Source organism: Colius striatus, chromosome 4 (assembly GCF_028858725.1).
Source record: "Colius striatus isolate bColStr4 chromosome 4, bColStr4.1.hap1, whole genome shotgun sequence".
NCBI lineage: Eukaryota > Metazoa > Chordata > Aves > Coliiformes > Coliidae > Colius > Colius striatus.
The window spans coordinates 77226296-77298384 of record NC_084762.1 but is presented as its reverse complement, the minus strand read 5'-3'; the positions used below and the strand labels follow the sequence as shown (position 1 = coordinate 77298384).

Here is a 72089-nt window from a genome sequence, read left to right as displayed (position 1 = left end):
AGCTGGTAGTATCTAATCTATTACTGTTTCTAGAAGGACATTAAAAAATTTTAATTATAGAGTTTGGGTTCAAGATTTTAGATCAATCCTAGCTGAGGTGTCCTTTTGATAGCATTTTACTTCTGAGACAGTTGCCATCAGGTGTATTAATAATGAAGAGATTTTTTTTGTAATTGGAAAAGCTATCCAAAGAAAATCAGACTATTTCACAACTACTAGTAGTTAACAGACCGAGTTATAACTCTAATACTGTAGTTATTTATTATTTTAATGTAGTATCTAAGATTTCACTATAGCTGCCGGTATGAAAAATGCTGACTTTTAAAATACAATATATGTGTGAATGGAGTGGAGGAGACAACCTCATTAGTTCCTTTACACTGAAAACTTTAATGGCATGACTTTCCCTAGATTTCCCACTGCTAAGGACACTGTTGTTGTTCGCATGTTTTTTTCCATAGAGAGTGCATGCCACCCAAGCTGAACGTTTTCGTAACTGTCACAATAAAGTATGATGATGTTTAGTTTTCTTGCATTTTTACTGAGACTCTGTTAACTGCCTTGAATTCTTTCATAAAATGTTGCCTGCTACATTGGAAAAATCACCTGCTTTCTTTGTATTTAGATCAACGAAGAACAGCATCTGAGGAAATGCTATGTCAGAACTATTATCTGTAACCTTCCAATTTATAAAATATAAGGTGATCTGCAGAGCTAGCAGTATAATCTCTCAGTACACCATTTAAACTGAGTATTTACCAGAAAGACATAGTTTCAAAATTTTTCACTTGGGTACTTTTAGTCTACTGAAATTAGGAAATGGGCACTTTCTTTTTTTGTTTCCTTCATTTTCTATCACTTGAATGCTGAAATTCTACCTTCTGCATTCTACCAGTAAGCAGCTACAGCAGCATTTTGAGTTTGTTTCGTTGGGGCTTTTTTTTTAAAAGATTTATGACAGTAGATCAAATGGTAAATAGGTTATTTAAGAGATGTTTTACATTTTTCAATTTACCAGTCTTTGATGATGTCTTGTTTTGAACAGTATTTTTCTGATCAAGATACTGTGTGATCCCTTTGTTCTGAAACATTTAACTCGACTTTTTAAAATTTGTTCAGTAATTATTCTTAAAGGATTGTTTGCCGAGCAAGCTAAATAGTCATTCCACCTGTGGTGAAACTCAGAAGTCCTGTAGGATAATCAGTACAAGCTATTCTTCTGAATTAAAAATGTACAAAGGGGAAGATTCTTGCAGGTTAAACTACTCTGGAGAGGATGAAATATAGGTCAGATTACCTGGCAGATTAAAGACTGGCAGTGTAATGCTATAAAAGTGAAATGTGATTGTAAATTCCCTTCTCCTTGCAGCTGCTCATTGCTACCACTGATCAGACCTTAGTATAAGCACATGTACAGTCAAGCTGGTGAGGAGAGGTAAAGGTATGGGGTCAGCCCTTTTTCCTGGCAGGCCCTATATGTGGCGTCATTACAGACCTCTTTACAGTGGCTGAATATATTTTATATATTTTACTGTTTATCATTGCACTGACATACTGGTAGGGTATCTCAAACTCATGTTGCTACTGACTGTAGAATTTCTTCACTCTCCATGGCTCCTAAAGTCCTGTAAGATTTTATAGCTGCATCTAATAGCTATCTGATCAAATGCTGAACTAAAATACTAAGGTGTCATATGCCTTTGCATCTGTATCCTTTGACTTCTTATTAGTCCTCACTGGTGGAGACATACTGATGTTTTTGTTCATTACATTAATCAAGTTTGCTACAGTTCAAGATACGTTTAGCAAATTATAATTACTAGTATTTCTTTATATATAAGAAAAAAAATTAATCAGTCCATCTTTGCATTTCCAATTCCTTAGATATGATTCTGGCTCTCCCTTAGCTTACAAAATATAATTACAAGTCATTCAGTAATTTTATTAGTGAATACCCTTAAGACTACGGGATGCATATCTTCTAGACTGGCTCATCATTATATATGCCATTTCTTCATGTATTCCCTTACCTGCCTGATCACCAGATACAGTGACATAATCTTCATTACTTAATTATAATTATTAGTCAAGGGGTTTCTACCCCAGACATATAGCTTCCAAGCAGTCTGCAACGGATTAGCAACAGATTTAAAAAATAAACCATTTGGCTCTGGGAATATTATCTGCTAGTCACCTAAGATGAACAGTAGGAGAATAAGTGCTAATTTATTATTTGGAGAATGCTATGTAATGAACAAGCCCAAAGACAGAATTAAGGTTTTATATGCAACCATTGCTAAAATTTACTCACTTTTGAATGAACTGCCTTTTAAAGCACTTTCTCTTAACATATAAATTTTGCATGCATTTATACATAGATCAAAAATGTTTGTATGTTACTAATGTGAGCTGGGGGGTTTTCTTGGAGGGAGGAAAATAAAGGGAGAGGCTTGAAATTCAAGTGAAACCTAATTTGCAAGCAATTTGCACCAGTAGCTATAAATTTCACTTGAGATTTCCAAGCGTTCCGTGCGCATCTGTATATAGGAGTCATTTTTCTAGAAATGAAACTTAAAGCCTGTAGTTAAATGACTCAGAGGCCTTATCTTGATGCAGGATATTTGTGCCTCTACTCTCTGTAGATCTTAACTTCATGGATGTGGTTTTTTTGCTTTTGCACTGTCCCTGTTTTTTTGAAAAGAAAAAGACGAATAGGCTTTCTACTAATGAGTTACACAAGCAGCCTGCTGAATTTCCAGACATAGATTTCATGAATGTACTTGTCTTTTACATAAGATGTTCATAAATTCAGTTTAATATACACATTATAGCTGGCTTGAAATCAAAATCCTTGAGCTATGGGCAGTGTGCATTCATGAAATAAGACATCCACTACCAACGTTTCTGAGTTTAAATGGAAATAGTGGCAGAGGGGCATTACCTCATTCTTTACCTTGAAAAATGAGATTCAGAAAGGCTTTGATTTTGTGAAAGGCTTTTGGTTTTTCTCAAGGTCACTGCAGATAACTATAGCAGCATTAAAGAGTTATCTCTTGATTTAGTTGCAGTTTGTTCCAGTTCCTGTGAAAGTTCTGTCAGCAGCACTCCAATCTTGTAATATTCTTGACCTTCCTTTTTTTCTCTTCTGGCAAAGCCTAAATGTCACAAATTGTCACAGAGCTAAGTAGATTTTACAGCTAGGCTGAACTATCCTATGCAGAATTGTCTGTGCATAAAGCAAGACTTTAGTCTGGGTCTGTTTAACAGGTAGTTCAAGTAGGCTGCTAACTGAAATATATGTGATATATTCCACTTCTCCATGCTGATGGTTGGAAAAGTAAGAAATGAGTAACTAATGAACAGAGCTTAGAGTCCACAGAAAAGTTGCTGCAATACATGGAGCTTTCAGTGGCCTTTCCTTTGTCAAGAACATTTCAATCCTTAGTGCAACAAATGCCATGTCTGTACCAAGCCTGGCCAGAAGAAACCAGCATTTTTGCTGCAAAGAGCAGCCAAGTTGGAGGTTGTCTTCATAAATTTCTTGACTGTTGAAATGAAGTTTTATAGTTCTGCTCATATTTTCGGTAGGTTTTATCTCCTTCTACAGGAAGAAATTGCCAGACCAAGACAAGGATTTGTTCCTGCACTTTACATCCAAATGGATGTTGGAGCTGAAGGAAGTTGAAGTCTTCCAAGGAAGCAACCAAGTAAGTTTTATCTCCTCAGTGTCTACAGCACCTTCTCTAGAAAGCTTTATCTGTTTAGGGGATTTAGAGATTAACAGCATGTCCAGAGTGTATACGGTCTGTGGACACACAGATAAAGTGGGAGGAAATATTGGCTTCTCCTCAGTTCTTATCCTTCCAGCTCTAGATCTGTGATGAACGAAGAGGGAGAGGAGGGTGCACACAGGAGTGAAATGAGAGATGGGTGCTGCAGTGTCAGCTAGTTGGTTTTCTGTGACACAAACCAGTCATCAGTGACAGGGCTCCAGATAGCAATGGAAAGTTTATTACTGACCAGAACCTTTGTCTTTACCCTTTTGCCCTGGACAGTCATGAATAAACAAGTAAAATTTGAACATTGTGAAAAATTATAAAAATGCCTTTCTGAATTTTCAGAAGAAAGTTATCCCAGCTGCCAGCATTTACAGGAGTTCCAGATATTTCCTGCAATCCAATTATGCAGGCACTGTAGAAAACTATTCCGAACACTTGGAGCTAAAGGACAATATAATAAATGACTGCAGTGGACTACATTGCTACTGCATCAGATTGCATCTGAATCCACTACTAGTGGCTTTTCTGGTGCTAGAAATCTGCCCTTAAGGATCTCATTGTCCTCTTGATTGTTTGCTTACAACCTCCTTGATACTGCAACACCAGAGTGAGTTCAAGGTAGATTAGAAGCAGCTGTTTTGTAGCAAACAAACTGCCTTCCTCTATTGTCTGTTATCACTTTTTTCCAATTGGGGGAAAAAAAAAAAAGCCAGCTGTATGTTTGCAGGCAAGTGAAACTTCATCAAATGGTTGAACTTTTTACAAATGGAAAATTTGAAGTTTGATCCAAGACTGATTTCAGGAAAACCTGATATGAGTGGAGTTTTATTTACTTTGAGGAACAATGATAATTCATACAGTTTATAGAATCATATAATCATTATGGTTGGAAATGCCCTTTAAGATAACCACGCCCAACTACTGACCTCACACTGACAAGCCCATCACTAAACTAAACCAAACCAAACCATATCCTCATCTATTCATCTTCTAAATATCGCTAGGCATAGTGACTTCACTGTCTCCCTGGGCAGCCAGTTCCAATGCTTAATCACCCTCTTGGTGAAAAAAGTTCTTCCTAATGTCCAATCTAAACCTCATTTGCAACTTGTCCTACCATTCTATACTAGAGAGAAGAGATTGACACCCACCTCACTACACTTCCCTTTCAGGTAGTTGTAGAGAGAGATCATGTCTCCTCTCAGCCTCCTCTTCTCCAGGCTAGACATCCCCAGCTCCCTCAGCCACTCCAGACCCTTCACTAGCTTCGTTGCCCAGCACCCTCATATCCCTCTTGTAGTGGGTAGCCCAGAAAAGAACACAGTATTCAAGGTGACACAACCTGAAGCTCTAAATTCTCTGAATATGGCCATAAAAATATTTCAGAGGTTTTGTGCTACTGCTCACTTGAAGTGTGTCAAAGACACAAGCTTGATAGGAATATATTGAAAACATCATTTCAATAATAAGCAGCATAACATATTAGGACTAAACGATGAAAGGGAAAAATGAAGTGCAAAACAGTCTAGCACAGTGGTGAACTAAAACATAAAACAACTGAGCCTAGTCCTAAATGTATTGTTTAGTATACTGAAATGCTCCTCCAAATGGTCTTGCTAATTGTAATCCATTGACCTCTGCGGCTGCAGAGGAAGAGGGGACACAACATACTCTCTTCTGCTGTGGATCTCCCACTCTCCCTCACAGCAGACGCGCTGAAAGATGCAAATGGAATTTAGACATCCAGGACTTAATTTACTCCTGTAGCTCTAATGACTAGATGTAAAATGTACTGTTGATATGTTCTCTGAAGAATAGGTGACAGAATGTGAATGTCATAATCTTAATCTTCCTTTCACATTTTCTTGTATTTTAATTAAAGGATGGAGAAATGTTAAAAAAAAAAAAAAGAAAAAAAAAAAGTGGAACATCTTTCTTCACTGCAGGCTATCACCCTACCACAAGGTTCAATTAAAATACTGAATTATTAAATTCAAGACATTTCATTGCTGCACAATGTTCTTGAATATACTAATGTACATCTTCAGGAATATGCATAAGGTCTTGAAATGCACTTACTCTATCTTCTGTGAAGTTTAATATAGATTTGCTTTTACAAATAAAGCTAAGTTTCTACATTAAATTTCAAACAAAGGGAGTTTTGTCAGAAGAGACTAGAATGGTCTATAGAATAGCTTCATAAATGAAAACAAACTGAAAAATTAACTGCTTTGAGTTCTAATTTATATGTGTATTTTACATACACTTCAGAACTAAAAAGTTCATGTTCATTTTGGGGACTTTCAGAACTTTGCAAATCCTTGGCACTCTTAACATATTACCACATGGTTTTTGGCTAAGCTTGAATGAGTGTGCACATGACTATATTGCCAAGTTTTATAAGTCAAGTCATATGCAAAGCCTTAATGAGAGTCTTACAGTTTTTTAACAATCATGTGATTTAGGGAAAAGCAAGGCAAAATGTAGAATGACTGCTAGACTCCTTGGAATAGGTACTATTAAGATTAAAGTTCCTAAATAAGAGTGGAAAGTGTTAGTGTATATTAAGGAAATACATATCTATACACACAGATGTGTGTGTCTACTATAATTTTGGACCTTTGACATAATAACTGTTATGCACAGAATTGTAGGTGGAAAGTGTGGTACTCCTTGGAAGGCTTTTGCCAAAGCCATCAGCTGTCAGTTCCTGTGTCTGTATTTAGCAGCCGGAGAGAAGCTTTTAGAATCCTTCTCCTCAAACCCTGGCTAACCTCGGTTACGTTAAGGTTTTACTACAGTTACTTAGATAATTTGAATTCTCATGAACCTTCACTGAAGAGATATAATTGCTTTCGGATTTAAAACTGGAGTTCCTCTTGCCAATCCAGTTCAGTCACGCATTATGAGACAAATCATGATTTTGAACAATAGTTACCACTGGACAGAATGATAGAAAGGAAGAGAAACACTAAAGTACTGTAATCTTTCTAAAAACACATAGCTCTTGTAGGGGTTCCTCCCTCTGAAGCTATCAGCTATTCTACAGAGTACTCATGCCCACCTCTACAACTTTACATGCCATGATTTACTCCAAATTGCAACTTTGATCCCTATAATGGTTTTAGTGATGGTTAAGCTAAAAAAATCTTAATAATGCTTAAAAATTTTAAACCAACAACATCCCACCTGCTACTGTGTAAGACAAAGAAAGCATTCCAGTCTTGGTCCTGGAGAATTGCAGGCATTAGTTTTAGTACCTATTAAGGAAGGACACCAGCTTAAGTTCCTGAATGCAAAGCTTTTCTGATCCTGTCCTCTGAGTCAAAGTTCTCCACAGCTTGGAGGTTGTGGGTGCACAATATAAACAGGTGATCTGGAACCATGGCTAAACATTAGCTTCACTCAACAAGATAAATAAGATAAAAAATTGTATTTGGGCAAAATATTAAGACTTCACATTGGTTGCATTCTTGCAGGTCTGTATGGCAGTGTGCTCCACTCTGCTGCCCTAACTTGATCTGCATTTCCAGTAACCTGCTCAGGTGATAACTACCAAGTGGTTGGTGTCATGGTTTTGGCCCAGCTGGGAAAAAAAACCCACCAAATGGGGGAAGAAAACAAAACTTAATTTAATCTACCACCAACCAAAAACATAATAAATGGAAAACAACACAGAGTAGAATGATGATTTAGAGTATTACCAGCACTTTAAGATTACCTTCCCCTCATCCCTTCTCTCTTCCCAGGCTCAGAGCCCTGATCCTAGTGTCTTTACCTGCTTCCCCCCAAAATGGCACAGGGGAGCAGGAAATAGGGGATGCAGTTAGTCCTGTTGCTTCTGCGGCTCAGGCTGCTTGTCTCTCCTCAAGGCAGACAGGCTCCTCACCAGTCCTCCCTGTTCCAGGGTGAGGTTCCTCATACACCTGGCAGCCCTGCATGGGTCACTCCAATGTGTGTTCATCCCAAAGGCTGCAGCTCCCCTCCACCTCCTGTGTGCGTCTCTGCGGCCCGCAGGCTCTCCAGCACGACCTGTGCATGGCTGCCTCCTCACACAGTCTCCTGCTCATCCAGGTGCAATTACCTCCCCTGGCATGGAGTCTCCTTGGTGCTGCTGGTGACTATCAGCCCTGCCACTGCTGTCTGTAATTCACAGGGTCACAGCCGCTCTCTCACTACAGGCTGCAGGGGTGTCTCCAATCCAGTACATCTCCTCCCTTCCTCCTTCTCTGACATGGTGGCCTCCATCTTGTCCCATTCTTCCACCTCCTCCTATGTACTACAGCTCTCCCTTCTTAAACAGTGATAGCAGAGGCACCAGACTGGCCCAGCCAGGCCAGACGTGGGTCCAACTCAGAGACAGAAGTTCCAAAGACTGCTTATGGGGACCAGCACTGCTGCACCATCCCCCCATTACCAAGCAAAAAGCAGCTTCACACAAACTCATCACAGGTGGTTGTAATGCATCTGGTCATATGGATTCAGGGGAGTAAAACAACAGAAATTAGCCTATGGCTAATTTGAGCTGTGTGATCACCTAACCACAGTGATAGTCAGTGTTCAACCCAACCAAAATTCAGAAGAAATAAACATATGTTGTCAATATGTAAATATGACTGTATGTCAACTATCTTACTCCATAAATAGTGGACAGCCCAGGGGGAGTTAAGACCTGTATAGCAATGGGCTGCATGCTATTATCACCCCTTGAGATGGCATGACTCTCAAGGATGCTCCTGGAGGCTGAGATTCCTTATCACATCAGGCACTCAGTAAGTGAATTGGGAATAAATAAGCTGAAACTTTGATATCTTATGTAAATGCTAGATTCTGCAAGCATAATTCTTTAGTCTGGAACTAAATCTGGATCCAGCTACACCTAAACACCATTGAAAAGTTCAGAACACAAGTGATCCTTTCTCAGCAGACAGGTCTCTCTGACAGTTGGTCTGACCCTGTCTTTGGCACAGTAAATAATCAAGTGTACCTGATAAATCTTGTTACATCCCTGTCGAACTTAACAAATATATTGCTGCTTAAACATATTACTGCTTCTCTCTTATGAATGAAGTGCATCACTCCATCTGCAACACATTGTCAACAAGCAGAACATGATTACTCCTATAAAACTAGAGTTCCTTCTGCTTCTTTGAACCTTGGCTATACTTTAAAAGTAGTTCACTACTTCAGATTTCATGCTGTTTCTGTCTTAATGACCAGTGGTGACATGATGTGCATATGCAGGCCAGACGAAGGAGTTTCTAATTTAGCCTAATTAAAAATCAAGAATATTACCAGTGTCAGTATGGAGCTTGAAAAGATAATTGCTTGAAAAATTGAGTGTAAGAAAAAATAAATTGAATTTAGAAGAAGAAAAATGCCACTAAAATCCTGCAGGCTTTTTAATAGCTCCTTCCACACTAGCTAATTAGCCTCTTAGGTTTTGAAAACTGCTTATGAAAGATTCTGTTAGTATTGGGAAGATTTTTTTTGTTTTCTTTGCAGTCATGAACTCTTTTGTCTTGCCTTTTTCTTTCCTTTGGCATATTCAGTTTTTTTGCCTTTATTTTCCCTTTGGACTCTGTGTTTGCTCCAATATTAAAATAATACTGTTAGTTTAGTATTTCATTCTATCCATGAATTAGCTGAACAACTGTGCTCTTTCTATGATTGGATAATTATTAAAATTGTTTTAAAGTTTTATATAAATATCTTTGCCTAGAAAGTAATTATTTTTAGTACACTTTATATTCACATGGGTTTATTATGTTTTATATGTTAATGTGTATAAATGTGTAAAGATCATAGAGAGATTTCAGGGATGGAAGTTTCTTTAAGATATCAACGAGCAGATCCTGTTCCTTAATCTTGAAAAGCTAAATCCAAAGGCAAGAGAATGCCTGCTAAGAGCAGCCTCAGGTCTCTAATGACTGGAGTGAAAGACTAGACTTTCTTCTGAGATGTGATGTTGTGGTAGTTTGACCCTGTCTGGATGCCAGGTGCCCACCACACTGCTCTATCACTCACCTCCTCAGCAAGCCAAGGAAGGGGAGAAAATAAGATGAGAGTCTCGTGGGTTGAGATAAAAGCAGTTTAATAAAGAAGCAGCAAAGCTGCGTGCACAGGAAGCGAAGCAAAAGCAGATAAAGCTGTTACTCTCTACTTCCCATCAGCAGCGATGTCCGGCCACCTCCCGAGAAGCAGGGCTTCGGTACGTGTAATGGTTGCTTTTGGAAGGCCAAAAATGAATCTTCCCCCCTCTTCCTGCTCCTCTCCCCCAGTTTATATTACTGAGCTGACATCATATGGTATGGAATATCATCTTGGTCAGCTGTCCTGGCCATGGTCCCTCCCAAGATCATGCCCACCCACAGCTATTGGTGAAGGTGGGGGAAGGAATGCTGGAGGGACAGCCCTGATGCTGTTCGAGCAGTAGTCATAATATTGACACCAACAGTAAGCACAGCACTGCAAGAGCTGCTGTGGAAAATCACTACCATCCCAAACCCACTAGAGATGTGACTATGGACTCAGATTCTCTCCTATTCTCTGATGCTATTTAACCACTTTAGATAACCACTGATGCTTATCTAGTGTACTGGAAATTCTGTAGCAAAATTTATGCTAATATAGTGGTTCTTAAGCCACTTTGAAGGCTGTTATTGAGGATGTAGGAAGAGAAATGAAGGTATCACTGTGTCGATTTTGTCTTGCCATCTATGTCCATATTACCACAATAAGAGTTAGGCTGCTTCAGTTATCACTAAGGGAAGAACACAAACAATTTTAACACTGGTGTTCTCTGGAGAGCAGCTCTGCAGAGAGAGACCTGGGAGTGCTGGTTGATAATAAACTGAATATGAGCCAGCAATGTGCCCTTGTGGCCAAGAAAGCCGATGGTATCCTGGAATGCAACAAGAAGAGTGTGGCCAGCAGGTTGAGGGAAGTTGTGCTCCCCCTTTACTCTGCCCTGGTGAGGCCTCATCTGGAGTACTGTGTCCAGTTCTGGGCTTCCCAGATCAAGAGGGACAGATAACTTCTGGAGAGAGTCCAGTGCAGGGCCACCAAGAAGATTAGGGGACTGGAGCATCTTCCTTATGAGGAAAGGCAGCAGGAACAAGGGCTGTTTAGTCTGGAGGAGACTGAGGGAGGATCTCAAATTTTTAGATATTTACAAATATCTAAATGGTGGGTGTCAGGAGGTTGTGACAATTCTTTTTTTCTATTGTAGCTAGCAACAGGACTAGAGGTAATGGGATGAAGCTGGAACACAAAAAGTTCCACTTAAACATAAGAAAAAACTATTTCACTGTGAGGGTGACAGAGCAGTGGCGCAGGCTGCCCAGAGAGGTTGTGGAGTCTCCTTCTTTGGAGGTCTTCAAGACCTGCCTGTGCGACCTGATCTAGGTGAGCCTGCTTCTGCAGGGGGGGTTGGACTAGATGATCTCTAAAGGTCCCTTCCAAACCCTACCATTCTATGATTCCATGATTCTTACCATGTTGTAGGTATTCATCTAAGCATTGTGTTACACAGTGTAATTGCAGGCTGAATTAGATCACATTCTGTCACAGGCTTATTCCAAATTGAAGCTCCTTCTGTTTTTATTGTTGTTGCAGCAACAACAATGTACTTTAATAAATTAACAAGCTTGGGCAACATTTGCAACATTTCTAAAACTACAAAATTCATCAATAGCAATTCATGCAGCATATGATAGAAGTGCTATTATTGTCAGGGAAACTACAGAGAGTGTGACTACAATGCACAATTTAATCTAAACAGTCAGTTGAACATAAAACAGTTGTAATAATATTTCAAGTATAACATCTGATACATGTAAGACAGACAGTCCCGATTCGGACAACTAACAACATAAAATAACTACTATTACATTAGTGAAATAAATTACTTTTAACTGAAGTAACAAATTTTGTAGCCAGTTCTTAAAAGTTGCTTGTACACAAATCCCTTTCTCTTTCCAGGCATCTAGCTACTCTATTTAGATTCCACATAAAGAGCTTACAAAGTGGTCCTCAGGTGATAAAGCATGGAAAAAGAGCAAACACTTACTACAAGTGTTCTGCAGCAGTTTGAAGAACCTAATATGAACCCCAAGAGTGGTTAGTGGAGCACAATGCTTAACCTGATACGCCCTACAAAATTAGTTTGGGCACAAGCTACAAGGATGCAGCTACAGAGTCAGTGGCTCCAGACGTAGTTAATTTGCAGTTAACCAAGCTATATTTGGACTGTTTTCCACTGCACAATGTACAACATGTCCTATATTTGTAGTCCTTAGCATAACGGGACCCTACCCTTGATTGTTCTCAACCACACAATAATACTAACAATAAATACCGAGGAAACAAATGATCACTTAACACATTTGATGTATTTTATTCCAGCATGCAACAGCAATGCTAATATGTACACCAGCACAACGCAAGTAGATTCTGATGTATGCTCTACATTTTTAAAACAATGTCTTTGATCTAGACATTCCTGGCATCATCTTCTACTGTCTTTCATCATTTTGCAGTGAAGTTACACAGAGTACTCTAAATCTGAGGTAGCTGTGATGTAATTTTAAAATTGACATAGAATAAAATCCAGTTTATTAGCACCTTTTAGACAACTTCTGTGCAAACAACTGTTTGTTAAAAAAAACCCACTGAATACATGTAACAAACAATTTTTGTCCCAATCATCATATGCAGTGTCGCAAAAATCTGCGTTTGTGAGAGAAATCTATTTCCTCTGCTGCCTAATTTTTATGATTCAAGTTTAGAAAGAACTAATTTTTAAAAATTAGTATTACAAAACAATAATATTTAGAATTCCATTGATATAGAATCATAGAATGGTAGGGTTGGAAGGGATCTAGGCATCATCTAGTCCAACCCCCCTGCAGAAGCAGGTCCACCTAGATCAGGTTTCACAGGAACATGTCCAGGTGGGTCTTTAAGACCTCCAAGGAAGAAGACTCCACACCGTCCCTGGGCAGCCTGTGTCAGGGCTCCCTCATCTGAACAGTAAAATAGTTTTTTCTTACGTTTAAATGGAACTTTTCATGTCCCAGCTTCTTTCCATTACCCCTTGTCCTATTGCTAGGTACAATAGAAAAAAGGGATGTCCCAACCTCCTGATATCCACCATTTATATACTTACAAATATTAATTAGATCCCCCCTCAGTCTTCTCTTCTCTAGACTAAATAGCCCTAGCTCCTGCAGTCTTTCCTTATATGGAAGATGCTCCAGTCCCTTGATCACTTTGGTGGCTCTGTGCTGGACTCTCTCCAGAATTTCTCTGTCCCTCTTGAGCTGGGCAGCCCAAAACTGGACACAGTATTCCAGATTACTCTAGATATCTTTATTATGATAAAGTACTTGAGCTCTCCTCCAAAAAAACAGATGAAATAAATTCAGATATGGTACAGGTCTCATAAAAAATGAAACACTAGAACTGGATATAGCAACATTTCTAACGACCTCACCTGATGGGAGGTTATGCGATAGAAAATAATGATATTGGTAAAGGAAAACTAAAGGAAAACTACTATTACATTTAGCTGAGATCTAGTCAACATCTTAAATTGCCCCCACTCTTACTGCGTATTAATATGGCACTGAGGAGTCACAATCAGGACTTGGCATTAGACACTGTAAGATTGTTTCCTACAATTTTACAGTCAGAGCAGGAATAGAAAGAAATAAATTAACTGGGGAGAACTTTTACAATGGGTCGTAAAACTGCTGTTAAATATGTGGGTGGCAGTTGTTAACAGCAGAGTCTGAAGTGACAAAAAGAAAGGGAAAACTGATAAGAGAGTGGTATGAAGAGAAAAAGGAAGAGCAAAAATGGTGAGAAAGAAGGGTATGTATCAGGCAGTGAAGTGAAGCTGAAGTGACTGTAAACAACCAATTGTTAAAAAGAAAACACTGTTGAAAGTAAAACTACAGGAGGATAAAATCATATGCTGATGGTCAGCAGCTGGCTGGTAATTCTTCCTGAAGCTGTTTCAGTAGCTTTACATGCAAACCTTGAGCTTCAGGCAGCCTGACTGCCTGTTACAATAATCTCGGTTTGGTTCAAGGTGAACCATGTGTGCATTTTTAAGATGTTTTATTTTCACTTGCCTTCAAATACAAAAGAAAGACAGTGTCAGCTTCTGCGCTGGCTTAAAATTATTTCTATTGATAAACTTTTATTAGTTATCTTCAGATAAGAGTAAAAAAAAACCCATCAAACACAAAACTGCAGTCATGATTAGAATTTCATGTCTATAAAGTTATGCCTATGATTTGCTACATACTTTTCAGGGATAAGAGAAACAATATTCTTCCCAAAGATCAGAGAGATTAACAGAAGGAGCATCAAAAAAAAGAAGACTTTTTACCAGATAACTTTGCTAGGAAATAGGTCTTTTGAAATACTTTAAAGATTTAGTGAACTTTTTAGAATTCTAGAATTGTTTAGGTTGGAAAAGGCCTTTAAGATCATCAAGTGCAACTGTTAAACTAGCACTGACAAGTCTACCACTAAACCATGTCTAAGCATCACATCTATACATCTTTTAAACACCTCCAGAGACAGTGACTTAACCGCTTCCCTGGGCAGCCTGTTCCAATGCTTGATACACCTTTCAGTGAAGAATTTTTTCCTAATATTTTCTAACCTGAACCTTCCCTGGCACAACTTGAGCCCATTTCCTCTTGTCCTATCATTCACTACTGGAGAGAAGACTGACACTTAGCTCACTACAACCTCCTTTCAGGCAGTTGTAGAGAGCAATAAGGTCTATGCTCAGCCTGTTTTTCCAGGATAAACAAATCTAGTTCTGTCCGATTCTGCTCACAAGACATGTTCTCTAGACCCTTGACAAACTTCATTGCCCTTCTTTGGACATGCTCCAGAATCTTGATGTCTTTCTTGTAGTGAGGGGCCCAAAACTGAACACAGTATTAAAGGTGTGGCCTCACCAGTACTGAGCACAGGGGGACAACCACCTCCCTGGTCCTGCTGGTCACACTCTTTCTGATAGAAGGCAGGATGTCATTGGCTTTCTTGGCCACCTGGGCACACTGCTGGCTCATATTCAGCAGCTGTCGATCAACACTCTCAGGTCTTTTTCCTCCAGGCAGCTTTCCAGTCACTCATCCCCAAGCCTATAGTGTTGTTTGGGGTTGTTGTGGCCCAAGTGCAGGAACCTGCATTTGGTCGTGTTGAATCTCATACAATTGGCCTCAGTCCATCACTCCAGAGATGGGGTCTGTCCAAGTCCCTCTAAAGAGCCTCCCTGCCTCCTCCTCTGCAAACTTACTGAGGGTGCACTTGACCCCGTCATCCAGATCATTAATAAAGACATTAAACAGCACTGGCCGCAACACTGAGCCTTGGGGAACACACCTGGTGACTAGTTGCCAACTGGATTTAACTCCATCCATCAATACTTTCTGTCTGTGTCCATTCAGACAGTTTTTCACCCAATGAAGAGTACACCTGTCCAAACCATAAGCAGACAGTTTATCCATCATAATTCTTTGTGAAATGGTATTAAAGGCTTTACTAAAGTCCAGGTAGACCACATCCACTGCCTTTTCCTCATCCACTAAGCAGGTCACTTTGTTATAGCAGAAGATCAAGTTAGTCAAGCAAAACCTACCTTTCATAAATCCATGCTGACTGGGCCTGATAACCTGGTTGTCCTGTATATGCCACGTGATGGCTCTCAGGATGATCTGCTCCATAACCTTCCCCCACATCAAGGTCAGGCTGACAGACCTGTAGTTCCCAGGATCCTCTTTTTGGCCCTTGTAGATGCTACCTTCCAGTCAACTGAGACCTCCTCGGTTAGCCAGGACTGCTGGTAGATGATGGAAAGTGGCTTGGTGAGCACTTGCTAAAGGTGCTACGTGGGAAGACGTTGCTTCGCACCCTGAATGCCTTATGTGGACTACTAACACATTTTCTTCCCTGGACATACAAGATCTAGCTAACCTCATATGCAGGCAAACTGCTTCTGCAGAAGTTTTTTTTGGTAGATCATTACTTCAGCATCTCACCTTTTGCTTGCAAAGCTCATTTAGCAGTGAGGCAGGAAGGACTCTTGCATATCATCCTTCGCTCTGCATCTTTGACAACAATGTTGAAATTAAGCCCATGACACCAGGGGTTGCTGCTTTGTTCTCTGCTGAATAAATTATTCACCTGGGTACATGGTAAAGGGTAGTGACTTGTTGGTGTGATTGAAACTGAGATATTTGGGTTGATTCAAATAGCATTTAATCTGAAAAGATAATTACTGTTGTCTTCTTTGTTGTGCAACTAAAATCTATGGAAAGGGAATCATATCACATTCCATTGAGAGATACAACTGGGTGGTAGAAACTGGGTTGAACTACACAGATTAAAATAACTTTGGGAGGAGTGGAGGAATGCCATGGATCATGCACTGATTTATTTAATGTTGATCTGTCTATGGCAGAATTCAACAGGTTCCAGCAAGGAGTTGTACCCAGCATGTACAGCTGTAATTACTGTAGGAGATATGCTCTGTGCAATGTCCATAAAAGCAGTAATGCCTCTTGGTAGCTACAGACCAGACTCTCTGACCATCCTTGCAGTGCCCAAATGTTAATAATTATAAAACAAAAAGAGGAATGGTATACACTGAGTGGAAATTAGGGCATCTGAGATTTCACTGAAGAGGTTGGTTAGATTTGAAAGTAGAAAGAAAACAAAAAGTTTGTTGGCTAAGATGCTGTGAATACTCTATGTATTCGTATAAAACTAAGGTTTTATTTTCTTCTTCCCTAAAGTGTTAATTTTGTATGCATGCTCATGCCTTCTAAGAGGTGAGCAGTCACATTGCTCATAGGTTCAAATTGTGACTGGACAAATTTACTGAAGACTAGCCTATTGCGAACTGTTGAACTCAGTTATACTATCTCTACTACAGGATGTTTCTGACCCCAACTTCTCAAAGAGCTAGAGGGCATTCGTGTTTGTCTGATTTACCTTCCTTCTTTGGTGACTATTATGAATGCTGCATCTTCATCCAGCTGCTCACCCTCTAGTAGTAAACCTCTCTTCCCTCCCCAAAAGAAACATCCGCCAATATACTAATATGGGAGAAATCAGAGAACAATAAATGAAATGGTGTCAAGTTATGGGGGGGGGGGGGGGGGGGAGGGAAGTTTAGATTAGATTGTAGGAAAAATTTCTCCACTGATAGGGTTGTCAAGCATTGCAACAGGCTGGCCAGGTACTTGGCAGAGTCACCATTCCTGGAGGTATTTAAAAAATGTGCAGATGTGGTGATAAGGGACATGGTTTAGTAGTGGACATGGCAGTATCTAGTTCACGGTTGGACTTGGATGTAAGGGTCTTTTCCAACCTATACAATTCTATGAAAAAAGGGGAAGGCGGAGAAATAACATAAGGTACTTCCCATAGTAATCTAATCTGTGGAGCAAATACTCTAAAGTGATACAACACATCTATTCTTCTGGTGAGAAGCCTCACCTATGTAAGTTAACTTTTGTTTTTCTCAGAAACGGCAATATTTTATTTTTCCAATTAGATCAGTTGATCTAGTTGAACAGAGGCAGTAAACACTTCTGCCAGTCTGCAACAGGCACTGCAAAAAAAAATCAAGCTAAATATAGAATTTGTGCTGTAAATTCCACTTGTTTTTGACACTCAGACAATTGAAAGCAGTAGATAACTGCAATAGAAAAATGGAATCATTAAGGGGCTGAAAGACTCGGCATTTTTAACTGAAGAGAAAGTGTCATAAGGAAGTTCTATGGGGTCCGTAACTTTGGATACTGTGCATCTACAGGCTTGTTGCTCCACGGTAATCCCACTGATGAAATGCAGATTTGGAGGCCAGAACACAGCAGCTACCCGGAGCCTCTGTGGTTTATACACTGTGCATGATTTCACTCGAAGTCTTCTTCAGGGCAGAGAGCCAGGGCACTCAAATACCCATTTGGTTATTTTGCGTGTAGGACAGGAATCCAGGTTGCTCTCCAGCCGTAGTAACGGGAAAATTCGCATTCCCTCTCCTGTCCCATCTGTCCCCTTCTCCTCGGAGGCTACATCCGCAGCCCAGCAACGCGGCGGCCCGGCAATGCGCTGCCACGGCGGGACGCGGCCTCCCCTGAGGTGGGCGGTGGCAGCAAAACCCGGGACAGGGCGGGCCGAGTGCTGCCAAGGGCGGGCCGAAACCTGGCGGCGGCGGAGGAGGAGAAGAAGAGACAGAGGAGAGGGAGGTGGTGGCTCGGGCCCTCCTCCAACGTCTGGGGGCCGCTGCTCCGCCCCGCTCGCGCTCCCAGCCCGCGGCTGTCGGGAGCGACTCCATGCGCTCGGGGCGCCAGTGCGCAGCCGCGGAGCCCACAGCCGGGGAGGAGGAAGCGGCGCGGCGCGAGGGGAAGGAGGCCGAGGCCGGCGGAGGTGGCAGCGGCGGCTCATGGCTCCGCGGACGGGCAAGCGGGCGAGGCGCGGGTGTGCGGGCCGCTAGCACTCCCCGAGTCGGCAGCCCCGGCGGGCGAGGGGGCGAGGCGCGGCCGGCCTCTCTTGCGTCGGCAGCTCCGGCTCCGTGTCGGGGACGCGGCGGTGGCAAGTCCGGCTTCTTGGGCTGGTGTTATGGCCCCTTGGGGGAGTGCAGAAGGTTCCCCAGTTTGGAGGTCAGCGCAGCTCCTGCTCCTCGTCGTCTCCTGCTGCGGTAGGTACCGGGGGAGTGACGCCACCCGTCCGCGTCCGCCTCCGTCTCCGGGGCCGGGAGGCGGCCGCCCGCTGCGGGGGAGGGGGAACAAAGCGGCCTTTTTCCCGTCCGGTCTCCTGCGGCCCCGGCCGGCGGCGGGGTCTTTTGGGGCCTGGCGCCTCCCGGGACCGCTACCGCTTTCCGCGCGGAGGCCTTGCTGGTGTTCCCGTACTTCTGCTTAGCAGCGCCGTCCCGCCCTCCGAGCTCGGCTGACCTGGGACTCGTTCGGGGCTTTTTCGGTTCTGTGGGGGTGGGCGGAAATCTCAGGGAAGTCCTTAAAACTGTGTCTAGGATTTGGCCCAGCTGTCTTCGGCTGCCTCTCGCAGTTGTATGTTGCCGGGAACTCTGGAGTTGGCATGAGGCCGCGTAAACAAACCAACCCCAAATCCTCTGAGTCACGAATAATCACTCTCTGGATAATGGGGATGCTTAGGAGATGTTCCGTGTCCGGCCAGGCTGAGACGGATGCTGCCTGGTGTCTAGAGGCAGGACGTGCCACTCGGAGGGCCGAGGGGCTGTGGGGCCGGGGGGCTGGTGCCATGGGATGAGTTTGTGACATATCAGCACAGGCCTTGAAGCCCTTTACTGGGACCTTTGCTTCTGCTCAGCCTGCTTTCAGCAACTACCCGAATGGTATTTCGTTTGTGGTCCTAAACCAACCTTTAAACGGAAATGCTAATGAAAAATACTTGTGTAAATGTGTTGGGGAATGTGCTTACATTGCTTTTTCTTTTACAGTATGTAAGTGGCCCTGTAATACATGATGGATCAAAACGCAGATACTTTACAATGAGAATTGTTGCATGTTTTTTCAGACTTGTGTTAGGTTTATGAACTTGAGTGTAGGTTGTGTCTTGTGGGCCCCTGACGCAAAGAGCAGCCTTTGGCACAGAGCTGAGCATGTGCTTTGCTCAGATGAGGAGAGCAGAAGGGGCCCTGATTTAGCGGTTTCTTGAGGTAGATACTTCTGAGCATATGAAATTGAAATTTCCTTTGTTGTTTAGGAAAGCAGGTGTAAGTCTGGGAGCATCAAGGTGTTTCATGTTTGTCTGTGCAAAGGGCTTTTTCCAGTGCATGCCTGTGCTGCAAAGATCAGTGCAAGCTCTTAAAGTGTAGATGTGCCATATAAAGTTTGTAATATTTCCTATTTTAGATTTGTATAAGTGGATGTAAGTTAGGTTTCTTCAGACAGCTACAGTTAGGCTGGTATTTCTACCTGAGTAGTTATGCTGGTGGTATAGTTTAATTTTTGAGGGAGCCTAATTGCATGAACAAAGCAAGGTACTGACCAGTCTTTCAAATGCACATAAAGTCATGGAAAAGAGTTTTAATATCTGAATAGACTATTAAAAATTGGATATGTAAAAACAAAATTGAAAACACAACTGGAAAAGAGTTGGGTAAGGATAGTGCAGGAAGCAATAGGGAAGATCTCAAGCCAGGACATACTAAGCTGTCCTTATGCTTGCATACTTAAGGTATTTGAAAAACTTGATTTCTATACAGTGGTTTTTAACCAACTCTGTGTATTAGTTGTATTGTACTCATCACAGAATTGATATAAAATGTCAAAGTGATAATTGTGATATTCCTCATCAACCTGACTTCAGTAAGTAGATGTAGATTATAATGCTGTAACTTAGGTGGTATTTCCACATTAAAAACTTAAACCACAAGCACAGTCTTTAGTTAGAGAAAAAAACAAGATGAATAACATTTTTCATAGACCCTTATTCATGATTTTACAAAGTTCAACTGAGAATGAAGGCTCTGTAAGTTTCTTTTGCCTTGCTGAGAAACACATCACCATCTGTTACCACCACTGTCAGGAAGGAGAAGCTGATTTCAGTTTTGATCAGTGTGCTGCCTCATGCTCATAAGTTTTTGTTACAAATGGCTGAATCTCTGACCAGTTTCACTGCTGGATGGAAAGGAACTTTCTCCTCCGCACGCTAGCACATCCAAAATGCTATGTAGCATAGCCCTATCTCTGTCATTTTGGGTTTTCTGGTTTGTTCCTTTTGGGAGAAGTAAGTGGCAGTGGGAACTATATTTTTTACTTTACTGTGCAACTACTTTTAGCTCCTCTAAACTAATTTAATATTGACGTGAATTTGATCAAGGCACTGCTGACAGCAGAGCCCTGGACTGTGGTGTTGATCCTGAGCAGAGCCTTGTACATAACATGTTATTGCATGTTAAGACTTTGAATACAGTAGGTGGTACTCAAGGTAAACACACACTTGGAAAAGCAGTGGTGCATCACTTTGATTGCCTTCCATTACGCAATTGCACAGCTAAAATATCTAGAATTTTCCACTAATTAAGATACTAAATTCACCACGGCTGATATGGGGGCATTGAACTCTCCAGAGAATGTTTCTGTGTTTCTGTGCAGTTAGTGAATTTTTTAAACCAACCTTCTGATGATGACTGTAATCATAAAAATTTGAGAAGGAGGAATACTGATTAGTGAAATATTGGAGTAGCACCAGCTAACAAGAATTATAGCTTGGTAAGGTGTTGGGCAATGGTGTTTGCTTTTAATATGTCTAGCCCTCTTGTTGACTTGAGAGTTTTATATCCAAGAAATAATTGATTGTATTTGTATCTATATAATCTGGCCATGGCTCTTACTGGCATAAATACAAAAATATTTCTGCGTATTTCAAAGGCTTTAACAGTTACCTGAGTTCAAAAAAGAAGCATATGTGACACAATGTGGGTTTTTTTCAGAGAGAAAAGTAATTTGAGACATTTTAGTCTGTAAAACGTTGGTCCTATTCTTGAGGACGTTGTTTTTAAAACCAAAGTTTGATGACTGATTGACTAGAAATCGAACAAGTCAGAATCATTTAGATTGGAAAAGAGTCTTAAGGTCAAGTCCAATCATAAACCTGACACTGCCAAGACCATCACTAAACCATGTCTCTTAACTGCCACATCTACACATCTTTTAAATACCTCCAGGGTTGGTGATCTTACTTGTTTTCTTGTTAAAATATGAGCTTAGATTAGAGTACTGATTTCACACACAATTACCATTTTGTTTGGGTTTTATTTAACCTTTTGGTTTTATTTAACCCTTGGCTTATCTTACTTAGATCTTACTGGTACTGGGATTTTCAGGATTAGTTTGGGAGAGATTGGTGTTCCAGAGTGGAGATTGAGTTATGAAAAGTTTTTTGAGGTGGCACAGTGCAAAAGTTAGAACATACCTTCCTTTGGAATGGAGCCCAGACGCATGAGTACTTGGCTTCTTCAGATTTCTCTTAAGTCAAAACTTTATAGTCTTAACTGTACTTGTCACCCCAATACATTAATTTGCACTTCTGACCGACTGAACAGAAGACTATAGGAAACTTTCATTGTTCTGTGCAGTTACTAGTAGTCATTGCAGTAGTACAGTAGATAAATATTTCTGCTTCTGGTTTGACTGGATGTAAGGAGTATCAAAGAAAAATATTTACAATAGTCGGACAGAGAAACTAAAGCAGTAAAAAGGTAAGAAGTGTACACAGATAGAGATGAGTCTTAATTCTTCTTATCTCCAGGATGGCTTTGGCTTTAGTATGTACTTCTTGAAGTGGAGGTCTGAAAATTATTATTCTCCAAAATGGTAGTTGAAACAATGTTGAATGTTACTACTCAGGCTGCAATGCTATTGGCATTATTTTGTCCCATTAAAGAAAGGCATGTTAGTGCTTATATAAAGCTTTAAAACACTTGGTTTTGAGTTAGTACCATTCCAGGTTGCTGTGGTGCAAATGTTGCTTGAGACTGCAATGAAACTATATAATTCACTTTTTATTTGATTTTAAGATAAGACAGGTAAAATCGTCATAAAAGTTCACTGGTCAGGATGTAGGTTTTACTTACATGTCAGTTTGCTAATGATGGTATGAGGAAGAGTAAGTAATTCTTCAAGTTGGTTCACCTTGTTCGAAAGAATAGCCTGAATCATGTAAGTAAACAAAGTCTGGCAGCCAGTTTATTTAATTTTCTAAAGAAGTTTGAACTATAAAGCTAGAACAGACTGTCCTAAAGGAATGGCTTGGCTTAATAAATTATTGTACCTTAAGCTCTTGAATGTCATTCCTCAGTGATACTTCTGTGATATACTGAACAGATATATTTTTCTAAGCTATAAATCGTACTATTGGCAATGCTGCTGGATTTAATTTATTAGAATGGTTTTGTAGCCCTTGTAGTGAAAATGTCCTAATACTAATGCCATGGAAATTTAAAAGAATTTGAAAATAAAATCTAATGTAGTTGGTGTGATTGTTATTGTGCATTAAAAGAGAACATCATCAACCAGAAGAGCAGAGAGAGATACTTGTAACCAGAATCAGGACAGAAGTCATCTGACTCCGTTCCTGTTATCAGAGCAAAGCATATAATTAGCATGTCTTTTGTGTCTGTGGTTGCCAGGATGGGAAGAGCTCTGCTGGATTAAAGTTGGAAGGGCCCTACAGGTGGATCTGTTTGACTTTTTTGCTTTAATCAATCCTATTTTAATACCAAATCCTTGTAAAATGTGTGGATATTGTTTTCAACTAAGCCCTAAATATATTATTTTATATTTGTTCTGACTAAAACCTTCCATTATGATCAATCTTGTGATTATTTAACAGATCTCAAATTTTTACATTTAGTACCTTTGGTATGTTAGATACATCTCTCCACACATAATTTATCTTTTACCATATATCTCAGTTTCCCATGCTGTAGACATTTTTTTCATACTTAATAACTGTAATGCACCAGTTTCCTTACAATTTTTTAAAAATTCATGAGTACTGTTTGTAAATAGTGTGGTTTTGATTTCCTAGATGTCTCTGCATGTTCCAGTTTTCATGTTCCATTTAGGTTGTCCCAAATTGTCATTAGCTATGTTAAATACTGGAACAGCTGAAATATTTAGCTAGGCATCAATTGAAAGACTGTGTTCTGTCAGCAATTTGGGATTTTGTTGTGCTTGTATGCATTTCAGAATTACTAGCTGTAACATGTAGCAGTACTAGTTATTACTGAGGTGTCAGTCAATTGGCAAGATTCAGGCTACTTAGTTTACATGGTTGTAAGAAAACACTGGGTACCAATGCATTCGATACTACGGAAGTTGGTAGCAGAGTTGCCGTGTTTATCCCCTCAGCAGAAGTAAATGCTCAAAGTGGTTTATAGCAGGCTATATGGTACCACACTCTGAAAAACTGTGTTATGATTACTGCTTTTTGCTGCAGTTTTTACTTTACTGGTGCTTTATTATGTGAAGGTTTTCAGTTGCAGCGAAATATATGGCATTGATTTTTCTGAATATCTAAGTTTAAACTGCTAAATGTAGCATAATTGACAGATGGATGCAAATTTCAGAAGCAACATTCTGAATTGTGATTCTGCCTTGTTTTTATGAACAGATGCTTTAACTTTGGATGTACTATAATTTTTGCTACGTTGTTAATGTGTTGATGTCTTTTTATTTAGGCAAGCGTGTTTAGTAGCTCACTGTTAGATTTTTTTTGTTTATTCTGTTTTATACTCCGAATTCTAGGTTATGAAGGGTTTTCTGTATAACTTTTCCTTTTTTTTTTTTTTTTTGTGAAGAACAACTTTCTGGAACTAGTCAGAAGAAAAAAAAGTTTAGAATCTCTTTCCCCCAAACTTACGTGTTACTGGATCAAAAATAAGTTATCAAGCAAGAGTAAGAGCTCCCCCATTTTAAGAAAGTTTGCAAGCAGATGATGTTTTGAAGAGGAAAAAAAAATTGCACAAAACCATTTGGTTTAGTAGCTTGAGCTGTCATGAGATGGTCTCTCATTTAGGCATTTTGTGACTCATCAGTATTTTCCCAACAACCTTTAGTTGCTTGTGGAATTTTTTTGATGCACAAGAAAGCAGAACTTCTTTCCACTTAGTGAACTATAAACTTTCTGCAGAGTAATGAAAGTGAGCTAGTTGTGTTTCTTCATAAGTGGAAAGTACATTTGAACTATATATTAAGAAGTGAACTGCATGTTTTCACTCATCTGATTGTGTCTCTAAGTTATGACTACCCTTCCTGTGACCTCCAAGATGTTTCCTCTGTTAAGTGGAAGCCCTGGGGGTTCCCTGAGGCTGAATCTGGATATGCAGAGCAGAGGTTTTTAAGTCAGTTGCAGCCAGAAAATAGTAGTGATCCTCTGACAAGCAGTGTGAGCACTTTGGCATGCAGTGAAACTATATTGAAGTTGCTTGTGTTCAAAAATCAGGAAAAAATTATTCTGCTAGGTGCTCCTGTAGCTTGGTGTTATTACTCCAACTTTCAGCCTATTGGGAGACATTGCTCCCTCTGAAAATACAGATAGTGAGAATAGTAATTTCATGAAAAAACACAGATTTGGGTAGGGTTTTTTCCCCTTCTAATTTATACAAAGTTACTAGTAATAAGTTTGTTCTAGTAAATGTCTCTTAAAAATTAAGTGATCTTACTCATTTAAGGAACTGATCCTTTAGAAAGAACATTTTGGCAAATGAAGGTGAGCAATTTAAAACAAGTGGAAGTCTTGTGGATTTGCCTTATAGAGGGAAGACATGCACTTAGATTCATGTACTCTGGCTTCCAGATTTTATCTGTATGTTAGTTTTTGTAAGACTTTAGTGTTTTTTTTCTACACTTTACTAAGTTTATGATAGTCCAGTGAATTACTATATTCTGATAGTATTTTTCCATCTATGAAATTGTACTTTCTTTTACTCATAATACAATCTTCAATTAGATATATTGTAGTAACTGGGACTGAGATGGTTAATAAATTACATGCAGTAATCAAATCCATATATATATATATATATATATATATACACCACTTAACGCATAGTTTAAGTGGAGCGTTTACCCCTCTCTTTTTTTTCCTGCATGTCAAGCTAAATGGAGTCCTTTTCAGGGAAAGAATAGTTCTAGAGTCCTAATTAACATGCTTGTTTTATTCATAATATTGTTGCATTTACTGCAGTCTGCTCTTTGTGCTATGAAGCAATTACATTTTTCCACTTATTCTCTTGTAAAGAAGTGCTGAGAGAGAATGCACGGGGATTTAACTTAAAATATGTGCCTAAACTGTATGGAAATACTTGTAACTGAACTTGGGAGAGTACAAATATCTTTTTTTTTCCCCAGAGATGATAATTTTTTAAAAGTATGGAGACAGAACATTATGATGAAAGGCTGAGGGAACTGGGGCACTTTAGCTTGGAGGAGACTTGAGAGGTGATCTCATTAATGTTTACAAATATGTAAAGAGTGGATGGCAGGAGGGTGGAGCCAGGCTGTTCTCAGTGATTTCAGTGACAGGATGAGGGACAACAGGTACAAGCTAGAACTTAAGAGGTTCCAGAGAAATACAAGGAAGAGTGAGAGTGAGGGAGCACTGGGACAGGCTGCCCAGATGGATTGTTGAGTCTCCTTCTCTAGAGACATTCAAAACCCCCCTGGATGAGTTCCTGTGTGACCTACTCTACGTGGTCCTGCTCTAGCAGGGGCGATTAGACTGGATGATCTTTTGAGGTCTCTTCTCACATCAAGATTCTGTGATTCTGTGACTTCTGTCCATGATGTAAGTATCAGTTTACATATTCTGAAAGAGATTCCTATTGGTGGCTACTGGAAAAACAAATGATGAAATCATTGTTCAGTTCTCTCAATCACAGTGACATGCAGCTGGAGTATGGTCTGAGACAGATAATAGGCAATTGTGTAATTAGTAAAAATTACTTCCCTTTTCAGAGTAGCTTCCACTATTCATGTTTCCCATCTACAAGTACTGAAAGGGCAACTGATTCTATTGCTAGTGTTTGTGATTAAAGGTATTGATAAAGACTGGAGAGCAGGAATGGCAAGAGAGGGAAAGATGGGATGTTGTGAGAATATATGTTCACGGCTGGAGGTGACAGAACTGTTCTTCAGTGTGGAGGAGGAAGCCAAGCAGTCTGGGACAGCAGCTATTGTTTGACTGTGCAAATGGAAGGGAGGAAGAGAAACAGCCCTTTTCTTTTAAGGGGTGTCGTGGTTTCATCTGACATAGAGTTTATTCTCTTCCTAGTAGCTGAAGTGTAGTGTTCTGGATTTAGTGCGAATAACATTGATAACATACTGATGTTTTAGTTGTTGCTAAGTAGTGCTTATCCTTAGTTAAGGGTTTTTCCATTTGCCATGCTGTGCCAGCAAGGAGATGCAGAATAAAATAGGAGGGAGCGTGGCCAGGAGAGCTAACCAGAACAAGCCAAAGGACTATTCCATACCACAGAACATCATGCCCAGTGTATAAACTGGGGGGAGTTGGCTGAGAAATGTGGATCTCTGCTTAGGGACTAACTGGCCATTAATCAGTGAGTGGTGAGCAATTGCATTGAGCATCACTTATATTTTCATAGCTTTTATTTATCTCTCTTTGTGATATGCCTTTTCATCACTACTGTTAATGTATTTAGTTTTATTTTAGTTATTATACTGTTCTTGACCCACAAGTTGTGAGGGGGAAGGAGTGAGCATGCAGCTGTATGGTGCTTAGTTTCTGGCTGGGGTTAAACCATGACATGGTAGCTGAGTGAGCATCTAATCAGTCTAAGAAGTTACTCTTACGAGTTCTTAGTAAGCAACACAAAGGGTTTGAGGGCAGGAAGAGCTCAGGAGCTCGCAGGCAGGCAGGAGAATGTTACAGAAACATTAGAATCTTGCATTTTACCCATGTTTTAGAAAATAAGTGGATGAACAAACAGGTTTGGGGTTTTTTTGGTGAGCATTTTGTAACTCAGCGTGTTGCTTTCATCAATGTTTTGAAACATCCATTTTTTGTGACCCTGCTGTGTGTTCCTCTTTCTGGCTGATACTGGCATTTGGCAACTGTGCACTCTTTAGCAGCTTTACTGCTGGATGTGCCTGGGAGCTCTATGTTTCTGGAGTTTTGTTACCACTGACCTCCCGTTGCTGCTGAGCCAGCTAACAGTTTGCAGTGTCTGTTGCCTAGGTGTTGTCTAGCTCGTCTCACTGCAATCCCTGATTTCAAGTTATCTATTGTGTCTGTCATCAGCACATACTCTAATAAAGCTTGAGTGGTATCGCAGTTCTCATGTAACTGGCAATCTAATATACCAAAACTGAGTGATAATGTTATTAATCTCTTATTAAATCCAGAGTACTAGCTTTTTGTTTTTCTTCATGCATTGTGTAAATCTGGAACAGTACTGCCTACATAGCCTTTTTCACCTTCACGCTGTATCTGAATAAGATTTGGGAGAAGGACTATACCTTTTTATCCTCTTACTTCAGTGAGGAACATGGTCTGCTTTTCCCACTGTCTGTTGAAACCACAAGTGTGTGGTACCTTGAGGTCCATGAGGACTTTTCCTGGAATAAGACTTCCTGTTTTCCAAATATGCAGATTAGGAGGAGCAACTGTGCTACAAACTGCCCTATGCAATGAAATCTCCCAGGGATGACCACCTTTGAAGTCAGATCTGCCCAGAGTGAAAATTTAAGGTCATGGGAAGTTAAGAGACCCCTTTCTCTGCACTTCTAACTAACAGAAAGTTCTAACAGTGCCTAATAGTGAGTTTTTGGAGTGAGTACCATGAAATATTCAGCTGTACATCTGTCTAAAATGGTAATTAAAAGCATGGAGGCCAGGAAGATTTATGTAGGAATCAAGAGAGTAAGTTAAGTCTACATTTGAATTGTTTTCACCAGTTTTCTGGAACTGTACCTAGTTTGTGGTTTTACAAAGGAGGTGAATCTGAACTCTGGATAGCCATTTAGAGCACTGGACATAAAGGAATTTGACATAAAATGTAGTAGTGTTTAGAAAAGATTAATGACAAAAATAAAGCTGAATTTAAATGTTTAATCTGAGATCCTGCTTTCTGACTCTGCTGCACTTCTGGAAGCCAACAAAGTGCTCAAAGCACTTAAAGTGAAATAAACATGCAATTTATCAGCCTTGTGTGTGTTATTCAAGTAAAATGATCACATCAAATAGTTTTTGTTTGTTTTTTTTTTTTAAGGGAAATGAGTTACTCTGATAGGAAAGAGGCCTGAACTAGCTTTAGACTTAGATGCTGAACATCATTTATAAAGTATTGCTATGAATGTAAGCATCATGGCATCAGATTCTTACTAAGCAACTCCTTGTCTATACTCAGAAAAATCCCTTCTATGGATTTTTGAAGTGTCTGAAGATATTTTAATTTTAGACATGTAATCATAGAGTTTGTGTTTTCCAGTGTATGAGGTTTCATTGTTCTGGGTCTACTTTTTTCCCTGTATCTGGAAATCTGCTATTAAACAGTAAGAATGTGTACTTAAATGAGCGATGTACTTCATTATATAAAAGCAGAAGAATAGAAATTCAAACATGTAGGCATTGTGTCTGACATTGATCTTGTACTTGTCACTGTGCTATGTCATATTTCTTGCTATCTTAAATTCAGTGCCTCCCTTTAAAAAGGGTGTAGGAGCAAGTGCTGAATTTTGTTAGCAGGTTGGCTTTTAATAGAGTAGAATGTCTGCTTCTATATGTATTTTTTTTAACCCTTTATTTTGTAACTGAATTAGTGCATTGAAGTATAATTTACCCATTCCTTAAAAATGGAACTCATAGATATTTAAGCCTTAAAACCTTTCTACTGCAGTATAGAGTGAAGCATCCCCTGTTGCATGGTCATGATTACTTTTTTTAAAAAAATACTGCTAAATACTGTGTTCTTCAGTTAAATTTTCTAAGAGGTAAGATTTGCATATTTGTGTAGGGCAGGCTAAGAACTTGTGTCGTTAATCCACAACTTTATTTCCTAAGCCAAGACTAACCTTCCCTCTGTTTAAGGTTGTCTGTTAGCTTTGTTGACTGCAGCCCTAGACCTTACTTAATGAATTAGTCGTTAACTTAATCCATAATTCTCTGTTAGCAGAAGTTGCCAAAATCAAGGTAAATCTTTGTTTTTTCCAATATGCATATGATTTTATGTAAGTACTACTAAGTTCTGTGGTTGCTTTAAGTACATATGTAAACATTTGGAAGGGGCACAGTGTGGAATTTTAATCGATGCTCAGCCTTCGTTTTTCTTTCTTGTGATCAGATTATTTTTTTTTTTTCTGCTGGCATCAAAGCCAAATAAAAATGCTTTTAAAGAGGCAATAAAATTGTTACCTGCAGTTCAGTAATTATAAGCAATGAAATTAACTTCAGACTATAGGAATGATTATTGATTTCAAATTGTTTTTACAAAAAGCTGCAATTGAAAGTTTTATCCACCCAGGATGATGGTAGGATATTTATCTCTGCTGTTGGTAATCTGCATTTGAAAGCTTTTCAATTTGTTTTGCTTTGAGAGGGCAAAGGCTGACAGGAATGCTATCTGTGCTGTCACTTTTAGCTGTAGCAAGCCTAACAGTTACCTTCTGGGGACCAAACTGGCTAAAATACTTCAAGAGTGAATATGTGATCTCTTGAAACTGGTGCCCTAATATTGGTAATGACTGAATCCATGTAAAAGTTGTCTTACAATTTCAGTGCTGAGCCTCTGAATACTTCTGCAGGTGATCCAGAAAGGAAAATAAGTAGTCAAGTGGGTAACAGTCAGTGGTGAAGTATAAACAGTGCAAGAATTTGCAAGTATTCTGTCTTTGTAGTACCCACCTTATCACCAACAAGCCTTGCTCTTCAGTTTTGCTATCCATACCAACTTGAAAGTACTTCCTAATTTTAGAAAGTAGTATATGTATATACTATCAATAAAAAGAATGGAAAACTCAGGTACCATGAAATATTCCAGACTTCCTTTACACTTCTTTCCCAAAACCGTTCCTCTTACAGTGATATTCTCTTTCTCTTTTGACTAGCCAACACAGAGCAAAACCAATGCTCTTAAACTGTGACTTAGTATAATTCATTAGACAGAGTTGCCAGTAAGGAATTGTAAGGGATGTTATCTAGTTTCATCCATGTAAAAGTGTAACAGTCCTTTTCATGAAAATTGAAATGAAGGTACATCCAAAAGAAAACAACTACCCGTCAAATTTGGTAATGACACAAAACCCAGTATCTTTTTCACATAGGTAGTTTTCCAAACCATTCTTCATCACTTTCTTCAGAAAATCATTTTGTTTCATTTATACCTAGGTTGAGTATCTCAACAAACAGTTGCTGTTTCAGTTTTTCTCTACCAGTCTTTTACTTTGTATGTGGCATCTCTTTGTAAAAGAATACCTGTGTATCAAGTGGTGACTTGCTGGTGCTGAGCTTTCTTCTTAAAATAGACTTATACCAGAAGAGTACTGTAAACCTAATGTGATATGCTTGTAAACAAACCTTCAATGAATATTTATCTTTTAAAATATTGATTGTGTAGGTGCCTAAAAGCTCTGAGGTTTAAGTATTAATATAGACTAATAACCCTTCACTCTTGACAGTATTCTTGTGAAGTACAGTTGTCTTCAGGGTAGATGCACAGAAAATAAATAAGTGCTTCGTGGTTTTGCCTGCAGAGAGTTTGCTGCTTCTCATTTCTGGTCCTATGTTGATTCCGTGTGTGTGTGAAGAGAGAAGTTTGCTTAACTGAAGGCAGAGTCAGTGTGGGAAAAGGCAGGCTTATTAAAGTGATGAGAGGCAACAGGATTGTGACTTATGGATCTGAACTACTCTCCAGCAAAGTCTCAGTTCTCAGTGTAGCATGTAGACAGAGTAGTCAGTCCCTCAGAGGCAAGATAAGGGATGAAGAGTGGTTCTAGACTATTTAAATGCAAACAGCCCTCTTTTTGCAAAGATGTGGTTGCCTACATGGAAGTGAAAATATGCTACTTTTGAGAACAGTGTTGTCCATTTCTCTTCATTTAAATCTCCATGTCTTATCCTTGTCTGTATTTTCAAATGTGACTACCAATTAATTAATTTCTGTCATTCCCAAAATACCAATGCTTTGCTCATATTAACACAGTCCATCGTATATTTCGGCTATTGTTTCTTAAGTGAAGGGATGCAGATGACTTTGAAGAGTTTAGGAATGATCTGCTTGCAGCAGATAGAGAGCTCCTTCAGACCAGCTGTCTTTTATTGTAAGCAGACAGGTAGAATATCTTTTTTTTTAATGAATCCTATTCTAAGTGGAATCTTGTACATTTAGTATCAAGAAATTTTACAATGAAGCCTTTATGTCTGAACACAAGTAGAAATGTGTAACTTTTTCATGAAATTCCTATTAACTGGATTTTTCCGACTCTTCTTCTGCCAAATATGACAGAAATAGTCCAAAGTGTTTGGAAATTTTGAGGAACGTACAGATGTGCACAACTGCCCCTATGCTGAGCATTCCATGGGAAACCGCAGGCTCAAGTTGATATTCAGATCACCAGATAACAGTGAATATGCACAACTTAAACAGCTGAAGTGACTTTCGTAGTATCAGGTTGTGGATTGGATGAACAAAGAGGTGGGTAGTAATTATGTAACTTAAACGCCTGATGACTGAAGGTCATCTGAAAGATTCTTGGCAAGGTTTTCCTCATAGGAAGAGTCAAAACACATTTTGGTATAGTATCCCATATATTTAATAAGTTCTTTAAGGAAACTGGAGTGCAGGGGAAAAAAAAGTTGTTAAAATTGTTTTCTGCAAGCGAATCCATGACTCCTGTAAACATGTGTAGTGAAAATGTATATTGGTCAAGAAAAGAACAGATGAGAAGATACAAAGCTCTTTTAGCTCTTCAAAGCAAAACTGGAGATAAGGTATGCGAGGTGAGAGTGTAGCATAGGATAGCATAGTAAGAGGGTAGTTATGAATGTCAGGGTGAATAGTAATAAGGATTTTGGAAATACCTATTAGATTATATTCTATTCTCCAAGGTGTACATTCCTCTTGCGATGTTTAAGCCTCTGTTCCTAGCTATGCCTTTGTCATAGGAATTCTGTCCTAGAGAAATCATGTGTGAGTCTGTGAGTGAGTCTGTGTCCACACTCACTTATGGCTACCTGCTTTTCCCTTCCTGGTGCAGACTGTGGTTTTGTAAGACTTTTCAGCATACTGCAGTGTGAGGCAATCCGTTCTTTTGATGAACATCCCAGGACGTGGAGGGACTGGGGAGCACATGCCTGTGTGAATCCCTTTCCTAGTTCTGCTGGTTAGGCTGGCGTGTGAGTTGGCCTGAGAACAGGGATGCTAGAAGTCAACAGCCTTATATGAACCATGTTGAAGCTCAGGGAGATGATAGTCCCAAGTACAGTAATGCTTTGGTGAAAGGGGGCAGTTTATTTCTTTGTCATTCATCTCCATAGGGCTTTTTCTTCAAGACATTAGGAAGAAGCAAATGGGCCAATTCACCTCTGTGTAAATGTGCCTATTTTGACCATCTGACTTTTTGGAAATCTCTGACTCTTTTGAATAGCTAAGAACTTACATCTAAAATGTAGAGGTTCAGAGTGACCTTCAAGATTTATTTGACTCTAAGATTAAAAAAAATAAAGCATGTATAATGAATTTTATAGACATTTCCAGTTTCTTCCAAAGTGTTTCAATTGAAACAATGATTCAGTTGCACTGGGGTGGGGTATATGTGTGTGGTTGACATAGGGTCTGGGTGGGAACATCTGTGCATGCTTGAGAAGGAAATCAGGATGTAGTTCAAATTCCATGTTACAAAAAAGAGTGAGATAAAGGATGCAGGACTTCTTGCATGTGTAGAGCTACTGAAATGTAATAAAACTTAAGATCTTGTGACCCATACAATGTCAGACTTTTTCTTACTGACTTTGCTGGGGAAGCGCATTTAGGGTCATATAAACAGCCTTTATTGCACCCTATGACATCTACACATCATTGTGATCTTTTAATTTCTGTAGCAAATGCACACCTTGCAAGAAGCCCAAACTAGAGTTGATACAGTAAATTAGCTGTTTATCTCCATTCACACATTTCAAGTTTTCCAGTGGTAATTTGTGTGTCTTGGGTGTAGTGTGACAGCAGGGAAATAATATACTTAAATGTCTCAAATGTTCTGGCCTCCTTGACCAATGTTGCATGTGCTATGGCTTTCTTGAAAATGCAGCTGCCTACACTAGTTTGTCAAATCAAATGCTTTTTCTGCTCTTCAGAAAGAATTTCTGTGCTTCATTTTGCGATTGTGGAGTCATAGTATTATCCAGCACTTTTGTTTCTAGTTCTTGATAGTATTGAGATTGTATTTATATTTTGTAACTACTGGGAATGTCCAGGGCAAGAGACTTCAGTACCCTGCAGTACTGTATTCTGTCTGTCAGATGTGCACATCTTTTTATCGTTTATGAACTTGACACAGTTAACTGTCTGAATATTGCAATTACTGTTCTACAACAGTTTTCACATAAGCTCTCCCGGCTCTGTAACTACCTCCAGCACAATGAATGCAATTCAAACTTTCACAAATGCTTCCCGAAGTTTCCACTTTGGGAAAGAGACAAGCCTTTTACCTTTGTTCTGAATTTTAAACTTTGTTCTGGGTGATTTGGGGGAGAGAGAAAAAGTGATGAGGCACAGGGAGGAGTTGTTAGCACAGGATAGTTCTGTTCAAAGTTCTGATTCACTTGGGTTTACTATTGTGTTGATCTGCAGTGGTTCTTTAACATTGATAGCTTTATCACTTTTTAGCTTAGCTATTCTTTCTTTTTTGCTTCCTACCACCTGGGTAGATCTGTCCATGGAAAACACAAAGCCATTGTATTTGCTTTCTTCAAACTCTTTTGACTGTTCCTGGTTCTTGTAAAGCACTGCTATTTGGTCGTGTTTTGGCACCTGATGGTCTGGGATTTGCATTTGTTTAGTTTATTACGATTTTTTTAATTATCTTTTCTTTTAGCTGATAAAAATATAGCATACATAGTTTTCACAAAACATTGATCTCTGTGGAGCAAGAGTTATTTTTCTTGTTTGAACAGTTCCTGACCCAATAAAGCTGTAATTATGTTAGATGCTTATTTGTGCTGTTACGAAAACATTCAGTAATATGTTACAGTTTTACAGGTAACGTGAGCCAGGTAGAGTCTAAACTTTTGGAAATTTACTTTTAAGGCACTGCACAGTGTTTGAAATAAAAGGTATTTCAACTCTTATACAGATGTACTCGTGCAGATAACAGGCAGGGGAAGAGAAGGCTGGGGGAGTGGAAAGATGTGCTTTCTAAAGAGAGGGGATATGAGTTTGGATGTGGTGTAAAGAGTTTTACACCTGTTTATCTGTTGTTTTAATTATATATAGACTACTTCTAGACTTTTCAAAATATCCATGGGGCTTCTTGAAGTTTCCTATTTTAGAATCAACAATTTTTTTTTTTTTTTTTTTTTAATCAATGCAGTAGCTGTAGCAGAGTTTTCTTGAACTGTACACAAGACTTGCATAAAACACTCGAGAGAAATAAGTTTTACTGGTTTAAAAATTCTACTGGGTATTTCCCTTACCATTTGTTTGCTTTGATGAAAGTAATTTGTTTGGACAAAAGAACGTAAAGGCAGGTCTGCTATGCACATAGTTCTCGCATGAGTATGCTCTGTACCCATGTAAGTATCTTTGCACATGTGTTTGTACCAGAGTATGCCTTGGCTCTTTTAAGATCTGATTCTTGATTAAAGAAGTTATTAATCTGAGTAAGTCAATTTTATATCTTGCAGGCAATCTGTCTTCAATTAATGTCTATCTTTTGTAATAGGAGCAATTCATGGTGCATTTTGAGGAATGCAGTATGTTATGTCTGGCAAGTTATAGCAAGTTCATCTCTTATTCTTCCTAAGTCCTGAGGATATTTAATAAACAGTGTAGTTTAGGCAAGTCTAGAAAATTAGTATAGCTAATTAATAGCCTTTGCTATCATAATGATTGAAATTTTGCAGCTGAAAAATAACAGAGAAGGGACTATGTGGATTGAATGTCTTTTTAATAGTGAGAATGGAAGCACCTATGAGTTGTTCCCTTGAAACTTGGTAACATCTCTCCTTCTGTCTGCTAGAGCTAGAGCAGATAAAATTATTCATAATAAATAATGAAATTAATTTTGCATGTAGGTGTTTGCATGAGATGAAGAAATGGCTTAGTTTTATAGATGTTAAAAGGTACAGGCAAGAAGCACGTTGCCTTAGGAGCACTTTCCTCCTTTGCCTGTGCTTTTTATTTCATTTTTGCAGTTGATAGGAAACAGGATGTGCTTAGTTATGCTGTGCAAGGTTACTTCTGTCCTTTAATTAGCTCAGTGAAGCATTAATAAGGGACAGAGTCTCTGTTCTGTATTACTGGAAGAGAGCTAGGCAGACTGTGACATTTTGTCTAAGTTTGGTTTGTCTAAGTTTGGTTTCACTCTGAATAGATGCTAAGGGTCTAAAAACTCCAGCAGCTCAAGTATTTGTGAAGTCTGTGGTTTGTGAACTTTTTTTGTAAATTAAACAAACTTTCTTGAACTGCAGTGCTTTTTAATTCTATCAGAAAGGAACCAAAACACTTTATAAGAAAATAAAAGATTGTCAAAATCAAAGTTTTATTTCTAGTAATAAGTAGCAAGAAGGGAAGAAACCACAGTTTTATCTTTCAAATGAGGATATTTTTCCTAGATGCAATAAACATGCTGTGCTTTTATGATTTTTATGTTTGATATATGTGCAAAATGTGTACATAAATATACCGCTGCTTCTCCCTTTCCACTAAACGGTTTGCATTCAATTCAGTTATGTCGTTACAGTGAATGCATCTGAGATGCTTTGCAGTTAATTCTAATTTATTGTTGTTACCTTCATGAAGGCAGAGCTGAAGCTCAGTGGGAATATACTATTAAATGCAGTATTTCTTGGTTTGCTCAGGCCAATATATCAGAAGTTAGAAAATCTGGAAATTGTGGTTAGATTTTTCAATCCCTTGCTTTGCTTCAGTCAGAAGTATGAAATTTCCTCTTTGATTTCTGTCTGAATTGCAATATCTTAACCCTTTTGTTGACTAAAGGCTTAAATACTTAAATTTGTAAATTTTTTTTATGGATCCAGAGAGCTTTCTGTATTTTTAAACTATTACTCTCTGAATATCTCTTAGGCCGTTATTTTTTTTTTCTTTTTAACATGACTAGTGTTTTTCTTTCCTGTTTTGACTTGTTGGTCACATGAGATGTAGGCTCTATATTAAAGATGCAGCAGTGGAGCAATGTTTTCTTACCCTTCAATATGAAGTACTCCTACACTACTTAAGTCTTTTTTTGAAAAAAAAGTAATAAATGTGAGTCATGCTGTCATCTGGAACTAGAAGCTTAGATGTTTTGATAGTTTCTGGTAGGAACTTATGAGGTAATAGCCACTAATATTTTAATTTCTGGAAACTTTAATAGATTTATGTTTGGTTATTAGTATATGAATAATGATTTTGTTTCTTCTGTTAATACTTTTTCAAGGTGGAATACAGTCAAATCACTTCAAGAAAACATGATAGCCAGCAGTATTATGTCTTAAAAAATGTACAACTTGAAGCCCGCCTTTTAAACTTACGATAGAGGCCTGAAATTTCTGGTTGACTGTAGATGTTTGTTTGTTTATTTGAAGTTTTTAAGTAGAATATACCAGCTGTATGTAGACTGTTGCCTGCTGTCATTTGTTCCTGTAGTTATAAAAAATTAACATGGGCAGTCAGTGTAGACCTGCATGCTGCAAAAACGAAACAATTTTTTTCACTGCAATGGTGATTTAAAGAAATTGTACTAGATAAATGTATGAAGCATGTGAAGAGCATGAATCAAATTTGAAATGCGCTTCCCCCTACGATATAAGCACTGTGCTGCCCACACATCAAAATTTTCCACTAGTCTGGCACTTCTCAAATGTGAAAGACTTTTAATATCTGAAATGGAATTTCAGGAGAATAGTGGCTGCAGTTGAACATATACAAAGACATTGAACAGTCCTTTGTTAAAATAATTGAGTCTTACTACTATAAACATAATTGTTTAAAATACCTGGAAACTTCGGCTTTTTCTAGGCTTGCAAGTAATATGGCAGTGGAATATTTTCAAATGGGAGGGCAAATTTGTATGTTCGCGTTCATGATGGAGCACAATAGGTAAAGAATAGGCACCTGTGCCTAATAAAGGAAGAGAGTTCATTTAAAAATGGTTAGGCATTATAGTCTCTTTTGCTTCCTTCCCCTGCCCCCCCAGTTTCTTCTTTTTCCTCTGATTTTCTTACTTTTTTTAAAGTTACTTGAGATTTAGCTGTAATTTCGAAGACTATTTACTGTTTGAACTGTTTAACTTGTTTTAGTAATCTGTTGTTTATCTGCTCTGTTTAATCTAAACTACTGCGCTAGATTAACACCTGAGAATATGTACAATTTGCAGGCAATGATCATTCAGGTAACTTCCTTTGTACCTGGCTGTGCAGAAGTGTAGATTTGGCAGGAATAGAACTACTTCTGTGCCTAAAATCGGGAATCTTGTTGAAGCTGAGCCAGTGTCTCTGCTAGATTTCCGATTTCCACTGCTCACTGCCAAGTATATTAGAGCTGTCTATAAATACTTGGTGGAATTTTTTAGTGAGAATGGAAAAAAAAAGTGAAGTTCTTTTCTGTTCCCACCTTTCTAAACTACAGCTGAGAAATCTTTAACTGGGTTTTCTGATGGAACATTCACACAAAAATTCTTCTTTTAAGTTAGTTCAGCTATTAATTTAAAATTTTGTATTGTAGTGACAATAGACTCAATTAAAAATTATGTTGTGGGATTTACAGGTGTGACCAGGTTTTTTTTCTACCTGCAGCATTAAATCAGAGTTGCTATAGTTACTCTAGCTTTTCTTTTACAGCCTTTGACAAAGGAACCTTGGGTTGTCTTGCTAATTTGATATGCAAAGATCTCTTTCAGAAATGTTTCTGTTGTCTCTTGTTCCTGCCTGTACACACCAAGAAAAGGTTTGTGCTGCATTAAATACAGTCAGGTACAGAACTGTTGTTTTAAATGATTGGCATAAGGAAGGGAGAAGGAAGAGAGGAAAGTCCTGAGAAGCCACACCTATAGAGCAAGAACACAAGAGCTCACATCATACACTGCAGCATCTTCCAAATGTTTACTTGTTGTATCCCAGTGGTGCTGAGGGCTGTGTTTGGGTATGCCAGCATCATCTGACTGGCAGCATCTATGTCAAATTTGCATTAACCTAACCATCTTGTTATGGTTCTTGTGTTATTTTGTAAATTTTCTGTTGTGTGTTGCAACAGCATTCACAATTAGTGTAATATTAGTGAATAATGTGTGCAGTCCTTAATGAGTCCAGGAAGAGAACTTGTGTTGCTCATAATAAATGACTGTGGAGACTCTGTAGCTTATACCTGAAGTTGAGTTGGAGCCTTGCAGCACTGAATATGCAGTGAGCAGAGAACACGCTAGTGGTGTTGGGTAGCTGGGTATGTCTCTGCATTGACATCTGGATTGTCTCTGTATTGCATCCACTCCTGGCAGGTGCAGAGTTGTGGATTAAAACACATTAGGCTGATGATGTAGTGTTTGTGTTATGTACATTTCAAATGATTTTTCTTTGGACTAGCTCTAGTATGGTCCAAAGGACTAAGTACCCATTAATAGTAAGAGCACATCTTCCAGATTAGTGTCATCTAAAAGGAGTTCAGTTTGATGATTCCAAGGCCACAGCATAATATGAACCAAAGCACCTGATGTGGATCAGATCAGGAGACTTAGAAGCATGCTCCTTATCTGAAAATAAAGTACTAATGTAGACAAATCCCAAGTTAGCACCATAAAATTATCAGGAATAAAGAATGTTTTATACTTTGCCAGAGGAGTTAATAGATCTGCTGTGACCTGATCATTATATATTCTTCAATGCAAGGCGTGCATTTATATAGTAAACTGATTCTGAGAGTACCTGTTTTAATAGTCAATTTCTGAAGAACAAACAGATTTTTTTTTCTTGGAGGGGGATAATGTTATGGTGCTAAAGAATGTAAAAGAAGCAGAATACATTTCTTTGGAGATTTTGAAGTTGGTGTTATCAATATTGTAGGAATAAAGATATGTGCTGTTGTTCACTGAAGTACTGATTAACTTTGACTTTAGGTGAATTTTATGTACAGATTTGGAAACTCCATGGCTGCTTGTTTTCATGTTTTGGTGAATAAAATTCCTGCTTTTCAAAGGTATCATGGGGCTGCATGCCATTTCAAGTCCCTCTGTGAGGAGGAAAGGACAGTGTAAGAATGAGAGAGTGATACAAAAATGCAGCGTTCAACAAAAAGTTATAAGTATACAATGCAGCCTTTTGGCAGCACTATTCCCATATGTTTAATACTGAAGAAAAAATTTTCTACGCACAAGATGGTAGATATTGGTTATTGTAAAAAGCTAGCCCTAAAAAGCTAATACAACAATTCATTTACAGAATTGATTCTCTAATTTATTTCATAGTTTTCTAAATAAAACGACATCACAGTTGGTCTAAAATAAAAATGGTACTACATAAAATAACAGCATCAAGTATTGTAAATGAATTCTGTACTTGATCTGTTTTTACAATGAAATTTTATATACTATTTCTTGTTTTTCTATCATAATAAACAAGCTACTATTTCAGGATATTTTCATCTATTTAGTAATTTTTGTTCTTGCCTTAACTACAGAAATTAATTATGCTATTGTAGTGTTTGAGTATACAACACTTTCTCATTTTGCATGAACACTTCACATTCACTGTTTGAAATTTTAGATGTGTTTTCTGTATCTTCTTTGCAGCAGATATTCTTCTGTTGTAGGGATTTGGAATAAATCTTGTCACTTGTGTGCTCAACTTACTTTTGGTAGAGAATTGTGACTGATGTCTGCACAGCAGTAAGGCTTGCCCTCAATGTTTCTGTCTATTGCATGTGTAATTTTATATTAAATAGTTAGATAATCCTTCTCTTACCTGAAGGATAATTTACGTCTTTCTGCACAGCTTAATGCTATTTTACAAATGACCACCTGAAATTCTTATGACTCCAGTACTTAAACCTAAGGAAATCTGGAAAAGATCTGCACATAGCAGTTAACACCAAACTCTTGAATTATTTAATAAATAATACAGAATTTGTCAATACTTTTGCAAAGATTCTTCACCTAAACTAGAGATTCTTGATCAGTTAATGCCTCAAAGTCAGTACTGCCACTTCTCATGATGCCTTTTCAGTTGCTTGTTGTCATGAAATACAAAAACATATGCAAAAGCACGTGTTGCCCTTTGTCAAGGAAGAAAGCAACAGTTGGGCATAGAACAAAAACTTCTGGCCATAGAGCAATTCTAGATTTTAAAAAGAACAGTAAATATATGAAAATGAGATGACTGTGGATCTTGAATCTTACCTTGAGTAGTTAATCCAAATGCATATTGGTGTACAAACATGTTAATTTAATTTTAGGCATATCTCTCGTCAAACAGATGCAGTTGATTGCAAACTAAGCCATCAGAAGGCAGGAAATAATGAAATGGTGTTAACTCTAAAGGCTGTGACTGATTTCTGTAGTAATCTGGGAATGACACTAGTGCTTTGCTTTTTAACTGAATATAGAGATATAACAAATATTGTCTGGCTTCAGTGGACTGTGTTCCCTGAGCTCTGCCGCACCTTAATTTGAAGCATTCCCTTTAGCGATAGTACTGTTTATTTTGTGAACTGTTCTGAGAGGGCAAATTTCAAATGCTTAGACTAACTTCTTTTTTTGTCCCTGCCTCCTCATTTGTTCTTCTTTCAGTTTCTTGTTACTTCTAATGTTGAATATTTCTGTCTTCTGAGGAAGGCAATGTCTGAATTTCTGTAATACAATTTAGCAGTGGTAGGAGAACACATTTTGCACAGATAAAAGAGAAAATACAGGAGAAACCATATTCTCAGTCTTTTCTAGTCCTTTTTGAGATTATAGAAAGTGGAGTTTTTTTTTTCCCCTGAGTTATGTAATTTCAGAGATGTGAGAGTTTGGCAGCAATGTGGCCATATACCTATAGATAAAAAGCTCTTTGCTGTTGTTACAGCATTAAATCCTTGCACCTAATGCATTTAATTCCAATGAATCAGTAGTTTAACAAATATAGATGCCAAGTGTTCAAGAGTTGAGGAGGTTGTAGATGATAATCCAAAAGGCTGAGGAGAGGATCCTAACCTTTTTTTTAGCTCATTAAGTGCAGATGACCAATATGTATATAAATCAATGTAGTATTTTGGGGTACATACTGAACAAATGTTTTTATCATAGAATGGTTTGAGTTGGAAGGGGCCTTCTAAAGATCACCTGGTTTATCTGGAGGAGGGTGGCAGTACTTGTTTTTCCACTGGTTTCTCACGTGCTCTGCTCTGAGCTGTAACATCTTAACCTTAGATTAACCATAGGTATGATGAGTAGGCAGTTAACCTTTGCTCATTGCTCCCACAGACCTGGCAGATTAATGTGACTGTAGTTCAGCCTGACACACACACACTTTCAGGTGGAGCTTGTTTTTGCACAACTGTGCTTAGATATTTGCAGGAAATGGAGGTGGGATGGTTGCTGGCTGGGACTGTCACAAAATGTGCTATCAAAAGTGATCATTTCCAAGAAATGTGCTCAAATATTACAGAGGCATGGATTTTTCCAGCTCCCATATCTCTAGATCAAGAAGAACTTTTCTGTTTTTGAACTGAGGCACCATAGGAGCATTGCCAAGTGGCTTTTTAGTGGGTAATATGTAAGGCAGCACACATTTGTTCATGGAAGTACACAGTAAGATTCTTTTGGTGGCATCATCCATGCTTTTTCAGCAAGAAGCAAAATTTGTGAAAATTAGTGCAAGATAACTTCAGCTGACAAGAAGTAAACAAGCTCACTCTTTATAAAGTATAGGGTGTAGAGGAATTTTTTAAGTAGGATGAAGAAAGGAAGTTTGTCATGAAGTACGTTATCCAAAGTAAAGCAAGTTGAACACGTACCATGATAAAGAGTGTTTGGAAATGTGTGATACACAGGAAGTGCTGTTGATCTCTTGTCCCTGATAATTGTGTTTCAAGAAAATACCCTGTTCAGTCTGCTTATGTAGCATTCATTGTGCACCACAGTACCTTTTAACACATTTTTTTACAAAAAGCTCTCTTCATAGTTGTTCAGTTACAGCAGTTCCTCAATTAAAACAATTCTGTTTACAGGGGGGTTGTAATTTTTCCATTGAAACTAATAACAGAGGCTTGATCTTGATATAGAAGAATTCCTTTAATAGAGACCTGTGTGCATGGCTGCTTTTGTACACAGTAACTACTTGATCTAACAGCAAAAATAAAGGTAACTTAAATGTGTTTGCCACCATGGTTTTGTGGGTTTGGGGTTTTGTTTGTTTTGACATTTTGTATATTTTTCGTATCAACTGTCAAGTTAATTTCTCTGTAAAACACAATCTAGGTTTAACTGAGTCCAAGATACATTATGTTCTTCCAAACTGAAGTTACAACACTCAATTTTCACTATGAACAAAGTTGTATGTACCACATACAAAGGTATTTGTTTTGTGCTGTGAAAGTTCTTGAGTCTATCAGAATAAACTAGGAAAATTTAAAAGTTATTCAAGATAGAAAGTAACCTCAGAAATTGAAGATGATTTCACATTGTAAACACACTGTAAAGAGTTTTAACTAGTTTAACAACCAATGGGATGATTTTCTTTTTCTATTGCAGTCAAGGAATCTTTAGAGATATTACTAATAATGGTGATAACAAACTTATACGCACTTAAGTTGAAAGCCATTCAAAGTACTTTCCATATTTTGTTCCATCAAAAAAGAAAGTGATGTCAATTTTAGAAAACCAAACTTATTTTCTCAGGGGCAGGATGGGTTTGTGCAGGAGTTTCTTGGAAAGTGCCTTCTAGCACTGTACTGTCACAAGTACTTAACCAGCTCCTGTAACTGATGTAGACAGACTTTGTGTCACATTTTTTTAGATGACACCTATTTAGTTTTAAGCTTCAGGTTCAGATGGGAATGAATAATAAATATTTCTTTAAGCTTTCCTATTACTTGGTGTTTTACTGGTGACCTGAGATTTTTTTTTTTAAAGATATACTCTGCTGAATTAAATAGACTAACAGGAGTTTCCAAGATAATTATGTTCCCATAGTTTAATGGAAATTACTGATCCGTTACTTCATATGGACTCTTCTGGTAGACCCAGTTTATATGGAACCAAGTGACATAATTGTTGAGATTAAATAAGGACCATTGCGTAAAAATTTCATAAAGGTGTTAGCAGTTAGTAATGCTTAAATGGCATCTGAGCACGTTCTTTTTCAGCAAAAAACTTGTAATAATCCAAAGGTTTCTAAGGTTCATCTTTCATGTAATGAAGGATTATTGGGAAGGAAATATTTTTTTTAAAAATTACCTTATTTTGATATTGTAGTACTTGGATCTGGGTTGAGGCTGCATTGTCACGCATTAGTGCTGCTTCTGACTAGTCACTCAAGTTAGTTTGACAAAAAATGTGATATCACTTTATGCTGAGATTGTTAGATCATAAAACATATTTAAATGAAAAATATTGAAGTGTTCAGTTTTGGGTACTGACTTAAGCTTTCTTAGCTTAAACCATTTATTCTAAGTCAATGTGTATGGGGTTTGGATGCGAGTTCCCATTTTAGTATGCTTCTTGTTATTACAGATTTATAGTTTTTGTCAGTTTTATATGTATATCACTTGCTTTTTTTTTCCCCCATCACTTCAGTGTTATGTCAGTATTTTCATGTTTTGTTACAATTTTATCTTAACTGGTATAATTAAAACTCTGGGGTTTCTTGTTTTCCTGGCCTTTATGTGAAGGCAGATTGTCTGTAATTCAGATTCTGGGACCATCAATGGAGTGCATGCTAATAATCCCTTATTTGTGTGATGGGGTCTCATTTTTGGGAGGGGTTGTGGTGGTGGTCCCTGTAAGAAGCTGCTTGAAACTTCCCTGAATCCAAGTTGGACCTATCTCTGGCCAAGGCAGAGCTAATTTGGCACAATCATGTCCACAATTTGAGAAGGGAATATCTGCAGCAGGGAGAGGAAATGTAAGAAGCAGCAGTGGGATGGGAGAAAAAGGCAATCATGCAGACACCAAAGTCAGTGAAGGAGAGAAGAAGATGTGCTGAAACAGAGACCCCTTGCATCCCATAGTGAGATGGTACCTGTTCCCCTGCAACCTGTGGAGAGCAATGGTGGAGCTGAGATCTGCCTGCAGCCCTTGGGGGACCCCACACTGGAGCAAGTAGCAGTGCCCAAAAAAGGCTGTAACTCCATGGGAAACCTGCAGTGGAGTCCATGAGAAGGACATGGATTGGAGAGGTTTGTGGAGGACTGTCTCCTGTGGGAGGGACCCCATGCTGGAGCAGGGGAAGAGTCTGAGGATTCCTTCTCCTAAGAGGAAGGAGTGACTATCTGTGATGAACTGACCACAACCCCCATTCCCCACCCTGCTGTGCCACTGGGCAGGGCTTGGCAGGGGGAAGTAGAGAAATCAGGAAGATAGAAGGGGAGGATTGTTTTTAGGATCTCCTTGCATTTATCATCATCTTAGTCTGTTTTTGATTTATTTTGTTTTCTTCCTCAGGTTTTATCTGTTTTGCCTGTGAATGATCCCTCCCTGTCCTTGTCTCCACCCAAAAGGCCTTTTGTTATCTTTTCCCCATCCCACTGCTGGGGAGCAGTAACCAGTGTAGTGCTTTGTTCCTAGCTGGGCTTAAACCACAACACCCCTTTTTGAAAATACAAAACTGATGAATAATCCCTTCTGTAATTGGAAAGATTAAATACCAGTGAGCTCTTTTTAGCTTTCAACCAGAAGTCTTGAAATGTGTTAATGTTTTCTGTATGTTGAAGGAAATAATAGAAAACAAGACAATCAGAAACGTGCTTCCATGTGCTTTGGTTTCGAGTAAAATAACTTTACAACAAAGATGGTATTTATTTTTTGTATTTAGAGCTAACTGTTACTGAATACATGAAATCAGAGCAGCAAACGATCCTTAGCATGTCAGTTTATATGCAAAATGTAAAAATTATTTGAAGAGTAGCTTTTTAAAACATACAGGTATATTTTACTTTTTAAAATAGTTTAATTGGAAAGAAATAGGTTTTGTTTTAAAATAATTCTATCTTCTGGACATTGATGGAAATTATTGCTATGTGGAGTTTTAAAAAACTGGAGACAAAGCAACTTGGTATGTAAATATATGCAGCAAAACTCCAGTACATTTTAAAAGGATGAGGGAGGTGGGAATATGTCACTTGCAAGAACTCAAGAATTTAGGTGGTTGGTTTGTTGGGGGTTTTTGTTCCTTTTTTTTAAAAAGAAAAAATAGACTTTCTATTTTTTAAAAAAACTGTTCATCAGGTTTCTAACTGTATCATGTCTTCAGGAAATAAATTTTTAAAAAAGTCTTTGTACATTTGTTGCCAACCCTGGAGTGGTTTCTGAAACATTATATTTGTAACCACTACATTAGAGAAGCATTAAGATACTTGTATAGTGTATAGGAGTATATGTTCTAGATCAATTCTAACAGTCCTTAAGGTTGATATAAAAGAAATTTGAGTTTTCTTCATGTTTTTAAGGTTTTTGTCATCCAAACATATCACACTTACATTGCAGTGCTGGTAGAACAACTGATTTCACATGTGTGGAAGTCTGTGACATGCCAAATCTTCAATATTACGAAACTTTGAGGGATTAAGAGTTGTGGTTTTAAAGTTTGCATGGCAATGTATTTTGCATTATTGGCTTATATTCAAAGGAGCTTCTTTGTCCGCAGATGCCTGGAAGATTTTATTAGAAATTTGTTGTAAAGGTTAAAAGATGTTGAATAAAGGAGAGGAGAACAAGAGCTGTTAAGTGGGGAAAATGCACACAAATGCAACCCGATTTGTTCAAACGTGTAACAGGACTATCACTTGTCAGCAAACTTACTCACTTTAGCAGACTTCTTTTACTTTGGAGGAGTATGAAGATAGTATGAGATTTGAAGGACCAAGTTTTTGTCATTAACTCTTGTTGACATCAAGGGTCTTGTTCATCTTTGCAAGTATACTTAGTTTTAACTAATACTGATGGGGATTTATACTTGAAGATAGCTGGTTTCCTGTCTGTACCTGAAACATCGTTTTGGATAAAGGTTATAGGCTGCAATTCATGATGAAAAAGATGAATGTCTTCCCCTGGATGTCTTCATGTGCACAGCACTTAAAAATCTTGATCCAAGAGGAGATGGGGATGTTGCATTGCAATAAAACCTTTCTTAAAAAGAAAAGAGCTTTTGATGCAAAATCATGCCAAGTCTACAATCTAAAATGCATGAAGTATCCCAGAACTCTTAGCCATTGTCAATCTCTCTCTCTCATTCCTTAACTTTCTAGTATATCTGGTTGTTCCTAGTACACTAATGATGCTTGGTTGGTTTGTTTTGTGGTGTTTTTTTTGGTTGTATAGTAACTTTTTCAGTAGTTTTTCTCTTTAATTTTTATCAAAAAATGAGCATAACACCTTTAATGTTTAATATTAATTAAAATAACTTCAGTTTTGTTCTTTCTGTTCTGTAAAAGAGTATCTGAAGAATTTTTAAAATTTTTATCTTGGAAATTAGCTTATTCATTATGTTTAATTTTAGGAAATGGTGCTCTTGCAGAACATTCTGAAAATGTGCATATTTCAGGAGTGTCAACGGGTAAGTCATTTTTTGTAATGTTTAAATTTCATGCATGACTTAAATAGTAAATATTGAAAGCCACCTGGTATCTTATGAAGAGATATTTGGCTATAAAAATTATTACTGCCTTTTGCAGCATGTAATAAGGAATGAAGCAACTGGAACATGGAAAAATTCTCATAAGATAAAATTGATACCTGCATGCTCACGAACAGATTATGCCTTTCTAAGTGGACTGCTTAATTATTTTTCCATACAAACATTGAACTAAGAGAAAAGTTGGTTGAAGTTGAATTGATATTTTCTTTTGTCAGTAAAGTTTTTGTGAAATGAAATTTATTGAAATGTAATTTTGAACACTGCTACTATCAAATAATATAAATCCAGGAGTTATGCATTTCACCTGATTAGATTGAAGCAGTAACTGAAACTAGTGTACACTTGACTGCACAGTTTCCTTAATACAAGGGGAAAAAAAAGATTTTAGAACTCATGAAACTGAGAAGCTGATGAGATGCTAGGAGAATATGGGGTATAAAAGCAGCACACATTACTCAAAGATAGTTTATGTTCTCTTCCAGTAAATCAGTCTTACGCCTCTTCTGTTCAGCAGCCACGGTTGGAACTGTTCTGTGTTAGTGGCATGGCTTTATGTCCATTAAGGCATTAGGCGATACCAGTGTAGCGTCTTTGTTCTTCAGCTGTTAAGCAGTGACAGCTAAGCTGGTGGTCGTGTTTCATGATGCAGATACTCAGAATATATGCAAATGGGGAGATAAACTCATCTTCAGTGTGGAGAAGAATACAAGTATGATTATTTCCATAGGGAAGCTGCCACTAATCCCTGGAAATCAAACTGATTTTCACACCCTTATCCTAAAAATAAGTGTCAAAAATGCACACTCATCCTTTTTGACAACTGCTTGCATAACTTGCTGTAGCTATCCTTGCAGTATCACTTCAAACATTACATTGCTACTTGTGCACACAGTTCCATTTTTAGATGAATTGTATGAGCAGTGGATGGTGTCTGTTACAACATACTGCGTTCTTTTCGTTTTGATTGTTTGCAATTCAAAGCCTGTCAAAAGTCTAATTGTAGAAGATCTTTGCTATCCGTTCTTGTACTTCTGCATCATGAAGAATATTGTTGCTTTTCAGCAGTAATACTGCACCAAGCATCTTATATAGTATATTTAGAGCACACCGTAATAAATATCAGCACAGGTACTTGCCACTGTTGAAACAATGGTTACTGGAATTTGACTGTACAAAATACACAGATAAACTAAAATCTAGCTTTGCAGCGTTCAGGATATATTTTAACAATCCTTCACCCCCTTGTTTATTGCAACAGTTGTCACAGGTCGCAGTACAGGCAGAAAAGCATCTGCTGGGCAAGAGGTGAATGGAATTTTTGACTCTGCTTTCAGTAGTTTGTCCAGCATGCTTGGCAGTGCCAAGAGAGGAGAACACAGTGTACTTTCTATGCAGAATAACAGCAGCTGGTAGACAGACCTTTAACACTGAGGACAGACTTTAACTGCTGAGAAGAGGGATGCAATGAGGACTTCCAGTTAAAAATAAATAAATAAAAATTCGAATGCTGGACCAGCAGGACTAAAATAGCTTTCTAATAATAAATATCATACCTCTCTTTTCTTTATAGAAAGTGAAAATTTTCACTGAAGATTTTCAAAATGAGGATTAGAGTGGTCTGTTAATGTCACTCCAACTGAGGAAATGAATACTTAAAAATGTTCTGTTAATGAAGACCTGAACAAACTGTGTAGAGAGATTAGTAGTGTTTTCCTTGCAGTTCTTTTTATGGACATCTGAAATGTTATGTGTATGGCCCAAGTATACGAGAGAGAGCTGAATCTAAATGATTTTTTTGGATTCTTTTGAAACAATCTAGGTCATTCCTAAACATGTTTTTGAACTTGCATATTATGTATTTCATCTGTCATACCTGGACAGCTTTATATTTCTCAGAAGAATTTTTAAGCAGAGGTTTTGTAAAATAGAATCAAAAACATTAGGCCTTTCATCTTTCTAAATCCAACTTTTAACTTGATGTTGAAACCAAGGAAGCGATTTTCTTGGTCAGTTGCTACTGAGAAGGGATTTAAAATGATTGTCGTGATGGTAGACTTCTTATCATGCTGCCACTCTAAGGCCACATAACCTATCTTACTAAATTATGTTTTAATAGCACAGACTTCTGTGGTCTTTAGTATTTATGTTTCTACCATATATAATATCTGTCATGTTACAGGAACACATCTAATATATGAACACATCTTTTTTTTTTTTACCAACAGCAGTAATGGAATGGTGTGTCTTGCATATAAACTATCATTAGAGAATAAGTGGTTATGCCTTTAAAATCTGAAAAATTAAGAGAAAATTTTCAGATCTGTCTTTGAGGTGTATTGCATGATGATTGTCACAACTGCAAAACTAATTGCCACAACCCCCCTTAAAGAAATTACACTAGTGAAAACACCTGTTCAAAAGAATTTTAGAAGAAATAAAATTCTAGTGGTTCCTTTTTACTGAGCATGTCTGTCTGTTGTAGAGCAAAGGGCATTTTAAATTAAAGCTTTATAGCTTGACCTGGAGGCAAAGATTCCTATGCCTTCTTCCCCTGTAGTTCTCCAAATAAGACTTTCAGTGGCTCCTGAGAGTTACAAATGCAATAATTATCCTCCCTATTCATGGTTTAGGCTTTATCACAACATTATTCTCTTTTTACTCTAAGCTGTTTTAAACACCTTCAGATCATTTATCCAGCCGCATTCATGTCCTTACCATGTCCAATATAATGCATACCTTATCATCTTGTGGTTCACATTGAAAGCTAATTCTTTTATCTTTTCAACTAATCTCCTGGCATTACTGTGAAGATAAATCCCTAATCTCCCTCTCCCTGCTTTTCTGAAGTGACTTTTTTCCTTGACATGTTGTTCACTGTTAGCACAGATACTTCACTTTCTAGATCTTGCTACTGAATTTTTGTACAGGTTTCTTAATTATTTTCTTGTTGTAACTTGCAAGTTGAATTTAGTGCTGAAAAGTTTTTGTTGGCTCTTTTCTATTTATCAGTCAGGAATCCTGTAGGTAGTTTACAGTCATGTTCTGTGATGTGGGGCGTTGAAATTTCAGGAAGAAGAGAATAAGGAAAACTGTTGTACGTATTCTTAAAAAGTCTGCAAGAAAAGCCATGTGCACCAGAAAGCCATGTGCACAGATTATCTTCTCAGCAGGTTTTTAATTTACCATTATTTTGCACTTTAGTCTGTGAAACATCTGCAGTACTAATTGCAGTATTACAATCTACTGAACAGGTCAAGCAAAGTAACAAACCCAATTGTAAATAGGTTGTTTAATCAAGTAAATGCTTACAAAAGAAAAAGTTAGAAACAGATAAGTGATGGATGAACAGAATTGTACTAAAGAATTTGGGGAAATTGAGAAGAATGTAGACAGAGACAACACCTGTGTAGAAATGGTTGTGCAGGAGGGAGTTGTTTCCACCTAAAAATCTTATATTCACCTGCATGAGATTTGAAAACATCTTGGGCATGTCTCACTATGTATCTTTGCTTCTTTATGCAACTTTCTCAGTTTGTTTTGTGCTTCTGCGTCTGTTCTAAACTCATCTTCCTTTTTTCCTGAATGCTCTAATTTTCATATTTTTAGTACTTCTAATAAATGATTTAAAATCTAGTCAGTTCTCCTGTAATTTTAAGTTCCTGTAGACATAACTGAGCTAAATACCTAATGTCTGCAAGGCCACTAGCAGTTGAAAGTAAAAGTACAAATTCTCCACAACTTAGTGAAAAGATACATGCCTCTATTCATATATCTGTTTTATGTCCTGTCACTTGAATTGTATTTTTTTATTTCAGTGTCCTTGATGTTGCTCACATTCTCCATATTTACAAACACATGAATGAAATGCATGTTATATTGTATTCTCAAAATTTTTAAAAGAAACATACTAGTTAAGCAGAAGGTCAGAAATTGGTTCTAGAAGTTCTGCTTTTCTTTTCATAAAGTAGATTCCTTCTGAAACTCTTTTATTCCAAAAGGTTGTCCTTGATTTAAAAAATATTTCTGAGAAATTATTCTCTCTCAAAATGACAGCATTTCTGAATGCAAATTCTACACAGTTGATCTTGACCTTTATACAGCTTTTAAGCAAATGGGAGATTTCTGTTTTCTCCTGAGTCATAATTAAGAGATTTGAGTGCATGAATGTATACCAGTATGCAGGTACATTTACCTTATCTAGCTAACCCTTTTGGAGTCCATTCTCTTTTTTTTTTTTTTAAATTTCCACTTTGTTATGTGTACACTTTTTAAGTTATTTTTCTGTCTTCTACAGCAGACATCTTGTATTGCCACTCTGTATTTTATTTAGTGCCTATTAACATTCTTACTTCCTCATGCCCTCCTTAGCTTGCTTCTTCCTTCCTTTCCATATGGCATGGCGCTGGAAATGGTCATATATTGTCCTAAGCTCTTCAGTGTTGGCTCTAGTGGAAACAGAGAAGAAGCCATCTTAAGTAAAAGAATATAGGAAATACAGGAATATGGCTGATATTGCAAACAAAGGCTAAAGAACCTGAAAAAAACATATGGAAAGGCGCTCTGAAAATACTACTTTGGTTATACAGGTTTTCCATGTGGGATTTCTTCCATTCAAACTTGTGTAACAAGTATAAAAGTTACTGCTAGTATTACTGCAGGGATTGGATTTGAGTAAATAAGAGTTGTCAGGATGAGCTATGCCAGCATAGGAAGTTGCAAAGCTAATTGCACAGTAATTTGCAGTGTTTGGAGGCTCATATTCATGTACGTGCTGTGTATATATTTATGGCATGCTCAGATTTTTGAAAGTGAACATTGTAAAATTTAATGAACATATGTTGAAGGTATTATTTTTATCTTCTAGTCTAAGATTTTTTTCTTTGTCAGGCAAACTTAAAAGCTTCCTCAAAAGTTCTCGGTGGCAAAATCTCCTATGTCAGTTTGTAAATATCTGAAACCAGGTGAACATTGTAATAGTATAAATTTCACCTGAAGGCAACTTCTTTTAATCTGCTATTTCAGTAGCAGCCAAGCAGTGTGTGGAATTGCTTGCAAACATCTGCAAGCCTGGCACATTTGTTTTACACATACTTGTACTTTTTTGCATGTTTTTATTCTTACCTGTTTAAAATGCTATTGTACTTCAACATTTAGTTGCAAATAATCATTTTTTCTTTCCAGTCCTTCCATTTTTTGTCTGAGCAGATGTAAAGTCTGTCTGGATCATTCACATGGGAGCAGTGTTTGAAAATGTCATGGTATTAGAGCACCATCTATAGGATTTGCTCAAAAGTAAACCAAGAACTTCAAGGGAGCAGCTGATTTAATCTTCAAATCAAATAATGTCTTTCTGTAGATTGAGTCTTTTTCCTCCCTAGATAATAGGCCAGGTCGCATGTTCTGTAGTTAAAGTATGTTAATACTTAACTCTGCAGTGTGAATCAAGCTCTACTAAGAAACATGTGAAAAACTATTTAAAGCAATGTTTTCTTATAGATGGATGTAAAAACAGTAAATTTTCTGAATTCTATTTTTGTATTTAGATTTCTGTAGTTAAGGTTATACAGAAAATGCAGACATGTGCCAGTATTCTTGTCTTTCAATCCTTTACGTCTTTTTAGAGACATATTTCATATGCCATATAGAAATATTTTAAAAACAACTATAATCATTTAAGAATATACCTTTTTAATGTATTAGATGTGGTCAATAGTTTCAGTTTCTCATAGTCTTTCTAAGTGATCTCAAAAGCTTGATTGTGGATCAAAATAGGAAAAATAGGAAAAAAGTAACATTGTTTCAACTTTTGCATTATAACAAATGCAGTTGATTCTGAATATTTGTTTGCTGCATCATATTTTTATGAACTGTTTGCTGCATTTTATATTTGTATTTTAATGAAATACATACTAAAAAAAAATAAAGTTTGAAGAACTTCTGATCATCAGATGATATTGAAAATGCTTCCCAATTGTAATAGTTCTTGTGTTTGAACTGCTGTGCATAAGTGATTTTGCTACTAGTAAGCTTCAAGAGCCCACAGGTTTTGAACTAGTGGTGAAGAGATTGCGAAATAAAAGTTCAAACGGCAATTACCTTTAATGTGGTTTTTTGACCTCTGAAACTTCCTCGTAATTAGCAAGGCTGAGAACACTCCAGTGAAAGGAAAAAGCAACTGAGTTAAGGCTAATACAGTAAGCTACAACTATGATAAGTAAGAACACACATTACTGAGTTCAGTTGCATAGAATTAGTCCTATAAATACAAGTTTTCTAGCCCATTATCAGAACTGTAGTTATGTAAGTCCCTCTTACCAATCATGTCTTGTAAACCTAACTTTTAATATCTATAAATGAAGAGTACTGCAATAAGTACTCTTTACCAAGTATTGGAATCATGTATGGAGACTGTTTTCATGCCAAGGGCTGAAAGGGAGTTTTTAAATGATGGCTACTCACTAGGTCTTCTTAAAATAGTAAATTTCAACATCTTGATTGTTTTACTTTATTTTTCACCTTCTAATGTATGTGTCAGTATAAGTTGTAAATGCATAGACATTAAACAGAGTCTTTGTGAAGCCTACGAATAGAATTAGGAAATACAAAATCATAGCTAATAAAGTTGGCAAAGTCCGTATAGTCTTTTTTTAAATCTGTAGTACTAATTTACATTAGTATAAACTTCTGCACTGGCAACATTGGAGAATACCTTTTGGCTGATGTCTTGTAACCTGCGTTCATTATGAATTCTTCAGACATTGTTTTTATTGCCAACTAAGTCAGTGTGATATTTACTCTAAGTGTTGATTGGTTTTTGTCTTACTGACTTTTTAAAAATGGCATTAATCAAGTTGCTTTCAATATATATGTATATTTTAGCTTGTGGAGATAGTCCAGAACAAATTCGATCATCAAGCGGGACAATCACAAGTCCAGGGTGGCCCTCTGAGTATCCTGCCCGAATCAACTGTAGCTGGTACATCCATGCAAACCCAGGGGAGATCATTACTATAAGGTAACAGTGCTCTTGTATTGCCCATGTTCACTGAAGAAGTACTGACTAGATCTTTTAACTACCAGTTGTGTATGTACCAGTTTCCACTTCCTCCTTGGAAATGTAGTATTTCTGATTTGACTGTTTTCTTCCTTTCCTTTTCCTGAATTGCTCTTACACAGCCATGTAAGAGAGCCATAGATGGAGAATTAGTGATTAGAAAAGGTTTCTATGTGGTCATTTGTTTGAGATCTTTTTAATGTCTCTGAAATATAAGAATATTTCATTAAAAATGTGTAGGGGATATCTGTAATGCTTTATTGCTATGAAGTGTCATGATGTACTTTTTACTATTAGAGTACAGATAGTAAATCAGTAGAACTGATTGCACTTTGGAAATGCTGACTTTTGGTGCAGCATTTGCACCAAAACTCTGAAGTCCTCAGAGTTTCACATACTTTACTTCTAAAGAAGGAGTGTAAAAAAGTTCTATCATATGTTCAAATTCTCATCAGTTCATTCCTCGTTACTGCCACAAGGGAAATCTTGACTTGCTTTATAGCATCAAGATAGAAATTTGTACAAATTTGCTTCACGGGCATTAACTGCAGACTTACTTCAGTTTGTAGTGCAGACCTGCTGACCTAAGAAGCAGCTTTTCATTGTGAAGGATTTACTTTGACATCAGTTACTCTTTTAAAGTACTACTTTTTAATTTAAGCAATTTTTCTACTAAACATTTAACTGGCATAAATGCAAAGCAGGTAGACCTGTTAATCTACTCGAATTTTTTCTATGCATTTTCATACAGTTTTTTTTTTCCTAAAACATTCTTTTTTTTTTTCTCTCACATTTTCTTCCACTTGTCTGCCTAGCGTACATTTCATATTCCGTTTCTGGTTTACTGCTGTGTTGTCTACATTAAACTGTCTTACTCAGACTGCCCCCACTTCACACTTCATTACCATGACAGCATGTCTTGATATAGTTGTAGCCATACCATGACATTCCATGACATCCTCATTGGGTAATGGAGTAGCGCAACTGGGAGCAAATCTTATCTGAAATCATAGTTTTGAGCAGTTTAGCTGTATTTGTAATGTCAGGTTGTATCACTGTCTGTATAGCATTAGCTAAAGTTCTGATAACATTTGGATTAAATAAAACCACTTAGTAGTATGTGAATGTCATTAATGAGACTTTTAAAGACAATTACATGAGCAGAATTTTTTGGTTTAGAAGAAGGCTTAATGTATTTTTTTATAACAAAACTGAGCTGCTTTAAGTGGTGGACTCAATATTTTGGTTGGCAGAATTCTTGCTGTCCTCATAACATAAGAGTATCATCACTACATTCTCTTCTTACATGAGAAAAGAAACTTTATTTCAGACCAGTAAAAGACCTTACAGTTAATTTCCATTTTTACATGTAGCAATTTGTCAGCTTTGTGCTATATCCAGTGTAGTAGCAATTTTGACCTCTTTTTTTCTTTTTTTTTCCCTTCTAGCTTTCAAGATTTTGATGTTCAGGGATCCCGACGATGCAGTTCAGACTGGTTAACAATTGGAAGCTACAAGAATATTGAAGGCTACAGAGCATGTGGCTCCTCCATTCCTTCGCCATACATCTCTTCACAGGATCATGTTTGGATCAGATTTCATTCAGATGATAGCATCTCCAGGAAGGGCTTCAGATTAGCCTACTTTGCTGGTATGTTTCAAATGATATCTAGTTCAGCTTTATGGTATCGTTTTTTGTTTTGTTTCAAGAACTACTTCTTTGTAGCAGCATACAGTATATCCGTTTCTTGTAGTCAAATCAAGGCATATTAAAACTGTACATTGTGTAGATTATTTTAATCCCATACTCTACCATTTAAAGCAGGATATAGCAGTCATGGTAATAAGCAGAATTAATGATTGTGATGAGAGAAAAGTTCAATATTAACACTAGGCAACCTAGGAGATTTTTCTTAACATAGCTTAAGATTTGAAATTTTTTCATCAGAATAAAATTAATTGTTAAAATAGTTGGTTAGACTTCTGGTTAGACTTAGTGTAAATAGGACAAAAGAAAGAAGAAATGGTGGGATTTGTTTAACATCAGTATTTTCTATCTCTAGAAGCCATGCTCTCTTTTAATGAAAAAAACCAAACCAACCCACCATCACCAGGTAATTTATCACATGATAAATTACTCTGATCAAGTATAGAGATGGTTTTCTACATGTAAATTTTTTCTTGGCTAATTCAAGTATGCAATATAAGCTAGTTACCAGTAGTAATAGTTTAAGGGTATTTTGTGGGCAGTTCTTGCTCTAATAGCTCTTACTGAGAGAGAAGGAAAACATTCATGGGTAGAGACTATGTCCACACTTTTTTTGTCAAGTATTAGGATTTTATAAGATAGCATGATCATGGTTTTCTATATCCTGGTCATGAAAAGTGCTCAATTAGGTTCCTCTTCATTTTCATAATGATTTTCACATTCTCTTGCTTCCTCAGTGAATGCCTATACTCCACTCTGCTGTGCTCTTCATCTCTGTGCACTCTTTAACTCTTCTCCACAAAACAGTTTATACTCTCATACATCTATTCACTGCCATTCGTCTTCAAAACTGTTCCACTAAGATTCGGTAAAATGAGCTGTGATCTCCTATCATAAGCCATCTTTTCCCCTATTCTGTATTCTATAGTCTTTCTACTTAATGGCTTTCTCAGAACTTAGAGGAGACTTTATGCCTTTCTATTGCTTGTTTTCAGACTGACAAAAGAGTTCCTTCTATGCTTCAGCTCTTTGCAGTTTAGCAAGTCTTGGCAGAAGTAATGCAGCCTTGAATCTGATGCTGGCTCAGCTTTCAGGGTGGTATTCAACCTGGGTTTTGCTTACTACTGTCTTGCCAAAAAGGATGCTGGGGAAAAAAGGCCACTGTCTAGTCAGTCATCGACTACTACTGTTTCTGCAAGCCACCCATACACGCTTTTTCACCAGACTTAGTAAGCATTGGAATAGGCTGACCAGGGAGATGGTGGAGTCACCATCCCTAGAGATACTCAAAAGACACGTGGATGAAGTACTGAAGGACGTGGTTTAATTTAGTGACAGGCTTGGCAGTGGGAGGTTAATGTTTGGACTTGGGGTGATCTTAAAGGTCTTTTCCAGCCATTAACAATTCTGTGAATCTGCCCTGCTTATCTCCCTCTCCTGGTAGGCATAGAGGGGGAAGGTAGTGTTCCTAGCTTTGAGCAGGAGGACATTTTCAGTAAGAATATGATAGGAGCTGAGGACACAAGCCATAGGCTCAGTAGAGGTTTTCTGAAATTCTTTTCCTCTCTTTTCCTCCAATCTTGAAACAATTTCAGTATGTGACCTCTTCTGGAAGAAGCTTTAAAATTTTCCACACTAGGCAATTGGTTCTGTTATGTGATTTCTTCCTTGCTAGCACCATGCAATCATGCTCAGTTTAGAGTAAGAAAGACTTCAATCTTTTTAAATGTCTGCACGTTATTTTGTTTGGGTGTCTTTTATTTTGGGGGACTGTTTGGGTTTGGTTTTCTTTTTTTTAGTTTGAGCTTAGTCTATGTGCTCGATATGATACTTAGGAAGTATTTAATGATTGAGGTGGTAGTGTAGTGTTTCAATGATCAGAGTAGTCTCTGATGTTGTAAACTAAGCTGTGTATAGCAAAAGAATTGACAAATCTACTTTAATAATTTGATCGTTTCTGCTTTCCAATATGAAGAGGAGACTCCTGAAAAACTGACAATTCTTTTGCTATACATTCAAATGTGCCATTGTGTTTGATTTCTTCTCATTAGTGTCATGCAGTAATGATCAGTTTTTAACACCTCATTAAACTATTTAATCCAGAATTGGTAAGAGTTGCTTTTAAAGGTGGTATGTGACTTTAGAAAAGGAGGAAGAAATAGTGATTCTTGGGTTACATGGTACTGGAATGATGGGAACAATATAGATTACAAGCCTGAAAGAGTCCATCAGGGAGCCCTGTGTTTAAAATCTGATGTGTAAGAGAGGTCATGGGAATTATTTACTTTAAATAAGAATTAATTTAAACAATAGCTGCCAAGTAAATATTCATACTTAATTTTAAACAAAAGAAACCACAAAAAGAGTGTTTCAATTAGGAACAGTACTTGACTAGAAAGTAGATTTTGTCACTTGTGTATCTTCCCTCTGTCTTCCTCCCACCCACTTTATCAGGCTCTTGAATTATGGGTATCAGAATTAGATGGAGTTTACTAACAGTGATTTAAAGTGGAAAATAGAATTAATAAAACTGTAGAGGTTTATGTTAATTTTAAACGCATGGCAAGATTGTGTTTGTTGTCCCAAATATCAGGGGTTCATCACTCAGTGTGCAGATGCCAGTTCACCCACAGGATAGTGGTGTTTATTTTATGACATGAATGTGCATGCACAGGTGCCTGTTGCAAGCCAGCACACCATGGCCCCAAAACTATGATTATTTATACACACAATTTCTACATATTCAGTACATTAATTTATCTGTATTAATATTCTGCTAAATGGTTGATCAAAAATTCTTTGGCTTGCATGTACATTAGCATGCATGCCCACTTCGCCTTCTCTGCCCACTTCGCCTTCTCTGCCCACTTCGCCTTCTCTGCCCACTTCGCCTTCTCTGCCCACTTCATTTGGATCTGGGATGTAAACTGGGCAGGTGATCATGAGTCAGTGGTCACCATCTCCACCTGCTGGAATTACCTTCTATCTAGTTTCTTCATAATTTGGCAGACATAGGTGGTTCATTGCAGTCTCTTGACTCTTAATTCCCATTAACCTTACCTGAATTTCTGCCTTCGACATGCACTACAGTAATAGATTGTCTCAAGCTTAATTGTTGTTTCTGCAGTGTCCCTAACAAAGTTGACCTAATTCTTTTACTATTTTGATATCATGTTTAGTCCTTTGATTAGAATTGCACATGGATTCTGCTAATTATATTATTCTGAAGTCTTTTGAAATACAGCTTCCAATGATAGTCTTGCTTTGTACATCTCTTATTATTTTACCACTCTAATTTATGATTCATATGTAAAAATACTAAATCAGGATCAAGTGACAGCTCTTTTCTGGGATGTTAAAAGGCCTGCAGAAGGAGGAGCTTAGGTTGAAATCCTCTTTTGTTACTGCGATATTGCCATTAATATTTACAGCTTCTTTCTATATCCTTCTGCTGAATATTTTTCCCAGTTGTGGAAAGTAGGAGCATTGAGCTACAGTATAATCAGCACTCTTCTTAAGCATATTCCACTATATCGACCCTCCACCTATAGCACACAGTCATTCAGTTTAAGCAAGACAAGTCTGGTAGTCTTCTTTTACAAGTTGCAAATTCAAAGCCAAAATCCATTTTAAATATTTGCCATGTTACTATTACAAATGCTGTGTGTGTATATATGTGCATGTGTAAATACAGAAATACATGCATATATCTCTAATAGAACAAGAGGATCATGTCATTTTACTAGATTTATTCTTGGTAGTTAATGAAACAAACATTTTTCTAAAATATAATCACTGACTATGCTTCCTTTTCTTTTTGCTTCCCTTCTACTCTCTTAATTTATTGACGTAAGTGCTCTTCAGCAGTACTTCTTTATCACTCTTGTTGGTTTCATGTTTTCTTGCATTCATGAAATTAACATGCTGATGTTGTTGCATTTTTAAAAAATTGTTATTTCAAGGTGGAGGATTTCTTTTTAATGCTTTTTAAGATACCAAAATAGAAGAAAAAAAGCACAAGAGGAGGATGTGATATTACTTGACCTATCACAGCAGATTAGTTGTAGAAGGAAAATTCATAATAGATATGAGGGCTTTTATCACTTTGTGTGGTTAACCACTGGAACTTTCAAAATACTTGATTGGACAAGGACTTGAACAAACCAATCAAACTTCAGTTTGCCTTGCTTTGAGCAGATTAGGTGACCTCCAGAGATCCCTTCCAATCTGAATTGTTCTGCTGTAAAGCAAGATAGAACATGCTTCTCCTGGGAAAGTGTATTTTAGTAGGTTCATCAGGTGGTGTTCCCTGTTTCCTTGATATGTTTTTTTAGGAACTAAATATAGTCTTATTTGTACTTAGAATATATTTGTCTAATTAATTTCCTGAATTACTATTGTGTAAGACAGACCATCTGCACTACAGATTTTTAAAATGGGGAGGATTGACTGTGGCAGTTTGTTTTATAGCCAGTTTTATAATCTGTACTGTGGGTTTTAGAAGTTGCAGTCATTTTAAATGATACAGCTACACTTGACTCAGCTAGCTCAGTTGTTGCAGGACTGAAACAGCTTGCTTCCCAACTATGCTTGTGTGTTTCATGTGGCTGGAACTTTAACAAATGAAACCCTGAAAAAAGTATTCTTGGTGTTACAAGTGTCATAGTAGCTTGTAGACCACATGTTCTTAAATAAAGGTATCTCTTAGCTTTTTCTTTTTCCTAGAATTAAAGACACCAAATAAACTACATTACACCCACCCGCACCTGCCACTTTCTGGACCACTACTTGTATCCTTAACTTTTAAAGCAGAATTTTGTGTTCAGGCAAGCATGTGTTTCTCCATTTGCTGCACTCTCCTCTTAGTTGCTGGAGGAGAGGCAGGAGCAGTGGGAAAAGGTGAGGATAGAGTTTTCCCTTTTGGTTGATGGTAATTTTCAACTTCTCTCTTGCCATAGATCCTTTGGTACAAAGTAGGAACCTATGAAAACAGGAGAGGTCTGACTGCTTTTACCAGAAAGAATTTAAGGAGGTAACCGGTACTGCAGGACGAGGTGTTTCTGTGTTTCAAATGACAGGGGAGAGAAACAGTATTTTTCTAACTTACTTCTTGTATCTTAGAAGCCAAATTTTTCTCAGTCACTATAAATGGACGTCATTTTCTTGTTTGAGTTAAAATTTAATTGACTGAAAGCAGCAAAGGATGAGGCTTATAGTGACATACTGGCAGAATTCTGACTTGGAAAAACTGTTCTATCTTGAAACTTACTGAAAGCTGTGATGATTTACAAAAACTTCAAATAGTTGTTTTGCCATTGCAAACTACCTGGTACATCAAATAAATGTGACACAAACCATGGAGTGCTGATTTCTCAAAGGCCATTTTTTTTTTTTTCCAGGGAAATCTGATGAGCCAAATTGTGATTGTGACCAATTTCATTGTGCTAATGGGAAGTGCATTCCAGAAAGTTGGAAATGTAATAATATGGATGAATGTGGAGACAACTCAGATGAAGAAATCTGTGCCAAAGCTAATCCTTCAACAGTTTCTTCCTTTCAACCTTGTGCTTATGATCAATTCCAATGTCTTTCTCGCTTCACGAAGCTTTACACTTGCCTTCCAGAATCTTTAAAATGTGATGGTAACATCGATTGTCTTGATCTAGGAGATGAAATAGACTGTGATGTGCCAACATGTGGCCAGTGGTTAAAATACTTTTATGGTACTTTCAGTTCTCCCAACTACCCTGACTTCTATCCACCTGGAAGCAACTGCACCTGGCTGATAGACACTGGTGACCATCGTAAAGTAATTTTGCGATTCACTGATTTTAAACTTGATGGTACAGGTTATGGAGACTATGTCAAAATATATGATGGATTAGAGGAGAATCCACGGAGGCTGTTGCGTGTGCTGACAGCATTTGACTCTCATGCTCCACTCACAGTTGTTTCATCCTCAGGACAGATAAGAGTGCATTTTTGTGCTGACAAAGTGAATGCTGCAAGAGGATTCAATGCCACCTATCAAGTAGATGGCTTCTGTTTGCCCTGGGAAATCCCATGTGGTGGAAACTGGGGTTGCTACACAGAGCAGCAGCGCTGTGATGGCTACTGGCACTGTCCAAATGGAAGGGATGAAACCAACTGCACCATGTGCCAAAGAGATGAATTTCCCTGTTCTCGAAATGGTGTTTGCTACCCTCGTTCGGATCGTTGTAACTACCAGAATCATTGCCCTAATGGTTCAGATGAAAAAAATTGTTTCTTCTGTCAGCCAGGAAACTTTCATTGTAAAAATAACCGCTGTGTGTTTGAGAGCTGGGTTTGTGATTCTCAAGATGACTGTGGTGATGGCAGTGATGAAGAGAACTGCCCAGTCATTGTGCCCACTAGAGTAATAACTGCAGCTGTCATTGGGAGTCTTATTTGTGGGTTACTGCTTGTCATTGCACTGGGATGTACTTGTAAATTGTACTCACTCAGGATGTTTGAGCGAAGGTAAGTAGAACAGATGGCCTTGAGAACTTAATTTTTTTTAAGTATTTTCGTATTTTTGTTATACGTGAAATGTTTTTACTGACATACAATTATTCTTGGATGTGATTTCTAAGGGCCTTATTTCTTCTTTCTTTTCTCGTAAAAATAGGTTACTTACAAAGGAATTAGAAGTATTCAGATTACTTAACTATTGAGAGTTAAACTTTCAGATGTTGTTACCAAAAAAAAAGGAAAGCTGCATTTCTGCAATTAAATATTTCAATTATGTGGTTAATAGCATGTTTATTCAATTATAGACTTATACCAGAATTTAATGTTCTTCAATTTTTATAAAGTAATATAACCATCTCTTATGGTGCTTTTTTGTTCCATGCCCTTTCTTAAAATTAATTTGTTGTTGAATTTCTGTTTTTTTCCCTTGTCTCATCTGGACTGACTCATGGGAATGACTGCAAAGATTTCATTGTATATGCTTTGTTAATTATATTTACATTAAATTAATAAAACTTTAATTTGCTGAAATTTTAAATAGTTTTTAATATATACATACATTATAATCTTATGTATTGCAAAACTTCTTTTTTCTTTGAAAGATCATTTGAAACTCATTTGTCAAGAGTTGAGGCTGAACTGTTAAGAAGAGAAGCTCCTCCATCCTATGGACAGTTAATTGCCCAGGGTTTAATTCCACCAGTTGAAGATTTTCCTGTTTGTTCACCAAATCAGGTAAGATTCCAAAATAGTAGGCAGACTACTTAAACTTTAAGGAACTGAAATAAAGTTTTATCTGCATTTTCTTGTTCTGTAGCATTTCCTTTTCCTTGTTTCGGGAAGCCATTGGACAACATCCAAGATGTGGTAGTACCACATGGTTTTCTTTGCAGGCTTTTTGTCTTGTAATGCTGGTAATGCAGCCTATGGAATCTTTCTTGAATGAAAAGTAATAAATCAGTAGATCTAATTGTGTTCTGTATTGATGTTGTAGAAGTTAAGATTGCAAGTTAGCACTTTGAAAATTCGGAAAGAGGAATTGAGACTTCTAATCCAAAATAGTAGTTCAAATCCACTTTGCATATTTGTGTAGGTACAGTCATGCCACTAAGATGATCAGGGGACTGGAACATCTTTCATATGAGGAAAGGCTGTGGGAACTGGGGCTGTTTAATCTGGAGAAGAGAAGACTGAGGAGGGATCTTATTAACATTTATAAATGTCTAAAGGGTGGGTGTCAGGAGGTTAGGACATCCCTTTTTTCTATAGTAGCTAGCAACAGGACAAGGGGTAATGGGATGAAGCTGGAACACAAAAAGTTCCACTTAAACATAAGAAAAAGCTATTTCACTGTTCAGGTGAGGGAGCCCTGGCACAGGCTGCCCAGAGGAGTTGTGGAGAGTCTTTCCTTGGAGGCTTTCAAGACCTGCCTGGACATGTTCCTATGCGACCTGATCTAGGTGACCTTGCTTCTGCAGAGGGGTTCGACTAGATGATCTCTAAAGGTCCCTTCGAACCCCTACCATTCTGTGCCTGCTATGCATAGAGAAGATGATGGCAAAGGCAAAGCTATAATGTAATATAAAATTTAAAGGAATGAGTGCCAAAGTAAAAGCTAGTAAATGGCTGTTGATAGTATCTAGCCATCATCATTCTCGTTCAGTTGTTATTTAGTTGAGGAATGAGTTTCTATCAAAGCAACATTTTCATTTTTTAAAAAATTGACTTTTATACTTTTTATACTCTTCTGTGAAATAGAACAGTTTCAAAATCATACTCTAGTGCTGTATTAGAGTTGACAGTATTGTATATTGTATTGGGTGTTGCAGTTAATACACCATAGTTTACTGTTGGCTAACACTGCTTAGCATGTAACAAAAATAGTTACAAGACCATAAGAAGGCAAATTGTTGTGGTTGTCATTATTCTGTTTTGAAGGGAACTGATTTCATTACACTTAGCCATAGATTTCGCTTATTTTTTGTGCGTACATGTTTACAAGCAGCACCTGTGCTCTGTCACAAAGGATTTTGTATAGAAAAAGAGCAAAATAAGTTGTAACTTGCGTTGAGAGACTTTCAAATTGGAAAGAAGACATTGTGAAGATTTTTCAATAGCTAAACTAGCACTAAAACTTGGCAATAAGCTTATTGATGAGTATCTATAATGAATGCTGTATAATCCCTCATTGAATCAGTCATCACGGTTATAATAAAGATGTATTTTTCTGTCTAAAAACAATTCTGAACTCTTACAAATTTGGCTAGACTCTCTCTTTTCCAAAATGAAGCTTCACCAGTTTGTGATGCAACTATGCTTGACAAGCCTCTTCACATAGGGTTAGGTCAAGAGTCAGTTAAGACAGTGTAGTCATCATGCCCAGATGCGTAAGTCCTAGTACAGGTAACTTGGAACTGATGTTTCCTGCACATTTCTGCTCCCCATGGGTTATTTCAGGTTTGGTGCACATGAACATGTTTAGGGACTGCAACGATTTTTGGAGAAACTTAATTTACACAAACTCACTTTTCATAATGAAACTCCACAAAACTTGCCTAAAGATGTTGTTTTTTTTCATTTTATTGAAGTGAAATCCCCTGATATACAGGACAATAGGAAAACTCAGACATGTAATGTCTGCACTCAGAGTGCTACTGGAACTTTAAAAGAGCTGTGCAATAACTGACATTTTCTTTTATCTTCAGTGTGACTTAATTTGAATTAACCACTCTTTCTTTGGATGTATTTTAAATTATTTTTTTCGGAACTAAAATATAGTGGAATTTGATTGTCACTTTCACGAAGTCTTTCATTCTTAGTGACATATAAAATCTAGTTGCTTCATAGTCTGTCTGAGTAACTGTGCATGTACAATAATTTTGAATGATGAAAGAGTGTAAGTAAACTGCCATTATGAAGACCAGTATTTCTGATAAGATTCGTGGACTTGAAAATGTATGTAGCTGTACTGGGAAATTAACAAGCTTAAAAATACAGCCATCACCTTAAAAATGACAAAGTTGTTGTAGAGTATTAATGCTTCCATGATACAAATTTTTACTCTTGTTTAATCAATGAAGTTGCATGGTTTAATTGTTAATTTTCAGAAGAGTAAAAGCTTAAGAGGCAATACGAATTGTAGTCTATAAAATTAAAGCCTCAAATTTTTAATATGGTTAGGTGTGGGAGGGAAGGGAGTCAGTTTTAAGTCAACATATGTTAGCTTGTTTTGAGTGAAATATACATCTTAAGATTGCAAATCTGTGTAGGACTAAAAATACCTAGTTGATATTTCCTAGTATTCTCACACTAGAGGAATCTTCCTTTGATCTGTATTAAGTACTCTCCACCTAAAACTCAGGTACTTTAAGAGCTGGATTTTCAAGGATGGAAAGCAGTGTCGAGTAGCTTTTGAAAGAAAGGCTACTGAGCACATGTATTGATTAGCTTGAATTCAAATATTACTTTTATGAATTGTTGGAAGGGAAAGATGTGGATTGTGCACAAAGTATTCTTTTGAGTACTCTGCTGTGTAAGCCCTGTGGCATCTGAAGGATTGTGGAAGGGAGCTGAAGTTGACAAGCATGAGAACATTGAGATTTAGTGTTTGTAAGCAAAGTGAAATAGATGCATTTATATTAAGTGTTTAACTGGAGGGGGGGAAAAAAAGCTATTCTGAGGAATATTCCATGGTTTTGCTATAATCCTCATTAAAATATTCAAATACAGACTTTATCCTGTAATTAAACACATCAGTGAGTATTTTCAGAATCACGAACAGCTGGCAGATCTTCTTCCTTGGTATTTGAGAATTGAGCTACTGAGACACTGTAAGAGACTCCCAAGTCAAAGGTGTTAATGTTTGCATTTCCTTACAATTTAAAAGTTATAGAAGGTTTTAAGCATAAAAATTCAGTTATGTGGTGTTCTGTAGCTCAATGACTAGGTAAGATACAGATCCCTTCTTGGGGAGGCAGGCAGAGCTGTTCCCAGCCAGCGATGCTCATCCCCATTTGCCTTTGCACAATAGATATAGGGCACTGGAAGCTGAGGGCCAAGCAATGGAATGTGAAGATGTAAGGCAACTTGAGGAGGCACCCAGGGTGAATCAGTCACCATCGTGCCTTAGGACTGCCTCAATTAAAAAGAAAAGGAAGGTTATAGTAGTAGGTGATTCCCTTCTGAAGGGAACTGAAGGCCCCTTATGTCGACCAGACCCAACCCACAGAGAGGTCTGCAGCCTCAGTTAAATCTTTCTGGAAGATTTAATTTTTAAGTCCTAAACTTTTTGAGGTATGGTTTTTTTGGGGTTTTTTTATGTACAATACTCAATATCCAGGTTATAGTACTTTAGTTTTCACTTTACATTTATTTAGAGGTCCTTGATTTGGACAGAAACATACTTCGTTGCTCTTTTATTCCCCTTTTTCTTCCATATGTGTTTCTGATTAATTTCACTGTTGATAATTTTTTTCCTCAAGAGAACCTAAACTTTTTCTTATGCCTTCTTTATTTTTAAAACAGCCTATTGATACACACACCAAATCCTTAAAGATTCAACATTTTTTAATACATAAGACTCTACATTTAAATGTGATTATATCCTGTTTTGCACAATAGTTGCCCTTCTCTTGTTAGAACAGTGCTAACATACTTTCAACAATTGTTTGTCTTCTCATTTAGGCTTCAGTTCTGGAAAACCTGAGGCTGGCAGTACGATCTCAGCTTGGATTTACCTCTATCAGACTTCCTATTGCTGGCAGATCAAGTAACATTTGGAATCGAATCTTCAATTTTGCGAGGTCACGTCATTCTGGATCATTGGCATTGGTCTCGGCTGATGGCGATGATGTTGCCAGCCAAAGCACTAGCAGAGAAGCTGAAAGAAATAATACTCACAGAAGTCTGTTTTCTGTTGAATCTGATGATACAGACACGGAAAATGAAAGAAGAGACACGGCAGGAGCAGTTGGTGGTGTTGCTGCCACCTTGCCTCAGAAAGTCCCACCTGCAACAGCAATAGAAGCAACAGTTGGAGCGTGTGGGAGTTCCTCTGCCCAGAGCGGCAGTAGCAGTAACACGGATAGTGGAAGAGAAGTGAGGAGTGTAGAGCCCCCGAGCACCAGTCCCGCACGTCACCAGCTCAGTAGCGCGCTCAGTCGTATGACTCAAGGCTTACGCTGGGTACGCTTTACTTTAGGGAGATCAAGCTCAGTGAATCAGAACCAAAGTCCTTTAAGACAGCTTGATAATGGGGTAAGTGGAAGAGAAGAGGATGATGATGTTGAAATGTTAATTCCAGTCTCTGATGTAGCATCAGACTTCGACATGAATGACTGTTCAAGACCTCTACTTGATCTCAGCTCAGATCAAGGACCAGGGCTTAGACAGCCTTACAGTGCAACACATCACGGTGTGAGGTCATGCAGTCGAGATGGCCCCTGTGAGAGCTGTGGCATCGTACACACTGCCCAGATACCCGACACTTGCTTAGAAGCAACAGTGAAAAATGAAACTAGTGACGATGAGGCATTATTACTCTGCTAGGTACGGATTGTTTAGGAAAGACTGTGTACAAGTTGGAGCAATATCTGTCATTGTTTTGTACTTCACAGTTAAAACTAGTTTTTAGTTTTAAAAAATCCAGGACAACATTATGTTAAAACTATTTTAGCCTGTGTGGTTAATTACACATTTCTTATACTGGATGACGTTATGGAACCATTAGGGTGAACATTTTGATGGCTCTGAATACAAGATGTTTGTGTCCAGTATAATCTCACTACTCTTTCAACTGAAGTTATCCCAGTTACTTTCAAATTTAGTTTCTCCTGGTACTGTAGTTCCAACCAGAAACATGGCTGCTCAAGACTTATTTGGCTGCCTGTTTAACCCCGTATTAACAAGTGAATTTGTACAGAATTATTTTCCTTTAGGAATTGACTCTGTTGTATTATTGCCAACATACTTGTAACTTAATATACTAAATACTGTTAAGGGTTGTTAATATAAAATATGTACCTTTTTTTTTGAGTTTATACAACACTTTGTCTAAATATTCTTGAATTTCATCATAATGTGAACTTATTTTAAAGGGAGGAGAAACTTTCTCCAGGAGCATTCTTTTTCTTTCGGAAGTACAAAATGCAATGATTTGTGAAATTTAGCTATAATAGGTAAACTGATGGCAAAAGCTTTTCTAGCACTGACTTTCCTAAACTGCAATCTAATATGGTACAGCCAAATAGTATGTAAAATCCCCAGTCATTAGTCTTCTCGATTTGAAGTAAAAAAGGGCCGAAGATATTACAATGTGTTAGTTCTTTAAATATCCAATACGTACAAATACACTACAGAATAAGTTCCAACTGGTAATAGATCTTTGCCTAATACTATAGGGTATAAAGCTTGTTTCGACTCAAGGGATTTGCACTAAAATCATATTAAGGTCTCTAATGAGCTTAGTGCACAAGCACTATCACTTTAAGTACTATTATTGTCTAATATTGCAATGGCTATATATTTCCATGGCTCTTTTCTTGGGGTGTTGCATTTTTGTTGCAATTGAATTTGCTTTACTAATTCCCTATTTATTCGTTGTATTTAAAAACTGGTTTACTTGGTTGCAGACTGGTTGCTTAAAAAAAAGTCCCTTTTAGTGTATTTTTTTATGATATTACATGTTGGAGCAAAACAGATCAGTGGGAAAAAAAGCTCATAACTTCCAATTTTGTGATAAGCAGGTTAATATGTGGCTACTAGTGTGACAAGAAGAAGCTACACCTTTTTTCAAACAAAAATGTCAACTACTGTTTTATTTATTCTTTGCCAGTCTGTTTTTAGTAGGCTTAAAGATCCAGTATGAAATGTATTTGTGTGTGATTGTATGCTATTTATTAAATTTTAAATACTTTGTTGAATGTCATTTTAAAGCATGTTTAAAGTCTTGTGCATTTCTGTCGTGTTATGCTGTCAGGCAGAACTGACTAAAATGTTTTAATATGTATCAAAATTAAATTGAGTTTTTGTTATGTTTTTGAGGTACTTTTAAAGACAAATCCAAGGTCTGTCTGGCTTTTAATTTTGTTTTATTTTAAATCCTCATCGATGAAGTACAAATCACATGCAGAAAAAACAAATAATTGAATGGATTCCAAAGTGTATATATCTTCTCCCTCTTCTCTTCGTTCACAGACACTGGGATGAGAAAAATAAATGATTTTACCATCTGGTTGATTTTATTCATGAGACTTAGCAGGTAAATTCTGAGTTCAGGACACAGTTATGCAGATTTGTGCTTTTGAGGAACCTTATGTGCAATAACGTTGTTAAAGATTTTATTATAATGACCCGTGCGGTTTCAAGTTTCAGAACAGATCACATCACACTGGTACCAACTCAGGTACAAATTGGCCCATAATTACACATACCCAAGTAAAAGTCATCAATGGCCATTTTTATTCACATTGAATAATATCTAGTCTGTGGGTAATCTTTAGTCTGATTTCAGTGGCATTGCTTATAGAGCAGACAACATTGCAATATGAACATGGTAACATACCCTGAAATATATGTGAACAGTATGTCCTGGTATAAAATACTGGGTTTTTAAACCTTCCTAACTAATTGTCATTAGTAAGTGGTTATGGAAATATTTGACCCCAAGGCAGATACATTTTGAAGAAAGAGTCTTCACAGAATACCTTTGGTGTTATACACACACATAAGGTGATCTAAATTTGTTCCATTAAATTCCCTAAACAGCATGTACCTATGGACTCCATATTGCAGATGTAAAAAGAACACAATGTTTAATTTGTTTTAAAGGAGAAATGCTACATGTTTAACAGAGAAGTTGGATTTGATTGAAAATTTGGAAAATTGTAAATAAAATTCATATTTGTATGAGGCTAATTTGTTGCAGTGATTATTTTTTTCTTAGTGAATTTAAAGGGAGGGGTAAAATTTTGTTTTAATGTGCCTTTGGGGTTTTGGTTTATTTTTTGTTTTCTTTTACTGAGACTTGTTGAGTCATGGTACATAGTTTCTTTTTTTGGAGCTGCTCACTAATGTTTTAAGTGATTCTAGGCTTCACTGTGCTACAGTGCTAAGGCATTTTGAGGAAAAGTCTGATTCACTGTGGAATTATCTTATTTTCTGTAATAAATCACTTTCATGTGAAAGCTTTGAAGAACATAGGTTATTGCAAAGCAATTTCTCTCATGTAAAGCTTTCTAAGCATGGAAGGAGTTTGTCATTGTTCCTTTCACTGTCACGCTTTTCTTGTAATTCGATTTGCATTGAAGCATTAGGAGGCAGGCTGAGCCTCTGATGCTACAAGGGCTTGTTTTGTTTCTAAAGTTTAGTCCATTTTCACTGCAAGTTCAGCAACTACTGCTGATAGGACTTCTTTCAAAACAGATTGCTGGAGAGGAGGCTGGAATTAGTTACAGTATCTTGTGTTCTACTTCCCATCTAAATGCGAAAGCAAGAACTTGTGGCAAAGTTTGGATTCAGTGTAGGAAAATCATAGGTCAAGTTTGGGATGCATACTTTTTCAGTGAGTGCTTACATTAATTACTTAGTGCTGACCAAAATTAATCATGGATTTTCCTGTTGAGTCTCTAACTTCCTTTCTGGAAAGTCAATATTTATTGGCCTTTTTCATTCTCTGGCAGCTATTTGACTGCTGCATTTGTGGTGAGGGGGTACTACACATTTTCCATAACTCTTCAACAGCTTTTTTTTGTATTTCTGATGAGTGATTTTGTTAGTTTGATTGATTAGTTTTTGGTTTTTCACTGTGTCTCTTCATCTTCACCTGTGAGTTTCTGAAAATAAGCACTTGTTAATGGAACTTCTCCAGCATATCGTCTGCAGTGGACTGCAAGTGGACTTGCCCAAAATCGGCTATGTTCTGAAGCGACAACAGTGAAGGCTGTCCTCTGACAAGACATGAAAGGTATGGTAAGGTAAGCAGATCCATAGTTAAAACTGCTTTTCTTCTGTCCTCTTTTAGGATTTGACCCCTGTAGTTACCATTCCCTCATTAAAGTAAATCAAATGAGTTCATACATACCTGTCTTGATATTGAGAAGTTTTATAGTAGAATTTTTTATTCAAATGAACATACTTGCCCAATTGAGGCTGTCATTCACATCCAATACCACTCTATGGTCTATCTGGTGCATAGTGAGTGACTTGGGGGAAGAGAATATAGTGTTCGCTAAATGAAAGTATTATCTAACAGTCCAGATAGACAAGACTTTCTCCATAACTGAGGGGGAAAATGAGAGAAGAAGATCTAAGGCATCTAGGTTAGTGATTCCTAATTGCACTTTGAGAAAGGACATTTGGGGAAAGCCAGCTTTAACACAATGTGACTAATCTTTATGAATATCTTGACACAAACTAGTATTTGTAATATTTTCTTCTGCCCTGAAATCTATCAGAAGATCTTAAATTTGAGCATTGGTTTGTCCTT

At 37.5% G+C, this 72089-nt stretch overlaps 1 protein-coding gene across 1 annotated transcript; it reads left to right on the top strand.

Annotated features, from left to right (window-relative positions):
- The first annotated feature begins 18425 nt into the window (after positions 1-18425).
- On the top strand, positions 18426-70511 carry LRP12 (LDL receptor related protein 12). Its single transcript, XM_061995682.1, has 7 exons — positions 18426-18510; positions 47214-47270; positions 54231-54366; positions 55854-56056; positions 61513-62614; positions 63208-63340; positions 67289-70511. Exons 1-7 carry the CDS (start codon positions 18432-18434, stop codon positions 68150-68152), a joined length of 2574 nt encoding a protein of 857 aa, XP_061851666.1. The 5' UTR covers positions 18426-18431; the 3' UTR covers positions 68153-70511.
- The last annotated feature ends 1578 nt before the right edge of the window (positions 70512-72089 follow it).

What these genes read in the sequence shown, in the direction of transcription:
- LRP12 (XM_061995682.1), top strand. Translation starts at nt 18,432, where the DNA reads ATGGCCCCTTGGGGGAGTGCAGAAGGTTCCCCAGTTTGGAGGTCAGCG. An exon ending in TATTTCAGGAGTGTCAACGG is followed by an intron (nt 47,271 to 54,230) that starts GTAAGTCATTTT and finishes TGTATATTTTAG; the next exon opens with CTTGTGGAGATAGTCCAGAA. An exon ending in CAGATTAGCCTACTTTGCTG is followed by an intron (nt 56,057 to 61,512) that starts GTATGTTTCAAA and finishes TTTTTTTTCCAG; the next exon opens with GGAAATCTGATGAGCCAAAT.